Source organism: Diaphorina citri, unplaced genomic scaffold (assembly GCF_000475195.1).
Source record: "Diaphorina citri unplaced genomic scaffold, Diaci psyllid genome assembly version 1.1 scaffold317, whole genome shotgun sequence".
Lineage (NCBI taxonomy): Eukaryota > Metazoa > Arthropoda > Insecta > Hemiptera > Psyllidae > Diaphorina > Diaphorina citri.
Window position 1 is genome coordinate 108,478 of NW_007377752.1, and position 67,567 is coordinate 176,044.

Sequence of the window (67,567 nt, forward strand, 5' to 3'; positions counted from 1 at the left end):
TTAACATTGCTGCAAAGGAGGTGAGGTAGGAAAAGCCTGAAAATACTTATACCTATCCGAAATTAAAAGGTTTGATTCTGCTCAAATGGGACTAAAGGGACCCTCTGCCTTAACAGTTGGCTACGACTATTACTTTTTTTGTGGTCGAATTATCAAAACAAAAGTTGATGAAATTTCATACCTCAGCTGGGATTAAACCCACGCCCTCCTCTCTAACAGGCTAGGATCTTGACAACTACACCACCAAGGGTATTATTATGTTAAGGCGGTCTCTTTCTGATCCCTTATGTGCCGTGTCCATTTTAGTTTAGGACTATTACACTACACCACCAAGGGTAACTTAATTTTATTAATCTATTAATAGAAGCTAAATGAGCTCACTAAACCCTAGTGACAATCTGTAGTACCTTAGCACAGAGCCTGAGAGTCCAGTTTAGGATAGGTGGGTGTCAAATAACTTGAAACAGCATGCCAGAACTATCGATATGTAATTTGGTACCCATGGCACGTTCTGTAGGACCTATTCTTTTGTACAGTTTGGTCCTATCGAATTTAAAGAGTAAAGACCAATCTTCAACTTGGGTCTAGCTAAAGAATCCTTCAAACAATGGACATCATTAGACTCTAGCCACACTAGTGCTTCAAATCCGAATAAAAAACAATGTTAACATATTGTGACACCGAAATATGTAGGTACCTACAGTTTCTTTCTAGGGGATAATCTCTGAATTTGAGAGAGAGAGAGAGAGAGAGAGAGAGAGAGAGAGAGAGAGAGAGAGAGAGAGAGAGAGAGAGAGAGAGAGAGAGCTTTCTCCTGTCCTGTCCTCACTTTGATTTCAAGGCATAAGACTTCCGTTGTTACAATCCCCTCTATCTCTATCAAACGTCTTTAAGTAAATAATAATAAATTATGTATTTTATTTCTTTTTTTTAAGCTTAAAAATACTTGCTAGGATTCCTAGATGGCTTCTTCGTAGCAACACTGTCAGCACAAGAGAACACTATGTTTTTTGCTATATTACACTCTCTTCCCTCTTGCCTTTTGTCAGTCTTCTAGAACTCATAAACGTTGCGTGGGATGCTTAAGTGTCAATTTGACCTATAAATATCTATTCTAGATTTGTAACACTGTAACGTCTTCCAACCTTCCATAGGGTGTGGACATCGGAAAATCCCAAGTCCATCATGGATATAGCTGTAACCGTAAACTATTTAATATGTATAGGTACTTACAATTGTATTTATTTATTAGATGTTTCAAAAAATATTTATCAGACTATTAGCCAAACTAGTTGGTTGGAAGGGTAGCGCGCATACGTTACTGCCTTGTAAGCACTAGATCGCGGGTTCGATACCCACCCGGGGCGAACTTTATACCAAACAGATAAGGTTCGTTCTGAGAACGGCTGGCTTTCTCCTATCCGTGATCCTTCTCTCTGCAATTTCAGGATAATGAGACTTCGGTTGTTAGTTCCCTCTATCAAACCTCTTGAAAAAAAAATCGAATAATTGAGGAAAAATTTTCTAATCCAGCCATAAATTTGTTGTTCTCTGTATGAATACCGGGGCATATCAGGGGGTTCAGGACAAACCACAGCTTGAGAACCGATCACACTGATCTGGGTAATCACCAGAATTAATTTATGGACAGCTGGGGTAGCCTAGAGCCTAGCTAAGGCGGCGCAGAGATAAAACCACGTAACTAGTTACAAGGACGAACTTTATGGTATTCTGTCTGAGCTCTGTCCCAGAGGAAACTTCACAAATGAATGTACCATACTTATTTAGGCCAGCCTGGTTAGCTTGGAAGGTATCGCGCCCTGTGTCGAACCTACTATTAGTGCATCCCGCGTCAAACGGCCGGGAAGGAAAAGTGAAAATTGAACTGTTTCAGTAAAAAAAAAAAAAAACTATCTTTAACAGGGTTTTACAAGGGTCTCATCCAGGGTTTTACAAGGGTCAACTCAATTTGGCTGAGCACCATATGAAATCCTAAAGCTTTGGTCTATGGCTTATGTGAACGATCAACAAAAAAAAAACTCATAATAACTTTGTGCCTTGTCACGATTGCCCCAGGCAGTGACCACGTATAATAGTAATGGCCATAGCAATAATTATCATAATAATGAGACAAGAGTGGGAGGTTGAACCCGAGAACCTTATGAAAACAAGAAGATTCTTTTTTCCTTTCATGTTGGCGTTCTATTTGTTTATGAACAATATGGCTATGGCAATGGAATAACATGTCAACCTAGATACGAGACAGACAGGGATAAGTTGGCGAGTAGAGAGTGTGGAATCCCTCAAAAATCACACAGTTCACCTACTTACCTATTTCAGAAAATTAATCATTGTTTTTCATATCTTGCCCGTTTTTTTTTTTTTTTTTTTTTTTTTTTTTTTTTAAGGTTATTTCCCCTGATTTAGGCTGTTGGAATGCTATAGTCTAGTGTCGACCTTCCCGATATAAAGTTCAATATTAGAGTTCCGGAACCCAGTCACTCGATTGAGCTTCCGGAACCCTAGTTTTTTTCCCAGAGTATGAAGGTTAAAAGGCACCTACTCGCAATTACGCTGTAATTGCTTACGTACCAAAAGGAAATATATCTACTTTCTAATAAAAGAAAATAACAAACTCCTATGTTTTTTATCTACCAATTTGGAACGTATTTCAGGGAACGATCGAGGAATCTCTTGTTCTACGAAGAATTATCGTCGATAAATAATAATCCACCCAAAACTACCCCAAATAATAAATTACAATACTCTCCAATCGAGGCAGAATCCACAAACGTTCATTTACCGACAGCTGTCTTCCTGTCTATTTAAAAAGTAGAAAGGTCGGTCTTACAGTGAAAAAGAAAGAGAAATTAATAATTAATGTTAAAGAAGACTTGAAAGAGGAAGAATGGAGAAGGGAAGAAACATGAGATAGGAGGGTATGGAGAAAAGAGGTACCTAACACCGCGCTGACCCCAAAACCAATTTGGGAAAAGTCCGCAAAAGAAGATTACATATCAAGCACAAACAATAATGAGTAGAAGGACTCGAGATCCATCGCGGAACAAACATCCAGACAAACTGAATGAAAAAGAGCCGAACTAAAGTTAGGAGCTTTCTTTGTCCCTTTCTTTGTTCAATACCTATTACTTATTTCCTTATACCACCGACAGTCCTTGCTGTGTAAAGTGCAAACTCCACATCAGAAAATACTTTAAAGTCTTTATACAGTCCAAACCGAATCCAGAGAACGTACTGAAGTGGGTATTAGTGGAGAACAGACCCAGTAGGTATTAGTGAAGATTAAACGTTCAACTTCATCATCAGATTCATCAGTAATGTCAGAATTGTTTGCACGCTACCGGTGTTTGTGAGTTTTGCACATCTTCTCTGAGAAGACAAATTGATTTGAACTCAATTTAGAAAAGACAAAATACCCATCTCCTGGTGTTGAAATGTTAACTTGTTAACATGATTCTGTGAAAGTTCCCCAAGAACATCTTTATCATACTCGGACACAGACGGTTACGAAAGTAATGCACCACTGCTGGGTGAGTCCAACTTGGATCTCATGGTTAAATCCGAGTTCAAACTCAAAACTCAAGTTTAACACTTGGAAAAACCAATCTGATTGCCTAAAATTTAGGAATCAACCAATCAGATTGATTAATACAAAAGTTGAAGTTAAATCAAGCCTAAAATCTGATTGTAGTCAAGGTCATGAATCTTCCTGCCCAGATATGTATATCCCAGACTCTCAACAGCTTGATTCAACTGGTTATGATATCCGTGAAATGTGAATACCTCCCTAGTCCGTGTATTGTACGAAAGATAAGTACAGAGTGATACAGTAGTCAACTTCATACGATATGTTTGGATTTCGTTAAAGAAAACGGTGTTACCAAAACTTAAAACCACATAATTGTCATGTATCTTATGTATCTAAACATACGTACACATACCTAGATAATGATCCTCTTGATACCTATACCGTATTCTGTGCCACCAAACTTGAGAGAAGAATAAATTCCTTATTGCAACACTTGAAGAATCCCAGAAACAAGATACAGGAATGTTGTAAATTTGAGTTTTAGGTAGAAAAAATCAGGTATTTCTTCACAAAATTAGTACCGCACTGGAGAAAAAAGATAGATAATTATTTCAGATTTGAGTTTTGACTGACTACAAGATTGAGAACTTAATGCACCTAATGAATACCTATTATGAAGAACATCTTCTTTGTCCATTTGACGATTCTCTAAGAGTTGTAATTGTAATTTTATCATCTTAGATTCAAGTGGACTAGGGGCAGTCCCTACAAACTAACTCTTAAGATGTCTGAAATGACCCAGAAGGCCCAGAATGATCGATATAAAAAAGAACAGCAAAAACTCATGAACATGTATAAATGTAGGTAGGTAATATCAAATCGGCGAGGTATTTTTTTCTGGAAATTTTAAAAAGATTTAAATAGTTTGATAACGATGAAAAGTAAAAGTAAATGGGTGGGAATTTTTTATTCGCTTGATTTAATAATTAATTACTTTGTACCTACCTAATTATATTTGGAAATAACAGATTCGGTTAGCAATAAAATTAAAGATGAAGAATCGGTAAAATAACAAATGGGTTAGGCATTGAAACAGAATAGAATTATTGAAATCACACTTTTTAAACGCGTTCAACAAAATAGAAAATTCTAAAATATCATGTCTATATATCCGAACTTTTTGAAAAAAATAAACACTTTATTTTACCGACAAAAAAGTTAAAAAAAACTTGCCTTGGAAATTTTGAAATTAAAAAGAAGAAGGCAATTTAATTACTTTCCAAGAAAAAAAAATAAAAATACGTAACAATTTTTTTACGAGAACGAATAAAAAGTAAAAACTTTCAAAGCTCAACTTACAGAAACACTCTTGAAAGGGTTTATCAAGACTGAACAACCGAAGCTAAAAGTTGAACTGAAAACAGTGATTAGTGAACGGTCTGAGTATGCAATGTGGATGACTCACGCACAATAGCTGTAAATATCGACCTATGATAACTACTGGGTTGTACCGAACGGGTGATGGGTCTGATGGACTACGTAGCCCCACAACTTAGCTCCCTGACCAGAAAGGTCCCCGGATTTAGATTAAGATCCACATCTCATTAGAAGAGTCCTTTATTTGGAAGGGATTATGTAATGGGTCCAAAAGGGGAAGGACCAAACCGCAATAATAGGAACGTTTCCTTCTCTTTCTTTTTCTTCTTAGGTTCATTATCCTTGACTTTTTGAATCGATTAACTAGAATCCTGGTTAGAAAATAATATTTTTTATTACTTTCTTTCACTTTTCACTTCATTCTATGACTTTCAATTTTTAAACTGTCCAAAAGGAAAACATTTGTGGCTTTTCCCAGATTTGAAGCTCGGTCTCCTATTGCCTGGGATTTATCAGTAGCTAGTAGGTTAATGAAGGTTAAAAGGTACCTACTCGCAATGATGCTGTAATTGCTTACGTACCAAAAAGAAATATACCTACCTAGTACCTATCTACCTACTTTCTAATAAAAGAAAATAATAACAAACTCCTATGTTTTTTATCTACCAATTTGGAACGTATTTCAGGGAACGATCGAGGAATCGCTTGTTCTACGAAGAATTATCGTCGATAAATAACAATCCACCCAAAACTACCCCAATTAATAAATTACAATACTCTCCAATCGAGGCAGAATCCACAAATGTTCATTTACTGGCAGCTGTCTTCCTGTCTATTTGAAAAGTAGAAAGGCCGGTCTTACAGTGAAAAAGAAAAAGACCAAAGCTGAAATTCAGAGATAATGTTAAAGAAGACTTGAAAGAGGAAGAATGGAGAAGGGAATAAACATGAGATAGGAGGGTATGGAGAAAAGAGGTACCTAACACCGCGCTGACCCCAAAACCAATTTGGGAAAAGTCCGCAAAAGAAGAAGATAATGAAGAAGAATAAAAAAATAATAAAGTCATAGTGGTTAGGTACATACATAGTTCTGTATTCAGTTTTCACGCTGTCATAGCACCCAAGAATTTCGGGTTCAATCCCCGTCAAAGTTGAAGTTTTTCTGCTCTGTTCTGTATTCAGTTTTCACGCTGTCATAGCACCCAAGAATTTCGGGTTCAATCCCCGTCAAAGTTGAAGTTTTTCTGCTCTTTGTTTTGATACAAGCCGAGCCTATTCGGTTATGATTATGAATCTAATGCCTTAGGTAGGAACTGCACTAGTGGGACTCATATTGACTCTTCTATAAAAAGCCAAATAAGCCAATGTAGAGGTTTGCTATCGAGTAGAAAGACATAAAGTATGCGGGAAGCACACATTACACCCGAGCATACATAGTTCTGTATTCAGTTTTCACGCTGTCATAGCACCCAAGAATTTCGAGTTCAATCCCCGTCAAAGTTGAAGTTTTTCTGCTCTTTGTTTTGATACAACATCATATTGATTCGAGCCTTTTCGGTTATGATTATGATCTAATGCCTTATCCTTAGGAACTGCACTAATAACACTCATATTGACCCTTCTATAAAAAGCCAAATAAGCCAATGTAGAGGTTTGCTATCGAGTAGAAAGACATAAAGTATGCGGGAAGCACACATTACACCCGAGGAGCCCCTTCCACTCTCCCTCGTAATATTTGTGATCACCCTGAGGCGGCTCAGAGTTATATGAGGGGGGAGCTTCACACAAGGACATAGCAAAGTGCTGCAGGGTATTTTCTACTTTGATGTTAAGAGTTGGGGCTGGGTGGCTCAGCCTCGTTTTACTTGGTGAGGTGAGGTTTGGATTCCTATGTGTCATCTGCTATTTAAGCTCTTTGTCACTTTGAACCTGGTTACATGCAAAAACTAGAAGTTTAATGGACTGTAGAGCTGTAGTCTGTAGACCCTACGGACCTTGGAAGAGCCAATCAGTTTGAAAAACTAGGTAATCATCAAATTTCCTTTATACCTACGTTCGAACCTGTCTAATTGGGATTCCAAAAGATCGACAATTTTTACCCCCTTTTATCCAATTTTCCCAATTAGAAAAGTGTTTCCCAATTAGAATTATTGATAGCCACGATTTTTTCCCCCGTTTATCCAAGTTTCCCATTTAAACCTGGCCCTCTTAGACAGGTTCGACCACATGTTGATCTTTATGTACCAAATTTCATCGGAAATGCGGCAGCTGTGCTAACCTCTCACCTACGTTAATCCTTCTTGACCCCCACTTGAAAAACTTGAGTTCACATTTTACCAAAAAACTGTCATCTCTGAACTCAAGAGACCTCGAGCCGCCTTTCCTTAGTCTCTCTTCAACTTGTGTATACCTAGTGTTCATTTGGATATGAACAGCCGCGGGCCATTTTCGAAACTGCCGCGGGCTGTTTTTTCCCTCTACTTTATTTTTCTTATCTCTCCTCTCTCTCTATAGTCTATTCTCTATAACTCGTTCACTTGAGAGAGAGAGAGAGAGAGAGAGAGAGAGAGAGAGAGAGAGAGAGAGAGAGAGAGAGAGAAGAGAGATAGAGAGCAGCTCTCTTTCTCTATCAATACGCTCTTGTACGTACACACCTCAAGCCATTTTTTTTTTTTTTTGAAAATTATGTTTACTCCTTGGATCGTTGGAGTGCATGCCGCAGGGACGTGGCAGCCATTTTCCCCCCTCTTATTATTGTATCCCATCTTTTAGTTATATGTTACCTATCTATCTTCTGGGTTGCATAATGCTATCTCCATTTCTCCATATTCCGAGGCCGAAATCCACTTCTATAAGGATACAATACATAAGACACCAAATTACTCGGGGGGAAAAATCCACCCCTATATGACACATGGGGTATCTGTACTTTCCTGGAGTGCCTATGTGATGACCTGATGACTGATGACTCTAATGAGTGATACTGATGACTTTCCAACCTAACTTTGTGGATCAGTGGTCATTGGTCAAACGCTCGCCTGGTAATCAGAAAGTCTCGGGTTCAAGTCAAGTCTCAGTAAGGTACCAAATTACCCGGAGTAGGTATATGTGATGACTTTCCCAACCATGGTTACTCAGTGGTCAACCGCTCGCCTAGTAATCAGAAAGTCTCGGGCTCTCGGGTTCAAATCTCAGTCAAAGGATTTTTATCCTAGAGGTTCTCTTCAGTCTCATTCGAACAATACCTTTTACCTATTTTAGAGATTTGCTGATCCTTACATGAATCACCATCTTCCCATTCTTCTCTGACAGTCGGTTTCTGGACATAGCACATGGAAGAGGATTTCACCTACCACAGCAACACAACATTCCTGTGGCAGACAATTTCATTCCATCTTTTCCTTACATACAAAATAATATATTGGGGTTTCTGTTAAGCTCCTACCGTACCTATCCCCCAGCCATTTCACAACGAGAGGGAGAGCAATTTCTTACAAAGGAAAACGGCCTTGGGGTGATTAGTTTCTTACTCGAGTTCACAGCTTAGAGGCGAAAAAAGCTGGTTTTGAAAGAATGAGGTGAAAATTGTTTCCTGCGAGATCTCTCTTTTTTAGGTTATGTACGTTGTTCGTCTTGCTGTCTTTTAGCTTTCTCCTATCCTGTCCTCACTTTGATTTCAAGGCATAAGACTTCCGTTGTTACAATCCCCTCTATCTCTATCAAACATCTTTAAGTAAATAATAATAAATTATGTATTTTATTTCTTTTTTTTAAGTTTAAAAATACTTGCTAGGATTCCTAGATGGCTTCTTCGTAGCAACACTATCAGCACAAGAGAACACTATGTTTTTTGCTATATTACACCCTCTTCCCTCTTGCCTTTTGTCAGTCTTCTAGAACTCATGTTTCGTTGCGTGGGATGCTTAAGTGTCAATTTGACCTATAAATATCTAGATTTGTAACATTGTAACGTCTTCCAACCTTCCATAGGTTGTGGACATCGGGAAATCCCAAGTACATCATAGATATAGCTGTAACCGTAAACTATTTAATATGTATAGGTACTTACAATTTTATTTATTTATTGGATGTTTCAAATATTTATCAGACTATCAGCCAAACTAGTTGGTTGGAAGGGTAGCGCGCATACGTTACTGCCTTGTAAGCACCAGATCGCGGGTTCGATACCCACCCGGGGCGAACTTTATATAGGCTTGCCAAATATCCAAAATGTCGATTAGAGGAAGGGAGGAAGAAAAAGGAAGAGATGGAGGGAGAGAGAGAGGGAGAAAGAGAGGGAGGGATAGAGAAAGCAAGAGAGAGAGGGAGGGAGGGATAGAGAAAGCAAGAGAGAGAGAGCGAGAGAGAAAGAGGAAGAGAGACAGAAAGAGGGAGGGAGGGAAAGGGAGGAAGAGAGAGAGGGATAGAGAAAGCAAGAGAGAGGGGAGGGAGAGAGAAAGCAAGAGGGAAGGAGGGGAGAGAATTTTCTATTACCCATCTTCCAATCAGTATACGATGTACCTCTATCCAAAACTAGACTGTCCCCTTCTCTCCCTTTCTATCTCTTCGCCTATTTTTTTTAGCCTATTTTCCCCCTAATTCCTTCTCTAGTCTTCTTTTCTCTTTGAATCTCCCTTCCTCTCTTACTTCTATCTTTGAGGCTCTCTTTAATCTATATTTGAGAGAAAATAAGGCTCAATTTCTGCATTTGAACCTTAGGGCTTAGGGTACGTTGCTATTACTGAGGTCAAATTAATGAGACCGTTTTCCTTGTGTTTTCTAACTAAAAAGACAGCTTTTTTTTTTACTTTTCTACACTGTCGGGCAATGAAAGCGGGACATCCCTATTTTTTGGTTTTTCTCAAACTGCTGTTCAGTGTTCAATTTTTTTTTTTTTTTTTTTTTTTTTTTTTTAAAAACTCTTTAACAGGGTTTTACAAGGGTCTCATCCAGGGTTTTACAAGGGTCAACTCAATTTGGCTGAGCACCATATGAAATCCTAAAGCTTTGGTCTATGGCTTATGTGAACGATCAACAAAAAAAAAACTCATAATAACTTTGTGCCTTGTCACGATTGCCCCAGGCAGTGACCACGTATAATAGTAATGGCCATAGCAATAATTATAATATGAAATCCTAAAGCTTTGGTCTATGGCTTATGTGAACGATCAAAAAAAAACTCATAATAACTTTGTGCCTTGTCACGATTGCCCCAGGCAGTGACCACGTATAATAGTAATGGCCATAGCAATAATTATCATAATAATGAGACAAGAGTGGGAGGTTGAACCCGAGAACCTTATGAAAACAAGAAGATTCTTTTTTCCTTTCATGTTGGCGTTCTATTTGTTTATGAACAATATGGCTATGGCAATGGAATAACATGTCAACCTAGATACGAGACAGACAGGGATAAGTTGGCGAGTAGAGAATGTGGAATCCCTCAAAAATCACACAAGGTCAGCTCCCATGGCGTAGTGGTCACTGCACTCGCCTTGCACGCGGGAGACCCGGGTTCGATTCCCGGCGGGGTCAAGAAATTTTTATCAATGTAAAACAAAGTGCTCCGGTATGGAGTATGATGTAGATATGTTTTGATTATTGAACAGGACCGGAGGGAAGATAAGGGGGAGTAGGAGTAAATGTATGTTTCATTAATATAATAATAGATAATATACTCAATAGTTCCCTGGTACTTGCTCTGTGTCAGGGTCTCCACTCCAAATTTTTAAAAATCACTAGATTCAAGGAAAAAAAATCACTAGATTTGACTTGAAAATCACTAGATTTCTAATGATAAGACCTTAGCAGTTACAGTTCTCTCTGTTCTCTTTAAAAAAAAAAAAAATGTACCAAATACCTACCGAATTGGACGGGTAGGCTCGAACAACCCAAGGTATAGCTATTTTAGTGTTATCTACACTGATACCTTGCTAAGATATTTACCTTGCAAAGATATAGCTCCGGAATATTGGGAAATGAGATTCAGTTGTTTTTGAAGAAGTTCCAAGACTTCTTTTGATAGTTTACTCGTGGTTTTTGAGGGTAGAAGTCTCATATACTCATTGTTATAGTAAAAAATCCTCTATAGACAATGGAAAAACTGGTTAACTTTACTTTCTATGACGCCAATAACTTTTTTTTTTTAAGCTAGCAGCACGCTATTGGCCAGATGGTCACCCATCCAGGTACTAACCACGCGCAACCGTGCTCAACGAACTTCTTTCTGAGTGCCGCTTTTTCCACTCGCAATCAGCTTGTCTCTCAGGACTTTCATTAGTTGAACTTGAGCATCGTCTTCTTCAAGACTTCTTTCTGAGTGCCGCTTTTTCCACTCGCAATCAGCTTGTCTCTCAGGACTTTCATTAGTTGAACTTGAGCATCGTCTTCTTCAGAATCTTCATCTTCTTCTTCGTACTCTTCATCTTCTTCGGAATTTTCTTCATCTTCTTCTTCATTCTCCTCTATTGTCGCTTCTATTCCACTCTCTTCTGTTATGTCTCCTCTCGGAATGACTTCCTTTTCATCTACCATACTGTCGTCAGTCTCTTTGATACTTTCTTTATTTTGTACTTCTTCTCTTACCACTTCTTCTTTTTCATCAAGGTTTTCAATATCCTTAACCTGGTTAGTTTTATCATTTTCTTTCAATTCGGCTCTTGGTACTTCTTGTTTATGTATGATTTGTACATACATGTCTTCATTATTAGTCTCATTATTTCCTACCATTTCAACATTTAGCACTTTTTCTTCTTTCTGTATCTCTTGTTTTTCATGAACAAATTCTACACCCTTTTCACTTTTTCATCTACCATACTGTCGTCAGTCTCTTTGATAGTTTCTTTATTTTGTACTTCTTCTCTTACCACTCCTTCTTTTTCATCAAGGTTTTCATAATCCTTAACCTGGTTAGTTTTATCATTTTCTTTCAATTCGGCTCTTGGTACTTCTTGTTTATGTACGATTTGTACATACATGTCTTCATTATTAGTATCATTATTTCCTACCATTTCAACATTTAGCACTTTTTCTTCTTTCTGTATCTCTTGTTTTTCATGAACAAATTCTACACCCTTTTCACTATAGTTTATGCAATGTTGATGAAAAAAAATAGCGCTTTCACTAAGGCCTGGATCGAGTAAAATTGGCTGAATTTTTTTTTTTTTTTTTTACAATCTAAAAATCCATTTATTTAAAATCGGTTCGAGGTCCAAAATTTTCACGAAAAAAAAGACCCAAATTTTTTTTGAAAATTTTCCTTCTCGAACGGATTTGACGAAAAATCGCGAATTTTTGGTGAAAAATTCCCTTTTTTTTCAAAGCAGTGCATATTGCATACGTGACTAATTTGAAGGGGCAAAAATTGTAGGTTTCTGAGGAAAAATGGTCTATTTTTTCAGCTTGAGGGGCAATTTTGCAATGAAATTACATTTCTTTCAAAAATCACTAGATTTTGACCTCAAATCACTAAATCACTAGATTTGCCAAGAATTCACTAAATTTAGTGAAAAATCACTAAGAGTGGAGACACTGGGAAAAACTAAAACTCAAAAGGTATCTAAATATGAAAATAACTTTTACTCTTCACTGGTTTTGGTTGATAGGTTTATTTTATATTATTGTAACATGACTTAACTTACAGACTAGTTTCACCCTTTCGGGCATCATCAGTGTTTAAAAAGAACCTATTGCACAAGAAGTAGGTATTTAAAATAATTCAGAAAAATGAATTAATTACCTAATTAATTAATTAACAGTTTAAAAGAAGAAAATTAAACCAAATTTTTTAAATTTTGAAATTTTTGAAAATTACCGCCAAGTGTCTGGCCCCCATTCTTGATTTCATCTTTTCCTTCTTTCTGTACTTCTTGTTTCTCTTGTACCACTTCTACATCCTTGTCATTATTAGTTTCACTTTTTTCTTCCATCAGACATGTTTTTGATACTATTTCAGAATTCGGTACAGTATGGATCTCAACAGGTACTACTTGTAATTCCTCAAGCTTGCTTTTAATACTGCTGCCTTCAGTAGCAACCACGTTTCCATCATGCCCTATTACCATAGATCTGTCACTGTTTTCTTTTGTTACATTTTCTTCGCCATTTCTAGATCCTTGTCATTATTAGTTTCACTTTTTTCTTCCATAAGACATGTTTTGGATACTATTTCAGAATTCGGTACAGTATGGATCTCAACAGGTACTACTTGTAATTCCTCAAGCTTGTTAATAATACTGCTGCCTTCAGTAGCAACCACGTTTCCATCATGCCCTATTACCATAGATCTGTCACTGTTTTCTTTTGTTACATTTTCTTCCAATAGTTTTGCAACATTTTGCTTCATCTCGGCCCCTGTATCTTTCTCAGTCTCTATATCATGGATATTTAACCTTTGCATTTGACTCTCTATTTCTTGATCCTCTGACTTTCTCCTACACGCCTGAGTGTTACCGTTTCTAGCTTGAAGCATACCTTTCAAGTCTGCCAGACTCAAATCTTTCGGTTCCGTGCATTTAGTTTGTTCAGCTTTTTCCAGATATTTAGCCAAATCACTTGCAAGGTTGTCACTCATTTTGTGTGCTTCCGATTTTCTTTGGTTTCTAGAGTTGAACTCGAAGTCTGATTCATCAGACGAGTCATTTTCAATACATTTGGCAACATCAGACTGTGGGGAAACAGTTTTACATTCGTCGGTATTTGCCATGCTTGTAACTTGTCTATCAATGTCAGTGTTGCACTGTGGGGGAACATTTTCTACTTCGTCTGTAGCTTTTGGAAGCTGGCAATCTTTTCTAGTCCTGTCACGAGAAAGTCTAGTGTTCATTATAATTTCTTGTATTTTCTTCTTCTTTTCCTCACGAGTTTTTTTATTCACTACCTGGACATAGTCTTGATCATCATCGTCATCACTATTTACAGGAACTCCTTTCCTGATCCTCTGCAATTGAGTTAGCCGACTTGCTTTCTTGCGTCTCTTAAACTCATTGGGAATGTTTCCTTGTCCTTTCGCATTGCTAATTTTAACACCATTCATTAGTTTTGAAGATGACTTCCGTTTTTCAACCGGCTTAACAGCTTTTTCGATCTCACAGGAAACTGGTTGCTGTTGTTCTTGTAGTAATTCCTGGCTCAGTTGCTCATAGCTGAATAATTCTGGGTGAGATTGTGTAGGAAGCACAGCATTTATAAATACATCACTATTGTATCTATTGACCTTGGGTCTGTTTCTGTCCCCACCAAATTTGTTTGAACCATTGCCTACTGGCCTTTTAGGATGACCTGATGAACCTGAAACAATTTAAAACAAGGTTAAAGAGAACTCATCACTTCAATCATATCCTCCCTTCAAGCCAAATTAATACATACTAGGTGTTCTCTCTCTTTTTTTTTTAGATTTCAATGTCTTCAACTATTTATCTATGTAGGTACATACCTAGTTGGCTGTAGATATTTGACTGCCTACTTTTTTTTTCAATAGATCTTCTTCAATGGTGAAAAATCTTGTTAGTCAAAACTTTTTAGGGTTCAATCAATATTACTAAGAACTTGTACACATAAAAAAATTAAAGACAACCATAAGTAAATTTTAAACCTCCCTTTCCTTAATTTAAATTTACCTCTCATTTGTTTCTCATGTTGCTGTCCCCTCATCTTCTTTGGTTTATTGAACTGTTTGATAAATGCCACTCCATCAGTTGTTTTTTCCTTGAGACTTTCCAAATCTCTTTTGTTTGCATCTCTTTGAAATTTATTATTTGGTTTCCCATCACCGTGGATTTCATTTCTTTCTCTCATAACTTGTTTGTTGTTATTTGATTGATTGTTTTTATCATTGATAATATCATAAACACTGTCAACTCCACTGAACTCAGAAGTGGAAGGTCTTGGTTGCAATGAATGATCTCTTGGATATTTATCACCACTGTTTCTTTGATTATGTTTGTTAGAATTGAATCGATCTGAGCTATATCCCCGTGGATTATTGAATCGATCCCTGCTGTTGCCTCTTGAATTGTAGAATTGATTACCACTGTTGCCTTGTGGCATATATTGGTCACTGCTGTTGCCTCTTCCATGATGAGATTTGTAATTGTTGTGAAATCTTTCACCTTGATATCTGTCTTCTTGTCTGTTATATTTTTGAGGGCCATATGATCTTTTGTTCAAGACTGGATTGATGTCCTTTCTGTCACCACTACTACCAGCACTGCCTTGAGCTGAAAATGAGAAATCAGAATGAAGATAAATTTTACCTGAAAGAGTACATAGGTGGCTTAAAAAGTTTTTTTTTTCTGTAGGTAAGGTACCTAAGTACTAAGTTTGACATTTCCACCAGCAAGAAGGTAGCTTCCTAGTGGTTATGAAAAATTACCAATATGACACAAAAGAGTCCTGAAGTCCTGAACAAATCTGGATTTCAGACATTTCCTTTTCTGGTCCATTTGATTTTTTGTTGATTTTCTGGTCACATAAAATAAAGGGTGTCCCAATAAGAACTAAAGATTTAAATGGTCATAACTTTTTTATGACTTGTTTTATTTTTCCCAATCTTTGACAGATTGATTTGATTTTAAACATATCAAAATTATTCATCATGGAGTCTAAATCGGTTCAACAATGTGTTAGCACAATAAAATCGACACATTATCACTTTGGCGCAAGAATTTTCCTAGTCGAATTTGTGTCATTTTCTGTTTTAGTGAGGAGAAAAGGCCTTCATGATCATGTAATTTTACTCTCCTAGACTTCTTTCTGTGAGGGTAGGTATCTAAAGTCACAGGTTTACACTAACAAACCCACAAGCTTTGAAGTATTAAAAGGTGAAATTGAAAGTTGCATCAACGAGAAACAGCCTGATTTCCTCAAATTTGTCATCGAAAACTTTGTCAAAGGGAACAAATGTACCATTAAAGTCAAGGAGGTTATTTGTCTGATTATTGTTCCATATAAAATTCCAGAATGTTTACTTCTCAAATCATCTAATAGGGAAGTCCATTTTTTCCATGGAGAACCATGCTTTATTAAACAATCAAATCTTGAGTTCTTATTGGGACAGCCTTTATAATATATCCTTTAAGTATTCTTGGGCTCCTGTGCAAGCATAGATGCATTTTCTTTCTATATGGAATGAAACTTCCTCTTTCACTTGGCCAGTACCCCAGTTCCACTTGGGGTTAGCAAAGTGCTTCAAACCTAGAGGGGAATATGGAATGGAACAATGTAGTAATTAACACAAGTCTGTAGACTAGGGTTACCAGACAAGATATTTCAAAAGGAGGACATTTTGGCTAAAAAAAACGGACATTTCAACCAAAAGGAGGACACAGAAAATAATCAACACAAAAACCACCAGTAGGTATAATAAGTAACATGATTTTTTTTTTTTTTTTAAATTAACGAAATAACTAATAATCACATTTTGAAAATAGGCACATAGCACATAGGTAGTACCCAATAATACAAATAAATGTCTAGTACAACGAGACAAGAGTTAGTATCTACAATAGGTCCGGATGTAAACTCGGAAAAGGAAAATGATTTAACCCAGGTTGCGATAGTGAGTTGATCAGGCTCAAAGCACAAAGTGGGATAAATCAAATAAGTAGGCAATAAAGGGAGCTAAGGGCGAGAGCTATGCCAAAACAAATACAATTTAAATTCAACTTAAGTACAGAATAATCGTAGGTAATCGCTGTAAATTTGAGGATATTGCTGAATACAGGAGAACGACGTGAGTAGAGACTTTGTGTCGAGAGCGTCCCCTCGACAACAAATCTCAAAAATTCCAAGTCGTTAGAAGTCGTTCGATTGACCAGTGTGAGAAAATGTCGAGTTAAGTTGCAAATGGTCCTCGACTTGAATAACAGTCCGCGTAATTTTCCATGTCGTTAGAAGTCGTTCGATTGACCAGTGTGAGAAAATGTCGAGTTAAGATGCAAATGGTCCTCGACTTGAATAACAGTCCGCGTAATTACACCTGGAAGGAAAGAAAATAAAACTCACACAGTAAAATGCTCACAATTTATTGTATCTTTTGACCTTGGGTCTGTTTCTGTCCCCACTAAATTTGTTTGAACCATTGCCTACTGGCCTTTTAGGATGACCTGATGAAACTGAAACAATTTAAAACAAGGTTAAAAAGAACTCATCACTTCAACCATATCCTCTCTTCAAGCCAAATTAATACATAGGTACTAGGTGTTTTCTCTCTCTCTCTCTCTCTCTCTCTTTTTGAGATTTCAATGTCTTCAACTATTTATCTATGTAGGTACATACCTAGTTGGCTGTAGATATTTGACTGCCTACTTTTTTTTTTCAATAGACCAAATCTGCGATTAATAAACATTTGAAATTTGGATAACGGGGCAACACTGCAGAAAATCAATGTTATACATAATGTAGATAATACAATAGCAATAACAATCAGTTCTACGGGATCACCGCAAACAAATACTTACTCAGCAATACAATACCTTACTTAATGTAGATAATACAATAGCAATAGCAATCAGTTCTACGGGATCACCGCAAACAAATACTTACTCAGCAATACAATACCCTACAATAATACCAAAGTGTCCAGCTGAGTTATGATGAGCTAAGGAGAAAATCAATATTAATCGAAATCAGGTGATGGGAAGCAACCCGACAATTGATGAGAAAGCATAGTCAATAGATCTTCTTCAATGGTGAAAAATCTTGTTGGTCAAAACTTTTTAGGGTTTATTTAATATTACTAAAAACTTGTACAGATAAAAAAAAATTAAAGACAACCATAAGTAAATTTTAAACCTCCCTTTCCTCAATTTAAATTTACCTCTCATTTGTTTCTCATGTTGCTGTCCCCTCATCTGCTTTGGTTTATTGAACTGTTTGATAAATGCCACTCCATCAGTTGTTTTTTCCTTGAGACTTTCCAAATCTCTTTTGTTTGCATCTCTTTGAAATTTATTGTTTGGTTTCCCATCACCATGGATTTCATTTCTTTCTCTCATAACTTGTTTGTTGTTATTTGATTGATTGTTTTTATCATTGATAATATCATAAACACTGTCAACTCCACTGAACTCAGAAGTGGAAGGTCTTGGTTGCAATGAATGATCTCTTGGATATTTATCACCACTGTTTCTTTGATTATGTTTGTTGGAATTGAATCGATCTGAGCTATATCCCCGTGGATTATTGAATCGATCCCTGCTGTTGCCTCTTGAATAATTGTAGAATTGATTACCACTGTTGCCTTGTGGCATATATTGGTCACTGCTGTTGCGTTGAATCGATCCCTGCTGTTGCCTCTTGAATAATTGTAGAATTGATTACCACTGTTGCCTTGTGGCATATATTGGTCACTGCTGTTGCATTGAATCGATCCCTGCTGTTGCCTCTTGAATTGTAGAATTGATTACCACTGTTGCCTTGTGGCATATATTGGTCACTGCTGTTGCCTCTTCCATGATGAGATTTGTAATTGTTGTGAAATCTTTCACCTTGATATCTGTCTTCTTGTCTGTTATATTTTTGAGGGCCATATGATCTTTTGTTCAAGACTGGATTGGTGTCCTTTCTGTCACCACTACCACCAGCACTGCCTTGAGCTGAAAATGAGAAATCAGAATGAAGATAAATTTTACCTGAAAGGTAAGGTACTAAGTTTGAAATTTCCACCAGCAAGAAGGTAGCTTCCTAGTGGTTATGAAAAATGACCAATATGACACAAAAGAGTCTCCATGGAGAATTATGCTTTATTAAACAATCAAATATTGAGTTCTTATTGGGACACCCTTTATAATATATCCTTTAAGTAGTATTCTTGGGCTCCTGTGCAAGCATAGATGCATTTTCTTTCTATGTGGAATGAAACTTCCTCTTTCACTTGGCCAGTACCCCAGTTCCATTTGGGGTTAGCAAAGTGCTTCAAACCTAGAGGGGATAATGTGGAATGGAACAATGTATTAATTTAATTAACACAAGTCTGTAGACTAGGGTTACCAGACAAGATATTTCAAAAGGAGGACATTTTGGCTAAAAAAGACAGGCATTTCAACCAAAAGGAGGACGCAGAAAATAATCAACACAAAAACCACCAGTAGGTATAATAAGTAACATGATTTTTTTTTTTTTTTTATCCTACAGTGGACCTAGGTACATACCTAGCACCTATTTATATAGGTACCTACTGAATGTATGTACATTGTACATGGACTTAATTGCACAAAAATTACATTTATACTTAATAAAAATTTGAGTCCTGACATCCTCTTCTCAACGGAAAACGTTACATTACGTAAATTAGGCCAAAACTTCAAAAAGGCAGACATTTTGCTATATTTTAAAAAGGTGGGCGGACAGAAGACAAACATATAAAAAGGAGAACATGTCTGCCAAAAAGCGGATGTCTGGTAAGTAAGCCTACTGTAGACCCAAGGGTTACTAAACAGACTAATATTCTTACCAGTAGCAGGAGTTGGTTTTTCACTCATTGTCAAACCTTATGATTCAGATTATCAACACCTGAAAAAGAAAACAGAAACAAATTAATATAGGTAAATTATTCAAGATTGATACATCATCTACCAACTACAGGGACCTGGAAAAGAGAAGGAAAACAGGATAGGAGAAAGCCAGCCGTTTTGAGAATGAACCTTATCCGTTCAAGTTAATATCGTCTCCAGGTGCAACACCTGAAAAAGAAAACAGAAACAAATTAATATAGGTAAATTATTCAAGATTGATAGGTACATCATCTACCAACTACAGGGAACTGGAAAAGAGAAGGAAAACAGTGTCACGGGGTTATTTGGCCCGTGGCGAGAGGACAAATGAAAACACTTCGATTGAGGAAATTAATGGATAGTTATGTATTTTATTATGCTTCGGGCTGTTCAGTGTGTGCAGAATTCGATTTAATACTGTTGACTACTGAGGTCTTAACCCTCTCTTGTTTCATTTTATCTCCTACCTGAATTAATTTTAAGTTGTGGATAGCGACATCATGGAAAAATATATCGAATAATTTGGAACAATATAATGTAAGTGAAAAATACATAAACTGTCAATAACGTGAATGTGAACTATCGATAGTTCTCCTCCTCTAGCAAAAACTAAAACTCAAAACGCAAATTCAAAAGTAAACAAAAATGTTGCCAGACGATATAAACTAATAAGAGGGAGCATAAAAAAATATGCTCTCTTTTGCCTCTTCGTTGCTTAACAAAAATGTTGCCAGACGATATAAACTAATAAGAGGGAGCATAAAAAAATATGCTCTCTTTTGCCTCTTCGTTGCTTTACACTAGGTTCACACTGCACGTTTTTTTTACCGTGACATTTTTTTTTTTTTTTTTAAAACGTGCGGTGTGAACCTAGTGTTTAAGTAGTAAACTTTTGAACAAAATACCTATTCGATTGATAAAATTACTCCTTTACTTTCGGAACTTTTAATTTTGTTTCACTACTAGTATCTTATAGTTTTGTACTCTTTCTTGGTCCACTCAGATTTTGTTCACAAATCAAATCGAATGCTCTTAAACCGCAGTTTCGCTTTTCAATGGAATCACGCATGCTCCACTACACTCTTTCTCGGTCCACTCAGATTTTGTTCACAAATCAAATCGAATGCTCTTAAACCGCAGTTTCGCTTTTCAATGGAATCACGCATGCTCCACTACAGTCTTTCTCGGTCCACTCAGATTTTGTTCACCAATCAAATCGAATGCTCTTAAACCGCAGTTTCGCTTTTCAATGGAATCACGCATGCTCCACTACATTTCAACCTCCGTGGTGGACCTTGAATGGAATGCGTCAAATGTCAGGGTCAATGACCTGAAAGGTTACCGAAAATTAAGAAATGTCATGCAGGTTGAATACCTACTATTCCTTCTCAGGGGACTTTCAAATCTTGCAAACTGGTTTCCTCATTTTTTTTTTTTAAGCTTGTTGAGGTTTTTAGTGACAGGGACTTTACCCTAATGCAGCCCTAATCCAGCCTGAGTGGGGCTGGAAAAACCATGTAATTGACAAGATTGTAATACCAACCACCTGTAAACCAACCAAGTACAACGTTGATCTTTAGAAATCCATAATTGATAACAGGGACTTTTTTACAGGCTACATCAATGAAAACTATAATTTTATTATATTAATAACGTAGTACAGGTTTATTTTCGTTTTGACATTAAAATATAAATTTATTCTTGTAACTCATAAAAGTATGGAAAATATTAAAAAGTAGGTAAATATTTAAAACTTCAACACAACGAGAAAAAAAAAAAAAAAAAAAAAAAAAAAAAAAGAGATGACTGATGGGGCCTTAGCTATTGAAACGAAAGGATGAGACATGGCCAAACTCATGATGACCATTAGAAAGAAATATCAAGGAGATTCGTAGAAGCTTAACTCACCCTCTAGGGCGGGCTGATTGCCCCTACACCTAAGACTCGGAGCCTCTACACCTAAGCCTGAAAAAAAAAAAAAAAAAAAAAATCCCTGAATTTTTTGTTCCCAGTAAAAAAACAAAGTTCGGTATTACGGAGAGGATTAATGGATTAGTTCGGGAATTTTATGAAGGAATAATAAATAAAATCTTGGGCGGAAAAATGTTGTTCGTCAAATACTGGTGTTGTTCTGCCGGCTTTGTTCTTGTGGTGAAGGAAAATTATTTCGTCTCTTTTTTAGATTGGTTAAAGATCTTCATAAAGTACTCGTATTTCGTAGATACAAGAAAGGACCTTCATAGGTTGTACATAGGAAACATAAAGCTACCAAATAGCATTGGTATTGTCTGTAAAAATTAGCTTAATCAGAGTGCTATAAAAGTGCCTACAATCCTAAACGATATCAACTTTATTAACTGATAGTAAAGGCTGTGGAATATTTACGAGGTGGATAAAGAACACAGGATAAATGAGGGAATGAACAGGGAATAGAAGAGGGAAAGCTGAACTTCATATAAAAGGGAGGGAGAGTAATGTACAGAAAGGCAGGGAATAGCCTGTTCCTCCGAACACAAATGTCCCGCTATTTGTTTCAGATCCGCAATAGGAAGAGGGGAAGAACGAGGAGAAAAGGGGAAATATCCCACATTTCTTTCTCACACTCATCTATAATTACATCAACATTTCCTTTCCCTCTCTCTCTCTCTCCCCCCTCTCTCTCTCTCTCCCTCCTTCTTGGTACAAGTTTGAGTATATTGGTACAAAATTGAGCTCTTTCTCCCTCTCCCTATCTCTCTCCTTCTCCTCCCTCTCTCCTTCTCCCTCTCTCTCCTTCTTCCCCTCCCTCTCTCCTCCCTCCCTCTTAAATCGAAGCAATACTTTAATAAAGTTGATACCTAACATGTATTTAATAATTTATAATAAACTAGCGGGATACCCGCGAGCTTTGCATCGCTCAGTTTTCCGGCCAAAAATTTCGAATTTCTTGAATAACTCGCGAACTGCTGGCTTTAGGAAATTCTAACCTAGCCTATAACCACCGCCATAAAAATATGAACCTGTGCACAAAATTTCAAGTTTCTACGACTTACCGTTTAGACGGCAACCTCTTACAGACAAATAAACAAACAGAAAACCTCTCTTATTAATAAGATTATTTATTCCATTTAGGAAATATTTTAAAACAAAACATTTAAACATGTAGAAAGGCTACGTAGGTATTTAAAGTACAGTCGAACCTGTCTAAGTGGGAATCCAAGGGACTGACAATTTTTTCCCACTTATCCAGGTTTCCCAGTAAAAAAGTTTCCCACTTGTTGCCGTTTTCCTATTCCCACTTATAGAGCTAAATGTGAACACTGGTTCGGAGGAAGAGGAATCTGTCAGTAAGGGTTACTATGCTTTCCTACAAATTCCCACAGAGGTCCGCTGAAGGCTCCAGACCTAGGAAAAAGGCAACCTTTCCCACTTACAGAGGCTCCTGACCAAGTATCTAGAAAAAGTCATTTCCACTTATAGAGGCTCGATTTTCCCATTTAAACAGGTTTTTTTTAGTAAAAAAGGAAGGGGCCACGATTTTTTCCCCAGTTATCCAGGTTTCCCACTTAGAGAGCTAAATGTTAACACTGGTTCGGAGGAAGAGGAATCTGTCAGTAAGGGTTACTATGCTTATGGACCTTTGGGTTGCCGAATAGCTTGATTATTTGCAGTTTCTATGGCCATTTTCGGTGGGAGGGCTGAACTTTCTTCTTCATCTTTCACATCGACAGGTGTGTTGCTCTTGACTGCCGTTTTTCGGGTTTTCTTTTTCTTTGATTCCCCTTCTTCCTTGGCCATCATCTTCAACAGTATCTCCATCTGTTCTTTACTGAGTTGTTTAATTTGTTCTGCAAGTGTGGCCGAGTCATCGTTTTCTGTTTCCCTCGATTCTTTTTTATTCATTTTGGTATCACAATTACTCCCAGTAGTCTCTGGAATACTTTTCTTCTCTTCTATGTCAAGTTGAGAGAGTTGGTTTGTGATGTCTTCAGTAATATTAACTTTTGAATCAGGTAGAGCTTTACTATCACATTCTGGAATACTGGTAGATGATTGTGTTGAAAATTCATCTACAACCTTGGGAAGGGAATCACTTTTCTGTAAAATATTGTCGGACTTGATGTCATCTAGAGAGTGACTAGGTTCACCTGTGTTACTATCATTTTCCTGGGCAATACTTTGTGATTGTGACAGCGAGTCTTTTCTCTTTTCCACACTCTCTTGAACCAAGGTTCACCTGTGTTACTATCATTTTCCTGGGCAATACTTTGTGATTGTGACAGCGAGTCTTTTCTCTTTTCCACACTCTCTTGAACCGTCATCTACAACCTTGGGAAGGGAATCACTTTTCTGTAGAATATTGTCGGACTTGATGTCATCTAGAGAGTGACTAGGTTCACCTGTGTTACTATCATTTTTCTGGGCAATACTTTGTGATTGTGACAGCGAGTCTTTTCTCTTTTCCACACTCTCTTGAACCTCACAAGCGATACTTCTCTTTTCCACATACTTTTGAGTTTTACAAGAAATACTAGCTGAATTGGTTTCGTTTTGGACTGTCAAGGATTGATTCCTTAGTCTCGCTTTTTGTTGTCTGATTTTCTCTAAAATCTTTTCCTTATTGAATTTGATTTTCCTTCTATATTCTTCTTCGTCGGACTGGTTTTCGTTTTCATCATAGGAATCTTCTGGTTCATCTGCCTTGGATTGCTTTTTCACAGTGCTTGATATAACGTCAGTTTCATTGGGAAGAGACGTGTTTATATCTGACAAGAATCTTCTGGTTCATCTGCCTTGGATTGCTTTTTCACAGTGCTTGATATAACGTCAGTTTCATTGGGAAGAGACGTGTTTATATCTGCTGTATCCTCTTTTGGTTTCTTTTCGTTTTGTTGTTCAGAGATATTCTTTCCTTCAGTAACGCTTTCTTTCTGCATGGACGGGTTATCTTGTGGACTGGGTGGATTTTCAATGGTATTATTTGTTGACTCTTTCTTCGAGTTTTTGATATATAGGCTGGGCGGCGCTTCGAACTCTTGACGTTCGCGCGCCTCCCGGCACGCTTGATTTTCTTTATCGTCTTTGAACTGAGAGCGAGCAGGCAAAGTTTTCTTATTTCCTTTGGGTTTGGGAGGTGCATGTTTCTCAGCAGACCGAATGGTTTCACTGGAATCCCGAGCTTTATCTTCGTTAGGACGTTGACCTTTCTGTCTTGAGTTGCTGAAATCTTTTCCTCTATTCTCTCGCGTCATTTGTCTGGAACCCCCTCTATTATTTCCTCCCCCTCTGTTATTTCCTGGATTACGTGAATCTGAGCTGTTATGTTCAGTATTACGTGTGTTTGGACTTCTCCAGCTTCCTTCATTCTGATTCCATTGATTATTGTATCTTGGAGGTCTTCCATAGCCGCGATCTGAAAAACACAAGAACCAAGAACACAATTCAAATATTAAGGTGTGTTACTCATTGTGAGAATAGAGTGCAGCGGAGAGCATTGTCCAGAGAGCTCTATGCTTTTAATAGATCAGTTGCGCTTACTTGGGTGATGTGTCAAAGTCATAGAGCAGGAAAAATGAGGACCAACGGAATTTTCCTTTTTCTTCTACGACTTCTAGATACCGAGATAAATCGGTTTAAAAAATACCGGTAAATCGTGAAATTTGACGTAACGGCATACGCTCCCGTATGCGATGACGTCATAATTCATGACTCCCGATTCGTTTGTTTGTGCGCAAGCGTTTTTGCGCATTTTGACGTGAAATCTGACGTCACAACTCTTGTAACTTTTTCATTAGAACGGCAATTAAAAATTGAATTTTCGACCTTTTAAATTTACTTTTTCGGAGTTTTGACCTCAGATTTGGATTTTTCACAACTTTTTACGTAGAAATCGACCTTGTATTAATAATATTTTCCCAATTGCAACTCCTCCATTCTATGCTTTTTTTCCTCTCTGTTCGCTCTCTATGCTCTCTGATTGAATGCTCTGTGCTCTCTACTTCACTCTGTTCTTACACTTACTCAAAATCATTCAACAAGTGAGATTTAGCACTTCCTTATAAAATGCCCGATAACCGTAACGAACGATTACTCGCTAAGATCGCCATAACCCGAACAAATGGTCATTTATTCAGTCTCATTCTGGCAGGGTATATTCTATTCCATTTAAGATATCTCTGGAACGATTAGGAATTTTTGAATTCTGATAATTTTCCTGGGTTGACCGAACAATTTAGGGACCGGGTCGGTTCCAATGAAATTTTCGCTATCTATTACCGTTTCGGCTCTAGAAGTTGAACAGAATTTTCTTATTCTATGTAAGATATCTCTGGAACGATTAGGAATTTTTGAATTCTGATAATTTTCCTGGGTAGACCGAACAATTTAGGGACCGGGTCGGTTCCAATGAAATTTTCGCTATCTATTACCGTTTCGGCTCTAGAAGTTGAACAGAATTTTCTTGTCGGCAAATAGCCACAAACATAAATACAATTTTCTCATTTATGAACAAATGAAGGAGGACGCCCAAGATCGAGAAAAGTGGAGAACGTCGTGTTGAAACCTGTCCTAGGACAGATCTACATCTATATATTTAGAAGTTGAACAGAGTTTTCTTGTCGGCAGATAGCCACAAACATAAATACAATTTTCTCATTTATATATTATGAAGAATGAATGAGGAATGTCCTCCCAACGAAACCCAAATATTGATGACTTACCATTAGCACCATCAGCGGGTCTACTATTGTTCCAGTTTCGAGTACTTGTCGGTTTTCTTGACGCATAGTGCGCCATATTCTTTCGACTTTCCTCTTTCAAATCATTGAGGAAATTCGGATCGACATCTTTCTCGAACAGCTCAGGCTTGAGTAGCTTGATTTTGATCAGAGCATCCAGGTAGGCGGTTTTCTTAGCATTGCGACTAGACTTGAGCTCATGGTAGAGGAGTTCATAGGTGGAGATGGGAACTCGTAGCTGTAACCATATTGGTTTACATACCTGAAAGAAAAATCTAAACTTAATACAGGCCTTTGTGTAACTCACTGACTGAGTCACTCATACTAATTCTAACCCACTTCTAGATGAGCTAGGAAAATGCGGTTTTCACCATTCCAAATATTGGTACATGTCATAAATCCCGTCAATAAAACTAGTGTACAGAGATGTCGAAAAAACTTGATACTCCAGACTGACTGAGTCACTCATACTAATTCTAACCCACTTCTAGATGAGCTAGGAAAATGGGGTTTTCACCATTCCAAATATTGGTACATGTCATAAATCCCGTCAATAAAACTAGTGTACAGAGATGTCGAAAAAACTTGATACTCCATTTCGTTAAGAAAGGTTAGTGTTATTACAGGCCGGGTGGCGCTTCGAACTCTTAACGTTCGCGAGCCTTCACAACAAAAGCCATTGTTTCACTGACCTATCAAAGTGATGCTTCGAAACTTTAATAAAAAAAAGTGTGGAAAAGAGAGCTGATTTAGTATTCCGATTGAATAGGTACTTCTGTTTGAAGTACGAGCCTCAGCCTTACAAAAACTCACCACACTCCTAATCCCAAGTCCTGAAATTCTTCTGTTTGAAGTACGAGCCTCAGCCTTACAAAAACTCACCACACTCCTAATCCCAAGTCCTGAAATTCCACAACCAATGTAAATAAGTCAAGAAGAACAACTGGAAAATACCCAGGGTCCTACAATGGCTTCGTAGATTCGTATAAGCTTAACCCATCCCTTGGGGCTGTTGCCCCAACACCTAAGCCTCAGAGTGGGCTTTTTGTGTATGGAGTTAAGCTGGATGGAAGCTCAGACCACTACCTACAACGGCTTTAGGGAACAACTGGAAAATACCCAGGGTCCTACAATGGCTTCGTAGATTCGTATAAGCTCAACCCATCTCTTGGGGCAATTGCCCCAACACCTAAGCCTCAGAGTGGGCTTTTTGTGTATGGAGTTAAGCTGGATGGAAGCTCAGACCACTACCTACAACGGCTTTATTGAATAAGTAAAATTAAGTAGGTAGGTACCCCTACCTATATTAATATTTTTGCACCTTATCCCTACTTAGGCCTTTACGTGTACGCTTAGTAACTTGCCGGTGTAGGTTGGTATCTAGGTGCGTAGGTACATAACGTAGATAAGATACTAGATACTTTTTCCTTTTTTGTACTAAATTGGTGGAGACGGAACGTACAAGTAAGCGTGCCGCTTCAAGCTTACATTTAACCCATGGAGGTCTGGACATTTATTGATTATGTTCATCAGAATATCTAGAGCTTGATCCAAATCTTGCTTCGCGATTAGACGGAACGTACAAGTAAGCGTGCCGCTTTAAGCTTACATTTAACCCATGGAGGTCTGGACATTTATTGATTATGTTCATCAGAATATCTAGAGCTTGATCCAAATCTTGCTTCGCGATCAAATAGTAAAATCCTTCTTGCAGGGCTGTCTCATATTGATGTGCGTCTCCTAGATACTTCTCCTTCAGTTCCGTGAGAATAGGCAGTGGATCATAGTCAGGATTTATTTTCAAGTTGATCTTGATGATATCCATACCAGACCCATAGGAGCCATGTTCTAAAGCCTTTTCATTAAACTCGAGGGCTTTTTCATAGTCCTGTTAAAAAGAAAAGTCAAAGACTAAAGAGACAGAATAGTTAGTCTGGAGGGTAAGGCGTCTGCCTTGTAAGTGCTAGGTCGCGGGTTTGATTCCCGCCGCGCCCGGGGCGGATTTTATCCTACACAGATAAGACTCGGTCTCGGAACGGCTGGTTTTCTCCTGTCCTCTCTTTCCTCTTCGCTGTCGGGACGATAAGACTTTAGCAGTTACAGTTTCCTCTATCAAACCTTTTGAAAAAAAAAAGGGAAGGACCGAATTAAAAAAATAATAATGAAAAAAAAAAAAAAACAATTCGTGTCTCTCATAGAACATGGCCAAGGTATGGGACCGAATTAAAAAAATAATAATGAAAAAAAAAAGTTACCAATTCGTGTCTCTCATAGAACATGGCCAAGGTATGTAGCGTCATAGGATTGGTTGGATTCATTTCAACTGCCTTCAATGCCAACTCTTTGGCTTTCCCAACCTGTTTGAAAGGATATGGTAGATCAGACAGGCCTCTTGAAACCTTGGCAAGTGCTTGGGCTGTCAAATCCCCGTAGCTTAGCGCCTCCCTGTATAGAAATGGGAAAGGAGGCAAAACATCAATATAGAGGAGTATAGGAGTGATTAATTTAGACTGTTGAGGATGAACAGAAGTCCATTTTTCCATACTTTAAGGTAGCTATAGGCATAGTACCTACTCATGTTCATGTAATGGTAATAGTTTTCAAACAAGAGTGAGTATAAGTAGTATTTAACTTACATAAACAAGTCATGTGCTTTTTCATTCAAGCCAATGGTAATAGTTTTCAAACAAGAGTGAGTATAAGTAGTATTTAACTTACATAAACAAGTCATGTGCTTTTTCATTCAAGCCTTTGATCTTAGGCTCCAGCTTTTCCATGTTGGGAGTTTTATTGAATTTTTGAAACAACTTCCAAGCAAACTCCTTGTACGATAATGCACAAAATAGACTGAATCCTGAACACTTCTTCTTGTTGTAGGCTTTTTCAAAACAGAGCAATTCTTCTTGCTGAGGAATATCAAAGAAGGCTTCCATTTTCCGTACCCGACGCAATGTCTTTCCCAACATGAAAGTCCATTCAGCTTCATCGGGATTGAGTTCCACAGCTTGTCGGATATCATCCAATATTGCATTGGAACATTCAGTTCCAAATTCATTAAATATTGATGCCTTTATCCCAAGTAAACCAGCCTTTTCAATGTTGTTCATAGACTTTTGTGTTTTGATTTTGTCTGCTAGCTGAAAAAATAATAAAATAAGGGAAAAGGGTAAAAACCTACTATATTCCTCCCCCTTCCCTATACATTTTTTTTTTTTTAATTTATTTAATCACACATGGCCTTGCTGCTTAGCGTGTAAATAAATAACTAAAAAAAAAATATTTAATCTCAGTGGTGAGGTGGTTAAAAAGCTACCCTGGTAAAAAGGAAGATGTAAGTTCAATTCAACCCAAGTTATTGAACTCTGTCCTAAATATATATTTGAGAAATGGACTACAATAATAGTAGCAGTCAACTAATCAACTATGTACTGGGGTAAAGGGATTCTCTTAGTCCTATTTGAAAATTATAAATGAGCACTACATATTAGTAAATTAGTACCCACTATTTTGCTGAGAGTATGACACATTTAGCTGAGAGTGTCACTTACCTTTTGAGCATTAACATAGTCCTCCTCTTCAAAATAAAATCTCCCTTTCATGGCTAATAAAACGTGGTAGAGAGAGGACTTGATAGACTCAAAGAAACTGTCCTTGATGTTTTTATCATCAAGTGTTGCCTGAGACTTTTCTATTGCTTCCCAAGCCTGTTTCATATTTTCTCTTTTAAAACTATAAAAACTCAGGGCTGCACTGTTAACATACCTAAAAACAAGGAGCAAATTAAAATGCAGACACATGTAAATACACCTAGTAGTCACAATCCTGCAGAAATGACCCAAATTGAACTGCAGTTCAGATTCTGCATTCTGTTCAAATTCTAATCAAATATATGTACATTGATCACTTATAGGACCACAATTTTATCTTCATTTGTCTGTCTACCTAGGTCCTTCTATAAAAACATAAAAATATATTAACATATATTATCATGATTAAATCTGATTAACTAAAAATGTAATTTGTCTGTCTACCTAGGTCCTTCTATAAAAACATAAAAATATATTAACATATATTATCATGATTAAATCTGATTAACTAAAAATGTGAAATCAAATCTCTAGTCTCTGGCCCCAGCCAATAATGTCCAATACAATGAATCATCAAAGAAAACAGTAACTTACATCCTCCACTTGAATGCTCCTTCTTTTGGGTTTTCTTTTTCTTTGGCTTTGTCCAATACAATGAATCATCAAAGAAAACAGTAACTTACATCCTCCACTTGAATGCTCCTTCTTTTGGGTTTTCTTTTTCTTTGGCTGTCAAAGTCATAGAGCAGGAAAAATGAGGACCAACGGAATTTTCCTTTTTCTTCTACGACTTCTAGATACCGAGATAAATGGGTGATGTTTCAAAGTCATAGAGCAGGAAAACTGAGGACCAACGGAATTTTCCTTTTTCTTCTACGACTTCTAGATACCGAGATAAATCGGTTTAAAAAATACCGGTAAATCGTGAAATTTGACGTAACGGCATACGCTCCCGTATGCGATGACGTCATAATTCATGACTCCCGATTCGTTTGTTTCTTTGGCTTCAAGAAATCTGATTTTTTCTTCCAACTGTTGTGATTTACAAACTGCAATTTTATCACCGAAGATAATTTCAGGGAAAGACCAATTGCATGGTGATTCAAAACTACAGAGTGCTTCGTAAAGAGCAAAGTCATCCACCTTTTTCTCCTTTGCCATTTTGTCTAGGTTTATGAGCTCCTCTGAAAGACACAAAGCACAATATTGACTATAGTACTAGACCATAAAACATACAAATTATCATCAAAGTACATAAGTACTAGACCATACATATTAGTATTATCATCAAAGTACATTTCCCTCTTTTGGGTCCAGCTCAAGTTTACTCCACAGAGTGAGCTATTTTTTTGCTCATTGAGCGAATTTGGGGATTGAGCCTAACAGATACACACATAAGAATTACCTATCTAGTGCACAACAACAATGTTTCTAGAACAGTGAGGAATTTTATGCAGCTTGTTGCATCAGCTTCAAAATCTTTCCATTTACACACAGGTACCTTCTCCCTTAAGTGCGACTCTTTACCAATGTAGGAAATCCTCAGATTCTTTGTCCACAGTACTAAGGCAGTATTTCACCAAACAGTAACAGTACCTATCAATATTTTGTCTCAATTTTCTGATAAGCAAAGCAAAACAAATGAACAATGGATGTGATAAGAGAATGCAACTCTGGAGAATCAGGCCTGTAGTCAGGGAATCTGGCCGTATTCTAGACAAGCTATCAACACTTACGTTAAGAGTGGGTAGGACTGTTCAGACTTGGAGACAAAAGAACTGCTGAACAGACAAAAAACACTTCAATTTCAGACAACAAATCTCTCTCTTTTCATTTTCAGTTCACAAATCACAAAGAAGAAAGACACGAAAAAAAATTCCGGTTTGTTTACATTTTTTTTCTTTGCGATAAGATACAGTGTTGTCAGCTCGGTCATGCATTATCAGAAAGTAAAATTTATGCTCAGTTGCCTCAGAGATTTTTTATGCTCGTTGCATTAAAATGGTACCTACCTACCTACAATATACCTACCTATACATAGGGGGCCGAGGGAGCCCGGAGCCCCCCCTCGAGCTTCATTTTTCTCGCTTAATGTAAGTAAGTACGTCAGACTCCGAAAAATTGGGGTCGTGGGGACTCGGCCACCCCCCCCCCCTTTATTTTTCTCCTGTACTATGTAGGCCAGACTCCGAAAATTTGGAGCATCTATTTTGGAGAAAAAAAAAAGTCCATTGCCCAGAGAGCTCAGATAGTCACATATTCGTAGACAAACCACGCGTTGTTTAACCTCAGTGATCCTTTGGAAACTGGAATACCTTTTGAACGAGCTATCGCCACTCACTGCTCACTGGGTACCTACACTGATTTTTTTTTTTTTTCTTTTTTTTCAAGAGGTTTGACAGAGGGACCTGTATAACTGCTGAGGTCTTATCGTCCCGAAATCGAAGAGAGATGGAAGACAGGAGAGGAAAAAGCCAGCCGTTCCGAGAACGAACATTTCATCAGGATAAAATCCGCCCCGGGCGGGAATCGAACACGCGGCCTAGCGCTTACAAGGCAGACACGCCACCAATTAAGCTAGGCTGGCAAAACTTATAATCTCGAGACATGAATGTTTAGCTTGCAAAATCTTTTCTACCCTGCCACGTAAAAAAGTGGAATATCAAAAAAATCCTCAAACTAATACAAAGGTATGGTGTTACTGTCTTCTACATTAGAATGTGTTTGAGATTTGAGGAATGTTTTATTAATGTTTTTGCTAGGATGCTAGGTAACTAAGGTGATCTAATTCAATATTCAACTGTCGGGAATTGGCATTTGGCCCCAGACGGTACCTTGCTAGATAAAATTCGAAATGTGTTCACTGTTCATCAATTATTTTTGCCACGTAAAATAAAATACTTGTACATGTACATATTTCATACTTGTATTAGCTTCAAACTCGGTAGGACAGATGTTTCAAACTTTTTACCTATATAGTCCTCATTTTTGAAAGCTGCACAAGGATGTCAACTTTTCCCTGTGACACGACCGCGACCCCGGATATCTAGAACTCCGACAATCCGACTTTTAAATCAGATATATCCAAGAGAAGTGGAGCAAACAAGAAACAAATTAGAAAAAGTAATAATTAGAAAGGAAACAGAAAAAAATATGAGGCAAAGAAATGATAAATTGCTCATAAATAAAGTAAGCCAGCATAATACGAACGCTGAGAGAGATGAGAGAAAGATTTGAATGAAAAGATGAAAGTATATCGAGGACCGGCACATAACGGGTCTCCCGTACAATATCCCTGGTTGCATAATGGTAATCTCGCCCAGGGCCGTCCACAGCATAACAGGACCCCGGGGCTAACTCGAACAATGTGAGGCTCTCCTCGTGACAATTTTTTACAAACAAGAATACTAGTGCTGGTCACTCAAGGTGAGATCGTCTGACGTCAGTGGCCGGCATAGGAGGTAGGTATTTGTATTTTATTTTCCTTCTTGGAGAAATACTGCTGGTTTTAGCCCCCCGGGGAGCATACTTTCACAAAAATACTGTTGAAGGACACCTGAGCGCAAGCATCTTTGAGATAGTATCCTTGGTTTTCATCATGGTTATGGGTCCGGGGCAAATGGAACCTGGATGAACCCCCTGTGCCCGGCCCAGATCGCGGGCAACACAATCTGATTACTAAGTAGAGCTTCTAGGAATCTCGGTGAACAGTTGTTTCTTTTTTGCGATAAAATAATTATCAATGCAGCAAATTATTACATGCTAAAGCTACGACTACTTGCAACATTGTCTGAGGTCAGGATACAACAATGTTCTCTGATGATAATCATACTTGTACAGTATGTAGGTAGACTTTATTGTTTCATTTAAAGAAATTCATTGCTTGTTTAACCCACATCCATATATCTTGGCGATGATGAATTCTACATGGAAAGATGGAAACGAGAGATTGCGAAAAGTTGCTGAAATCTTTTCCTCTATTCTCTCGCGTCATTTGTCTCGAACCCCCTCTATTATTTCCTCCCCCTCTGTTATTTCCTGGATTACGTGAATCTGAGCTGTTATGTTCAGTATTACGTGTGTTTGGACTTCTCCAGCTTCCTTCATTCTGATTCCATTGATTATTGTATCTTGGAGGTCTTCCATAGCCGCGATCTGAAAAACACAAGAACCAAGAACACAATTCAAATATTAAGGTGTGTTACTCATTGTGAGAATAGAGTGCAGCGGAGAGCATTGTCCAGAGAGCTCTATGCTTTTAATAGATCAGTTGCGCTTACTTGGGTGATGTGTCAAAGTCATAGAGCAGGAAAAATGAGGACCAACGGAATTTTCCTTTTTCTTCTACGACTTCTAGATACCGAGATAAATCGGTTTAAAAAATACCGGTAAATCGTGAAATTTGACGTAACGGCATACGCTCCCGTATGCGATGACGTCATAATTCATGACTCCCGATTCGTTTGTTTGTGCGCAAGCGTTTTTGCGCATTTTGACGTGAAATCTGACGTCACAACTCTTGTAACTTTTTCATTAGAACGGCAATTAAAAATTGAATTTTCGACCTTTTAATTTTAAAGTTACTTTTTCGGAGTTTTGACCTCAGATTTGGATTTTTCACAACTTTTTACGTAGGAATCGACCTTGTGTGAATAATATTTTCCCAATTGCAACTCCTCCATTACCATTAGAATAGAACTGTACAGCGTTAGTAATGTTATGATATCCACAAAAGTTAGTCAGCCTCTCAATCAGCGCTAGATAGGGTGATTGCTTTTTACTGACATTTGGCTTTAGCTAAAAAAAACAAAAAAAAAAAAGTTTTCTTGTCGGCAGATAGCCACAAACATAAATACAATTTTCTCATTTATATATTATGAAGAATGAATGAGGAATGTCCTCCCAACGAAACCCAAATATTGATGACTTACCATTAGCACCATCAGCGGGTCTACTATTGTTCCAGTTTCGAGTACTTGTCGGTTTTCTTGACGCATAGTGCGCCATATTCTTTCGACTTTCCTCTTTCAAATCATTGAGGAAATTCGGATCGACATCTTTCTCGAACAGCTCAGGCTTGAGTAGCTTGATTTTGATCAGAGCATCCAGGTAGGCGGTTTTCTTAGCATTGCGACTAGACTTGAGCTCATGGTAGAGGAGTTCATAGGTGGAGATGGGAACTCGTAGCTGTAACCATATTGGTTTACATACCTGAAAGAAAAATCTAAACTTAATACAGGCCTTTGTGTAACTCACTGACTGAGTCACTCATACTAATTCTAACCCACTTCTAGATGAGCTAGGAAAATGGGGTTTTCACCATTCCAAATATTGGTACATGTCATAAATCCCGTCAATAAAACTAGTGTACAGAGATGTCGAAAAAACTTGATACTCCATTTCGTTAAGAAAGGTTAGTGTGATTACAGGCCGGGTGGCGCTTCGAACTCTTAACGTTCGCGAGCCTTCACAACAAAAGCCATTGTTTCACTGACCTATCAAAGTGATGCTTCGAAACTTTAATAAAAAAAAGTGTGGAAAAGAGAGCTGATTTAGTATTCCGATTGAATAGATTCCAAAAAAGTGGTTTTTAGCCCATGGTCTGTACGTTACGTACGTACGTACGTATGTACGTACGTTTGTTACTACAGGTTTAAATGGGAAAAAGTAGAATGTTGTGAACAAAATATCTCAAGAACGGTTTGTTGTAGAGCGATGAAATTTGGTATGCTATCCCGGTATGGTGCAAGGACGCGACTGTAACAATTTGGTAAAAATCGGATTGTCACCCATCCTGATATTAACCAAAGTCATTGTTGCTTAACCCTTATTTTGTATAAACGGTAAGAGACATCGAAAACATTTTTGGTCATTCGGATGTGAATATTTTAACCAAAGTAATTGTTGCTTAACCCTCATTTCGTGGAAAAATTTGAAAAGGTTGTGAACAAAATATCTCAAGAAGGGTTTGTCGTAAAGCGATGAAATTTGGTATGCTATCCTGGTATGGTCCAAGGACGCGACTGTAACAATTTGGTGAAAATCGGATAGTCACCCATCCATATATCAACCAAAGTAATTGTTACTTAACCCTTATTTCGTGGAAAATGTTGAAAAGGTTGTGAATAAAATATCTCAAGAACGGTTTGTCGTAATGCGATGAAATTTGGTATGCTATCCCGGTATGGTCTAAGGACGCGACTGTAACAATTTGGTAAAAATCGGATTGTCACCCATCCTGATATTAACCAAAGTCATTTTTGCTTAACCCTTATTTCGTATAAACGGTAAGAGACATCGAAAACATTTGGTCATTCGGATGTGAATATTCTAATCAATGTGATTTTTCACGCCGAATCGAATGGTGCTACTTTTAGTACTGTCTGACTTACGGTTGAGAAGTTGCGGGTTCGATACTCCCCGGTGTCAACAAATTTCCCTTTTATTTGTGAACCATTAACAAGTAAGCATGTGAATAGTTGATTCCATGGGATTTTTCACGCCGAATTGAATGGTGAAACTTTTAGAACTGTCCGACTTACAGTCGAGAAGTTTAATGTAATAGAAAGTCGTGTGATGTTCACACCAGATTTTTTTCCTCTCTGTTCGCTCTCTATGCTCTCTGATTGAATGCTCCGTGCTCTCTGCTCTCTACTTCACTCTGTTCTTACACTTACTCAAAATCATTCAACAAGTGAGATTTAGCACTTCCTTATAAAATGCCCGATAACCGGTAACTTTTTCATTAGAACGGCAATTAAAAATTGAATTTTCGACCTTTTAATTTTAAAGTTACTTTTTCGGAGTTTTGACCTCAGATTTGGATTTTTCACAACTTTTTACGTAGGAATCGACCTTGTGTGAATAATATTTTCCCAATTGCAACTCCTCCATTCTATGCTTTTTTACTTTCTATTACCCTTACGTATAGGGAACCTATACAAGGTAATGAGAAAGTATTGCAATCGGTCCAAATTTTCAAAATATCAAAGTACATAAGTACTAGACCATACATATTAGTATTATCATCAAAGTACATTTCCCTCTTTTGGGTCCAGCTCAAGTTTACTCCACATCAAAGTACATGAGTACTAGACCATACATATTAGTATTATCATCAAAGTACATTTCCCTCTTTTGGGTCCAGCTCAAGTTTACTCCACAGAGTGAGCTATTTTTTTGCTCATTGAGCGAATTTGGGGATTGAGCCTAACAGATACACACATAAGAATTACCTATCTAGTGCACAACAACAATGTTTCTAGAACAGTGAGGAATTTTATGCAGCTTGTTGCATCAGCTTCAAAATCTTTCCATTTACACGCTCATTGAGCGAATTTGGGGATTGAGCCTAACAGATACACACATAAGAATTACTATCTAGTGCACAACAACAATGTTTCTAGAACAGTGAGGAATTTTATGCAGCTTGTTGCATCAGCTTCAAAATCTTTCCATTTACACACAGGTACCTTCTCCCTTAAGTGCGACTCTTTACCAACGTAGGAAATCCTCAGATTCTTTGTCCACAGTACTAAGGCAGTATTTCACCAAACAGTAACAGTACCTATCAATATTTTGTCTCAATTTTCTGATAAGCAAAGCAAAACAAATGAACAATGGATGTGATAAGAGAATGCAACTCTGGAGAATCAGGCCTGTAGTCAGGGAATCTGGCCGTATTCTAGACAAGCTATCAACACTTACGTTAAGAGTGGGTAGGACTGTTCAGACTTGGAGACAAAAGAACTGCTGAACAGACAAAAAACACTTCAATTTCAGACAACAAATCTCTCTCTTTTCATTTTCAGTTCACAAATCACAAAGAAGAAAGACACGAAAAAAAATTCCGGTTTGTTTACATTTTTTTTCTTCGCGATAAGATACAGTGTTGTCAGCTCGGTCATGCATTATCAGAAAGTAAAATTTATGCTCAGTTGCCTCAGAGATTTTTTATGCTCGTTGCATTAAAATGGTACCTACCTACCTACCTACAATATACCTACCTATACATAGGGGGCCGAGGGAGCCCGGAGCCCCCCCTCGAGCTTCATTTTTCTCGCTTAATGTAAGTAAGTACGTCAGACTCCGAAAAATTGGGGTCGTGGGGACTCGGCCACCCCCCCCCCCTTTATTTTTCTCCTGTACTATGTAGGCCAGACTCCGAAAATTTGGAGCATCTATTTTGGAGAAAAAAAAAAGTCCATTGCCCAGAGAGCTCAGATAGTCACATATTCGTAGACAAACCACGCGTTGTTTAACCTCAGTGATCCTTTGGAAACTGGAATACCTTTTGAACGAGCTATCGCCACTCACTGCTCACTGGGTACCTACACTGATTTTTTTTTTTTTTCTTTTTTTTCAAGAGGTTTGACAGAGGGACCTGTATAACTGCTGAGGTCTTATCGTCCCGAAATCGAAGAGAGATGGAAGACAGGAGAGGAAAAAGCCAGCCGTTCCGAGAACGAACATTTCATCAGGATAAAATCCGCCCCGGGCGGGAATCGAACACGCGGCCTAGCGCTTACAAGGCAGACACGCCACCAATTAAGCTAGGCTGGCAAAACTTAAATCTGAACGCACCCCGAAGTTTAGAACGTTGTTTTGTTTACATTCTCTGGCGCATATACCTACCTTGTGAAGCACGCAGCACTGGGAGTGGGAGCATTCAGTTTATTTTCAAACTTCAATGTGTTCTCCTAAATTCGGGCAGTATAAATGAGGACTTTCGGGCAGTAAGTAAGCACTATAATAATAAAGATACCCACCGTGTGAATCTACTTACTGAGGGAAAATGACGTCTGAAGGCTGGCTGTAGGTACATGATATACCCCCAAGTCAAGGAGCCTCTTCTCTTATTCACTTGATGAGACGGGAATCGAACCCTCGTTTTATTTTTCCCTGGATCGAATATCCTATTAATAATGATTGTTTTCCATACCATAGCATCATAGCAATCATGTTGTGTTGATTCGATCGAGTTGGAAAGCTGTGTCCACAGTCCACACATAGTCCACGACCGTCGATCGACGAGGTGAATCTATTCGAGGCAGTGTGGACGGTTTTAGTCGACATCAATCGACGGCCGTCTACTATGTGTGCACACAGCTTAATGTTGTAAATAGTCTGAGCTTTATAATATTTGTGTCAGTCTATAATATTTCTCGTAATCATATGATGCCTTTATATGGCAAACCACACGGCCTTGACTTGGGAATGATCTCATCTTGCTCTTACTAGTACCCTAATACGAAATTATCAACGAGTTTCGTTTATGTTTTTAGTTTTGATAACTATGCAGCTAATAGGGAGCGCGCAGCGTGACCATATTTTTTATTTTCTACAAGTTCGGCTATCCCTTTGCTACAAGTTTGGCCATGCCTCGGGATGAACTAGCGGAATTCAGCTAGTTGTGTATATTATACCGAATTACCGATACTTACAGATAAAATCATTGTTTCCGAAGTTATAGGTTCTAGATTCCTGTACCGAACTCATTCTGCTGAGGTTTCCAGTCTCATCCATGTTAATTTTCATGTCCTTGGGTTTATCTTCCATGGGTTTCACATTGTTATTATTATTCATCACTGGGATGGTCGCTTTATCCCCAAGCTCGCTGTCCATAGAAAAGTTTTTGTTATCCATGATGAATAGATTCAACCTCCGTCTCCGCTCCGTCAGTCAAAATACTTTTCTTAAGAGTTACGTTAGATAAAATAAAAACTTCAAATCTCCAATAAAACTTGCCATTTTCTGAGCTCTTCTCTCCGTGGAAAAATAAATTGCGTAGGTATTTTTTTGTTTGTTTATAAAAGCGAAATATAATTATTTTCGTAGGAAAATCAATAAAACAGGCGTGTTTAATTCTCCTCTGTAGGTAGTGTGTGAAAAGCACGCACATTTTTCATTCACTTTCCCAAATCAAAGTAGGTGCTGAATAAGTAAAATTAAGTAGGTAGGTACCCCTACCTATATTAAAATTTTTGCACCTTATCCCTACTTAGGCCTTTACGTGTACGCTTAGTAACTTGCCGGTGTAGGTTGGTATCTAGGTGCGTAGGTACATAACGTAGATAAGATACTAGATACTTTTTCCTTTTTTGTACTAAATTGGTATTCATCAGACCACTGTTAGGGGTAGGTAGATGTATTAGGTACTTAACTTAGGTACCTACTATTTCATCCAAAGATTGCATGGGTGGATAGGTAAGGTATCTTCTTTCCTGGTAAACATTTTTTGGTACTTAACTTAGGTACCTACTATTTCATCCAAAGATTGCATGGGTGGATAGGTAAAGTATCTTCTTTCCTGATGGTAAACATTTTTTACTCAAGTAGGTACCGTCCCTACCCACAAAAAAACGCCATCCTAAAAGTTACCAAACTGGTGTTTAGTTGTTTTTTTTTTTTTTTATAAAGTGACGAACTTTTAAATCGAGGTACCTAGTTTTTTGTGGCACCTTTCCTGTGAACTTTCTCCAAGAACCAAGATCCCAATATCTCATGACCTTTTTTTTTCTTAAGGTAGAGCTATTTCCTCAGTCGACACTATTACGCTTAAGTTTTAGACGAGGAGAATTCTGCTATATGTTCATTGTGCTTGTGATGGGTTGAATGATAAAATAGAAAGTAAAAAATCAGGCATCAATTTTAATGTGGGGCCCAATTGGTACATAGACCCTTATCAACTTAGAATCTACATACTAATCCGTTCTTAGCTCACGGCTTCATGACGAGCACAACAGTTTGTAATGAAATTTAAATATGTGGATTTATTAGAGGTTCTCATACACAAAAAGCTCATTTTATTAGAGGTTCTCATACACAAAAAGCTCAGTTAATTAGAGGTTCTCAATACATAAAAAGCCCACTTCGAGGCTTAGTTGTAGGGGCGAACAGCCTCAAAGGAGTGGTTATTGGGTTCAGCTTCTAGGAATCTACGAAAAATATACGAGAGGTTTGTTAGGGGGAACTGTAAATGCTAAGGCCTTATCGTCCCGAAAACGAAGAGAAAAGGAAGGCAGGATAGAAGAAAGCCAGCCGTTCCGAGAAAGAACCCTATCGGACTAGGATAAAATCCGACCCGGGTGGGAATCGAATCCGGGACCTAGGGCTTACAAGGCAGACCCACCAAGCTAAGCTGGCAGTTTAATGTTTTGATTTGAAGTTAACAGTAATAGTCGGTGGTGTGATGCAAGTACTTTGGCTTTTCCGATGTTGAGAATAGTATCTCTTAGAGTTCCCGACGTATATCTGGAGTTAAGCAACGGTGTGCGTGGTCTGCATTTGATGGATGGGTGCCGGTGGCCGTCTGGGACATCACTTGCTGCTTTCAGCCTTGTGAGCCTGAACTTCAAACTCTGGCCCCTAACAGATGCCCAGTGCTAGTTAGTGGCTTTTTGTGGTCAGTGTTGTGTTGTCTACATAGGTACAATAATATACCTTCGCAATTTGTAGGAGTTCATAATGAAAATTCACTAATAATAAAACGAATTCAATGGTTTGATACGAGAAGGCAGTTGATACCTGTCCTCAAGACAGGTTCTATTCAATGGGGATATTTCGATATTACATGTATGAGACATAAGAGACATTCATGTAATTTTATTGTGTGAGTTCAACACACTCAGTTCATATTATGTATTAAAATTATATTTTATAACTGTAGAGTGTACCTAATGTAGGTACTAACACACTCTTTACTACAGTGTCCACAAGACGATACTTAAGTAGTAAGATTCGAACTGTCAGAAAATACCACGACATCAATCCATTCCTCAAAGGTACAAGTTAGAAAAGTGAATTAACTAAGGGGCATTCAACAGCTGAAGTTTTATTGTGCTTTTTGCCACCTCGCTTTCCTTCTGGACTTTAGCTTCTCAGTGTTGACCTCTCAAGGCTAAGTGCACAGAAAAATAAATCCAGCTATGTACATGTTACACCAGCGTACGCTCAGGAAAAGTAAGATTCGAACTGTCAGAAAATACGACGACATCAATCCATTCCTCAAAGGTACAAGTTAGAAAAGTGAATTAACTAAGGGACATTCAACAGCTGAAGTTTTATTGTGCTTCTTGCCACCTCGCTTTCCTTCTGGACTTTAAACTAGCTTCTCAGTGTTGTCCTCTCAAGGCTAAGTGCTCTGTGCACTTGGCCTCAAAATCCAGCTATGTGCATGTTACACCAGCGTACGCTCGGGAAAAAGCTTCCAACCTATTTATGTCAGACCGTCTGAGACATCTGGGTGTGAAGCTTTTTCAGCCATGTTTCGACTGTTTGAGCGTGAGTGGCTAGGACATACTTCCCAGATTCAGACGGTCATCAGGTGTTATAACTGTATAGAGTGTACCTAATGTAGGAACACACTCTTTACTACAGTGTCCACAAGACGATACTTAGTAAGATTCGAACTGTCAGAAAATACCAGGACATCAATCCATTCCTCAAAGGTACACGTTAGAAAAGTGAATTAACTAAGGGACATTCAACAGCTGAAGTTTTATTGTGCTTTTGCCAGCTCGCTTTCCTTCTGGACTTTAAACTATTAGCTTCTCAGTGTTGTCCTCTCAAGGCTAAGTGCACAAGTGCACAGAAAAATGAATCCAGCTTTGTGCATGTTACACCAGCGTACGCTCAGGAAAAAGCTTCCGACCTATTTATGTCAGACCGTCTGAGACATCTGGCTGTGAAGCTTTTTCAGCCATGTTTCGACTGTTTGAGCGTGAGTGGCTAGGACATACTTCCCACATTCAGACGGTCATCAGGTTCTATAATTATTTATTTTTATTTTCGATGAGGTTTGACAGAGGGAACTGTAATCGCTATGGTCTTATCGTCCCGAAATCGAAGAGAGAACAAGGACAGGATAGGAGAAAGCCAGCCATTCCGAGACGTTCTATACTTGCGTAGACCTCTTTAATGGGCGGACAAGCTTGCAGGAGCTCCTAGTCTTCCAACCACTTCTAAAAGACGATCACCCTAGCAGTCACCCTATATGCCCATATTCTAAGATCTCCAAGATGACGTCCCTATGACAAAGTGTCTCTAGTAACACCAGACAATGTGTTCTCTTAACTTGTATTGTACATTTATTACAATGCACTTACTCTTATACAATTTGTAATGAACAGTTGGACCGTGAAGCTGAGATTCAAGATGTGAGAACAAAACTTGAGCTAAAAAGACGAGACTGCCCCGCGGACTTGGAGAGATAGAAAAATGGTAAATTGGTAACCTAATACAAGGTGATCCGAAAGTTTCCTATAGACTTTCAAGTAGTGCGGATTTCTAGGACTGATTAGTTTAACTCGTGGATTAGCAGGATTAGTAATCTGTAATTTGATTAATTGTTTTCAAAGATTTTAATCAAAAACTTAACCAAGTTTAAATCTAGATGGTAATCCTCGCCATACAAGAGAAGTGTTTTTCTTAATTGTATAGGTAGGTACCTCTTTATAGGATATTCTTTATAGGCCCCGGAATCTGGGAAAATAATCCTGTCCTGCCTAAAAACCATGAGCCCCTTTCTTTATCCCTCCCTCCCCATAAGGGAACCAAATATAAAGAAAACTAAAGACATACATACCGTTTCATCATACTCATTAGGATCTTACAAGATGAACGATGAACATTAACGACTGACTTAACGAAGGAATCTCATTTGCCTTTTTGTCACCCAATTTTAAGAATATTGAAGGCTTCTGTAGAGGGAGAAAGGGAGAGTTTGAATAGTGAGGAGGAGGAGGAAGAAGAAGAGAAGAAGTATAGGGGACAGAGGGGGTGATCGAAGGAGTAGAATTGTGAAGGGGAGATTGGAGGATAGGGGGGACAGGACAGAAATAGCTGAGGAAGCTCTCTCGGGTCTAGTAAGATAAACAAGAGGATATTGTTTGAATACGTTGACGTGTCAATGTTTACATCCAGACTCATTTGTCACCTAATTTAGACTGAAGGGAGAAGACAGGAGGGGTGGGGAATTGGAGGGGAGCAAGGGCCGTATTTAGGGGCCCGGACCACCCCCCTCTCGCGCTTCATTTTTCTCCTTTACGGTACGTTAGACTGCGAAAAATTGGGGTCGAGGGGGCCCGGCCACCCCTCCCCCTTCGAGCTTCCTTTTTATCCTGTTCCTCCTGGATACGGCCCTGGAGGGGAGGGAGGTGTTGGACACCCAAATTATTAGGAAGGGTGAGGTCGGAATAGAAAGAGGCTTTGGCAGCGTTTTTCGAAGTCATTTCCGAAACGAAATCTTGCCGGTTCTGAAAATTAAGAAGCAATTCGTTGGTTGTTAGTCAATCAGTTTAGAACTTTAGATAGGTCTTTTCCTCTCTCCTGGACTCTTCTTTTCCTTTTTCCCTTCTTCTCTTATTTGAGAAGAGAGATGGTCAATGGAAATATAAGAACCTTTGTTCCTCGACTACCTCACTCGTGTAGTGGTTAACGCTACGAAATTCATCCTTTGTTAGTGGATGTGTCATAAGCACTTGCCACTCTTCGCCTTAAGTAGAAGGGAAACAGAGAATGAAACGTAGAAAAGAGGCTCATTTTGTTTCAGCAAAATACATGAGTGTTTTAAAACAAAGTAGAGAAACGGAGACATAAGGGGAACAGAACAGGCGAAAAGAGAAGACGAGATGAGATTTTAGAGGGGAAACAGAGAATGAAACGTAGAAAAGAGGCTCATTTTGTTTCAGCAAGATACATGAGTGTTTTAAAACAAAGTAGAGAAACGGAGACATAAGGGGAACAGAACAGGCGAAAAGAGAAGACGAGATGAGATTTTAGATTTCCGTTCTCACAGTCGGAGAATTCATCAGATTTTATGGCCTAACCTAAGCTAAGTAAAAAGTACAGGGTTTTTCATCAGAGAAGAAAGATCCTTTATGTTTCGCTGACAGCCTCTCTATGTGAAGGCTAACCACACCCTAGCCATTTTCCCTGGGATTTCAACCACCTCGATTATCCTGAGACTGAAAGCACACCAAAATAGCTGGCAGTACGGAACACTTGTTCTGTCAGTTACCCTTCTACTTACCACGCTCAACAACAATGTTCTCTACCACCTAACCTTTAGTTTAGAGCTTTAGTATTATGTGGCCAAATTCTCAAACAAATGAGTATAAAATTCCATACCTTGGCTAGGGATTGAATCCGCACCCTAATGTTTACCAGGCAAGCGTCTTGATCACTACGTCAGATGCCACCATGGCAGATTATCCAAATCCCTGTGCCTGCGAAAGATTAACATTAATTTCATTGAGGCAATCGTGGCTAATGTGGAGCTATTTATTTTGTTATAAATTCACGGGGATATCCCCCATTGTTCTATTGGGAAAACCCTGTAAGGCCATTGGGATTGGACTGGAGAGACCATAACATATTTGTTTATGATTTGAAACGAGCATGACTCTTCTCCGTTTCTCGCCATTTCTCTGTTAATCCTGAGAATAATGTCCCGCGGTTTCCGAGTAGTCGACTCTCAGCTCGGGATACTCAGGGGTTCGTATTTTGAGGACCTAAAAACCGTTTTTTTGGGGGGGGGGGGGTCGTCGATGCCGGATTTGCGTCTTGTAAAGATGGTTGCATCAAGTCTGCTTCTGAAATAAAAGTAAACTAGTCCTAAATTCGGGCAGTATAAATGAGAACTTTTGGGCAGTAAGTAAGCACTTTAATAATAAAGATATCCACTGTGTGAATCTACTTACTGAGGGAAAATGACGTCTGAAGGCTGGCTGTAGGTACATGATATACCCCCAAGTCAAGCTTGGAGCCTCTTCTCTTATTCACTTGATGAGACGGGAATCGAACCCTCGTTTTATTTTTCCCTGGATCGAATATCCTATTAATAATGATTCTTCAAATCACGTAAAATGTACCTAATAACTAGAGGACGCGGAGTTTGACGACTTGAAACTTTCTCCTTTGATACGCTTCACAAAATAATGATTGACAGGCTATTGTGAAAGTTTCAGAAGAGGGTCTCTATGGAAAAGGGATTAGTGTTTTCCCCCTTCTTCTTTTACTACAGGAAAGTAATAAAATCACGGGGCGGAATTGAAAAGGAAACTGTTTTGACAGACCTATCTAATGTACTTCAGTATGAAGGGTGTTAGTGACAGTCACTTTTTGTTACTCTCTTATACTCTCTTCATAAGCTACCTATTAGCCTATTATTATTACTTATTATCATAATTATGTATGAGTATTGGGTAGTTAGGTATTCAGGAGAGGAAAGAAAAGTACAGGAAAAGTTGTTTGATTTTATGACTTGACTGTACCTATTTCATTTATCTCTATTTTTCCTCCTCCTTGGGGCTTGCAAGAAATGGTAAAACTTGAAAAAATGATACCTAAATTTGAAAGAAAGAAGAGGTAAATGATGATTTCTTTCTCATTTTTTTCCTTCCCAGGAACTATTAGATATACATACCCATCATCACTTTATCACTTATTATTTTGATCTTATTCCCTTCCGATAAGCGTGACAGTGTGTTGTAGCGTGCTTAATAGTATTTCACGTATACTGATAGCGTGGTGTTATAGGGGGAAGAAGATGTTGCTATGAGTCACTGTGTAGTGGCGTAGATATACAAATTATACATACATAGGTACATATTATGTATCTACATAAATTAGTTCCCCCTTCCTAAAATACTAGGTATAAAAATGCGAAGGTTTGCAGAAAAGGCCTTTCTGTAAAAGGCCAAGCTACAGGTTGGCTATGGCCACATCTATGTAGTTACTGCAATAACTGCAACAATGTAGGTGATTCCCCAGGAAACGATCACAACATATATGTACGTAGTACCTATAGCCCTATTATTTAGGTGTTTAGGTATCAATTTGTACTCCTAAAGTCCTAATAACCATCAATAACTCTGTGTAGTACCTCAAGACAAGACTTGTTACAGAAATGTAATACTTAGTATTACATTTCTGTAACACAACACAGCGGAGTCTCATCAGTCTCCTTGTAATACCTCAGGACAAGTATTACACTCACATTTCACCACTAGGTGCACCGCACTGTCAATTTTATTCATTCGATACTGTGAAATATACATAAATACACAAGATATATGTACATAAATACACAAGATACAACTCAGTCTGGTGAGGATTTTGATCTTGATGTTGAGGTGGGTTCTATTTTTGGCCTGACAAGATCGAGATGTGAAAACACGAGAGACTAAAGGGGTATGACACCATTACGAAATATGTATTAGAATATTATAGGTACCTACATAGATAGATAGATATCGGTATAGATATTTATTTTATACATAGGTATAGGTAGATATCCCGATGCGTCACTTCAAATATTGAATATATTGGGGGATATAAAATCTATACAGTAGATACAAAATACTCACAACTGCACTGTATGAAAAAATATCTTCACATCTCCTATGAAAATGCTCGTCTTTCATACACTACATTCCGAAAAACACAGCACCGATAGTGATATTCGCCTCATAAAAATTCCCGCCCAGGGCGTACTGTATCCTAACAGATTCGTTCTCGGAAAGGCTGGCTTTCTCCTATCCTATCGTCCTTCCCTCTTCGATTTCGAAACGATAAGACCTCCGTTGTGTACAGTTCGCTCTACTCCCTCTAGCGTTAAACCTCTTGAAAAGAAATGGAATCGTTTCCTTCTTTTTTGCTGAGAATGCTGAGTCCAAAAGCAATCTGTAATACCTGTACAATATTGGAATATTTTGAAATTTGAAATACAATGAGAGAGGCAAGAGCGTCGCTCATGCATGAAGGAATAGTAACACGAGGAGGCAAAAAAATCATCAGTTTTTTTTTTTTTTTTTTTACTTCGGGTTACTTGATAGCCGAGCTTTTAATTAAACCGCATTGCAACTTTTTCTCTCTCTCCGAATTAACGATTCAAAAAGGGGAGAGATTACTCAGAAAGCTCGCTGAAGCGCGAAACAGCGAAATACCACTTACTTCGAATTTTAATTTTTTTTAATCTCGAGACATGAATGTTTAGCTTGCAAAATCTTTTCTACCCTGCCACGCAAAAAAGTGGAATATCAAAAAATTCCTAAAAGTAATACAAGCTGTTTTTCATACCCTCGCAAGGGCTCATTCCTGAAAGATATGGTGTTACTGTCTTGTACATTAGAATGTGTTTGAGATTGAGGAATATTTTATTTATTTTGCTAAGTACAATTTCCTCAAGATCTAATTCAATATTCAACAAACTGTTGAGAATTGGCATTTGGCCCCAGACGGTATCTTGCTAGGTAAACTTCGAAATGTGTTCACTGTTCATCAATTATTTTTGCGCTCTACCGACTGTCTTGTCCTGAGTTTAGGTACATAACCACGAAGATTCGCCTGCCAACTTTCAGCCAATTACTTTCACTAAATTTCTTCTTTGCGTAAACTAAGGAAAAAAATGTGACTCTTTTTGTCTTCGACCTCTCGACGGATTTTCGTGATTTCGGAATCGTTCAAGTGAAATAGATTGGGACTGAGATACATTATGTATTGTGCATTTGTGTAAGGATTAGGCATTGAAGCATTGTAAGAAATAACATTTTATGTTCCGGTGTCCTTTTTGGGGCCGTGAGAAAATCTCTTGGATTCTCTTCGCTTTACTGTTTCATTCAATTTTCTGAGGAAAAAAGGAAACTTCTGAAATGGACGCAATCTTGAAACGCGTTTCACGAAACCCGTACATAAGAATGCTTTTCATACAACATCGTGCAAGCCCTTAAAACGCGTTCCACGAAACCCGTACATAAGAATGCTTTTCATACATCGTGCAAGCCCTTCATGCATGCAAATAAAGTTACTGTGGATTTCACCAATATTTTTTCAGCTCCTAGGAGGCCTGTTAAGGTAACAACCTCTTAAGTTACATTTGATGTTTAGGCTTGACAGGGCTGTTAAGATAACAGGCTGTTAGGAGCTGAAAAGAAGGTTGGTGAAACCCACCCTTAGTCTGTTAGCGTAACCGGACATCAGTTCTTAAGCTGACCTGACAGTGTAAATTAAATACTGGAGTGGAAATTTGAACAGCCCAGAACAGACGAAAATCCTTTGTACCCAGCTTCCCGCTCTAACCCTCCCCCATATCTCTTCCTTTCCTCTCCCTTCTACTTTCTCTTCCGAAACGCGTTTCACGAAACCCGTACATAAGAATGCTTTTCATACAACATCGTGCAAGCCCTTCATGCATGCAAATAAATTTAATCTGTTAGCGTAACCGGACTTCAGATCTTAAGCTGACCCGACAGTCTAAATTAAATTCTGGAGTTGAAATTTGAACGGCCCTGAACAGACGAAAATCCTTTGTACCCAGCTTCCCGCTCTAACCCTCTTCCATATCTCTTCCTTTCCTCTCCCTTCTACTTTCTCTTCCTTCTCTCCTTTCTAAGTTCCCTCTCTCTTTCTCTTCCTCCTAACTGTTCTCTTCTTCCGTTCTACCTCCTGTTCTGTCTCTCTTGCCCAACTCCACCTCTCTTCTTACTCCTATTTCTCCCTCCTCTCTTTCTTTCCTCTCTAAATTCCTCCTCCTCTAACTCTCTTCTCCTTCCTGTCTTCTGTTTCTCCTCCTACTTTCCCAATATTTTCTCTTCCTCAGTCTTCTACATCCCCCTTTTCTCTCCTCCATCTCCTTTCTCGTCCCCTGTTCTCTTCCTTCTAGTACTCCCTCCTCTCTTTCCTCTTCCTCCTATTCCTCTCTCTCTGGCGGTATCGATTTTCCTAGTGGGATGCTGGGACGCTGTGGCCAAGGGCTGTACGGGCAACATTTCTCATCTACATCTCCTACAGGAATGTTGTAGGAATGCCAGGAAGAAATGGAAAGTAGGGAAACGCCGTATATGAACGCACAGGCACAGGGAGAGAGGAAAATTGAGGTTTTTCTTTCGAATTTTCAATCAAAGAAAATTAATTTTCGTGAGGGGGAAAAAAAAGATGGGCAAAGCAGAAACCTTAGTTTCTTCAAGTCTAAAAACAAGGTTGTTATAATGTGCGAAAGGATATTCGAAACAAAAGAAATAATTTGTAAATTAACCCTGCAAGTAAAAGTAGTTGAAAATAAGTCACATTCTGACCCCTAAGCAAGAATCTCAATATTCTCAATTCAAGTTTAAAGTTAAAAACCATGTCGGCAATAAAAGCATCCTCTCTCGCGTTCCAAAATCAAAATTTCACACACATACAAAATTGTGTGTGTGACGTCACACGTGAAAATTTCGAGAGGAAAATTTTCTATCCCAGGATCCTGGGAAGGGAGACACGGAGGTTGCTATGACAACCCAGGATAATGCGCGGGATCGAGATACTGGCTGGCTCCAGGAAGAACAAAGGAACATAGTTTGTTCTCGTAAGTCAGACAGATCGCGTCTCTGAGCATTCGCATTACGAGTGTTTTTTTATTTAATTTTTTATGTGGCCCGCAAATGTTCTATAGTATCACAAAAAATGAGATATTAAAGATACAGGGCATATTTCCGCGTAAAAAGATGTCGATGTCGTCTGAAAAACCAAACCTATTGCAGGTGGCTACGCGCTACTAAACGTTACGCGCTTCTAATGTGTGAAGGGTCTTACTGTCAGTAGGTATCTGTGTACCTTTTTGCCGAGAACCACCACCTGGTTTAGACAGCTCTGGACTGCTTTGGACAGTTCTGGACTGCTTTGGACAGTTCTGGTATAGAGGGAAGGACAGGACCGGGAATAGGGAGGGAAATAGCTGGTCGGTGAAAGAGATAGAGAAGGGAGGGATCAAGGGCGAGGGAAAAGGGAGCGAGAGAGAGAGGGAGGGAGGGATCAAAGGCGAGGAAAAGAGAGTGAAAGATAGTGAAGGGAACGCAAGAGAGAGCGAGAGAGGGAAAATGAGAGGGAAAAATAGCAACACTGCTCATTTTGGCAGGGAAATTTTTCACCTGAGGTATTTTCTAATCCCGATGGGAAAACTATTTTACGTTACGGGTACTATCAACCTTCATTTCTTTTAATTACTTTCAAAATATTTGGGGTTGAAAGAATCCTTGTCCTTGTACCACCAATCAAAATCAAGACTGAATCTACAGTCTCATGTTAACTCCGTTGCTCGAAATTTGGGCGTTTTTAAGCAACTGACAATTCTGGCATATGCGCAGGAATCCAAAATGCCTTTCATCCTGGGACTGGAAATGCGGGAGTCAACTGTGTTATACGAAAATAAAATTATGAAAGTTACCTACTTAATGCAAAATGAACTAGATCACTCAGTCAACTCAGTCTGGATGTCATAGTTATGTATAATTTATTGCTTTAAAGTTCGTCAACAAATTGCATCAGTTCCTTCATCAAGTAAAGCTCTAACTTGAAAACGTCTCAACAAATCAACTCCGGAGTAATCAAATAACTTAGTAGACTAAGTAACTTGATAATAAAGTTTCTAAGAGGGGAATTGTCAAGAAATGTCGCTAATGTCACTTACAATCAAGTTCCGCCTCCAATTTCCTGCGTTTACTTAGCATTGACACCAATAATGTTGTTATACGGTAGGCCAGACTATTTAATTTTTATAGTCGCAAAATATTTAAATATTTTACGGTGGTGACTTAAATTTTTTTGGTATCCCTTTTTCTCCCGACCTGAATTTTTTGTGCCCGTGTTTGTCAATTAATTCAAGTGTTTTTCCTCCCTACCCCCAAAGTTTAGTGTTTATTTTATAGGTTCTTGTTTTGGATACCTTATTTTTCTCCCGAGGTAAGTTTTTCATATCACTGTTTGAGTTTCGCAATAGGAGGGGGAGTCTTTTGTTCGCGAAAGCTCCAAAGAAGTGGGTTAGTGAAGCTTTTGTGGGGAGATTTTTTTGGGAAACTTAATTTTTTCCCCCTTCAGATTTTTCTTTCTCGTAAAGAAAAGAAAATAACAAAGTTTTTATTATCTCGAAATCAAAGCAAGATTTTTATTTCGTTTACTGATAAAGGCGTACGATGGGTATCTTCGGAGCGTAAACTTTTGCGCGCTTACTGAGTTGCGTTGGAAAATAAATAAATACGCGTCAGTAGGTACACATAATGGGTACTCCATGTTCTAGGTTAATTAACTTTGATTGAGCATTCTATTCATTTAGAAATACCTATGTCCGGACATTTATTTTGATTTATCTACTATGTTGGAAATATTTCTCATTTTCGTTTAAATTCAGTTTTTAGAATGCCAAATATGCGATAAAGAACAGATAGAATCTGATTATACAAACAAGCTACCACCTACTTGTTCTCATCTATTGACTTTTGCGAAGTACATTTGCATAAATGTTATAACACCTTTATGTTTATGTAACTGTTTTTATAATTTGTTATTTTTATCTGACAATTATTTCTCACTTATAAAAAGAATGATATCTAAAGTTGATTAGTAAAAAGTAGACAAAAATTGAATATACCTTGTTTATTTTGTTCTGCCCGAATCATGGAGGTATAAGCTCCTTGGCCCGAATAGTATTGAAAAGTCCCTTACCCCGGAGATCTAAACAAAATCTCGTGTATTTAATAGGATAAGAGAAACGAAAAAGATTAAAAATATTAATGTATATATGTAATAATAAAGATAATAGGGAAATTAAAGGAGGAAAAGTCAAAAAGGAAACCTAAAAATCTAACCAATCCTGCAACGTAACGAAACCTCCGATTTACCCAATTTGGGGTGAGTAGTGTACACTAGGTTGGATACCACTGGTCTACATGTAGCTAAGGGATGATGACGGTAATAACTACCCCTGTCCAGAGGCAGAGGTCACATTATAATAATGTGTATTATATATAGGATGGGTTGGGGGAAATAGACCCTTACGTTTTCGGGATATTTTTTTTTTTTTTTTTTTTGAGAAACCTACTTAAAAGGTCTCACAATGGACGAAAAAAGCAATCATCAAACTGATTGATTTAAGTACTGTTATGTTGAAATTTGGCACCCATATTTATGAACAAAAATTATCGGTCTTAACCAGTCTTGGGCCAATCAGCCAGTACCTGTTTCGTTCATAAATATAGATATTAGACCCTTTGTATAACAACCATCTAAAAGTTACCCCAACCACCCCTATTTCTAAAAGCTATCTTACACATCTCCACAGGACATAAGATATGCAGCTAATCCTACAGAGATAATATGTAGGTAATAATATGTCTCTATTCTATATGTCTCTATTCTACCATGATATACATGTGTTATAGTCTACATGTGATACATGTAGCTCAACAGTTTCTAATCAGATAATGCGTGAGATGAATTTTATCCACCTATGTATAAGTACTCATACCTACTTACATGTTTTTGTAAAGAGGATTCCATTGTGGCCGATGATTCCAGCTCCTCCAATTGACTCCTGCACATCGCATACCGCTGGTGGCTACGTAGACCTGCGAGGTTTCGGCACATCCTACCCTACCGCACGCTTGACATTGCATACCTACTTACATATTCACTTACCTACGAGTACATACGTTTTCTAGGCCCCGGGAGAAATTTTAATAATCAGTAATCTGATCGGTTGTTTTCAAAGATTTTAACCAAAAACTTACCTAACCAAGTTTAAATCTAGATTGTAATCCTCGCCATACAAGAGAAGTGTTTTTCTTTATTGTATAGGCAGGTACCTTTTTATAGGCCCCGGAATCTGGAAAATAATCCTGTCCTGCCTAAAAAACCATGAGCCCCCTTCTTTATCTCTTCCTCTCCATAAGGGAGCCAAATATAAAGAAAACTAAAGACAGACATACCGTTTCATCATACTCATTAGGATCTTACAAGATGAACGATGAACATTAACGACTGACTTAACGAAGGAATCTCATTTGCCTTTTTGTCACCCAATTTTAAGAATATTGAAGGCTTCTGTAGAGGGAGAAAGGGAGAGTTTTTAGAATAGTGAGGAGGAGGATCGAAGGAGTAGAATTGTGAAGGGGAGATTGGAGGATAGGGGGGGACCGAAGACAGGACAGAAATAGCTAAGGAAGCTCTCTCGGGTCTAGTAAGATAAACAAGAGGATATTGTTTGAAGACGTTGACGTGTCAATGTTTACATCCAGACTCATTTGTCACCTAATTTAGACTGAGGGGATAAGACAGGAGGGGTGCGGAATTGGAGGGCAGCAAGGGCCGTATTTAGGGGCCCGGACCACCCCCCTCTCGCGCTTCATTTTTCTCCTTTACGGTACGTCAGACTGCGAAAAATTGGGGTCGAGGGGGCCCGGCCACCCCTCCCCCTTCGAGCTTCCTTTTTATCCTGTTCCTCTTGGATACGGCCCTGGAGGGGAGGGAGGTGTTGGACACCCAAATTGTTAGAAAGGTGAGGTCGGAATAGAAAGAGGCTTTGGCAGCGTTTTTCGAAGTCATTTCCGAAACGAAATCTTGTCGGTTCTGAAAATTAAGAAGCAATTCGTTGGTTGTCAGTCAATCAGTTTAGAACTTTAGATAGGTCTTTTCCTCTCTCCCGGACTCTTCTTTTCCTTTTTCCCTTTCTCTCTTTTGAGAAGAGAGATGGTTAATGGAAATATAAGAAACCTTTGTTCCTCAACTACCTCACTCGTGTAGTGGTTAACGCTACGAAATTCATCCTTTGTTAGTGGATGTGTCATAAGCACTTGCCACTCTTCGCCTTAAGTAGAGGGGAAACAGAGAATGAAACGTAGAAAAGAGGCTCATTTTGTTTCAGCAAGATACATGAGTGTTTTAAAACAAAGTAGAGAAACGGAGACATAAGGGGAACAGAACAGGCGAAAAGAGAAGACGAGATGAGATTTTAGATTTCCGTTCTCACAGTCGGAGAATTCATCAGATTTTATGGCCTAACCTAAGCTAAGTAAAAAGTACAGGGTTTTTCATCAGAGAAGAAAGATCCTTTATGTTTCGCTGACAGCCTCTCTATGTGAAGGCTAACCACACCCTAGCCATTTTCCCTGGGATTTCAACCACCTCGATTATCCTGAGACTGAAAGCACACCAAAATAGCTGGCAGTACGGAACACTTGTTCTGTCAGTTACCCTTCCACTTACCACGCTCAACAACAGTGTTCTCTACCACCTAACCTTTAGTGTAGAGCTTTAGTATTATGTGGCCAAATTCTCAAACAAATGAGTATAAAATTCCATACCTTGGCTGGGATTGGAATCCCACCCTAATGTTTACCAGGCAAGCGGTCTTGATCACTACGTCAGAGATGGCCACCATGGCAGGTTTACCCAGAATCCCTGCTGTGCCTGCGAAAGATTAACCATTAAATTTCATTGAGGTAATCGTGGCCTAATGTGGGAGCTATCTTTATTTGTTATAAATTTACGGGGATATTCCCCATTGTTCTCTATTGGAAAAACCCCTGTAAGGCCATTGGAATGCGACTGGACGAGAGACCAATAACATATTTGTTTTATGATTTGAAACGAGGCATGGAGCTCTTCTTCGTTTCTCGCCCATTTCTCTGTTAATCCTGAGAATAATGTCCGCGGTTTCGAGTAGTCGACTCTCAGCTCGGCTGCCTATACTCAAGGGGTTCGTATTTTGAGGAAACCTAAAAACCGTTTTTTTGGGGGGGGGGGGGTCGTCGATGCCGGATTTGCGTCTTGTAAAGATGGTTGCATCAAGTCTGCTTCTGAAATAAAAGTAAACTAGTCCTAAATTCGGGCAGTATAAATGAGAACTTTTGGGCAGTAAGTAAGCACTTTAATAATAAAGATATCCACTGTGTGAATCTACTTACTGAGGGAAAATGACGTCTGAAGGCTGGCTGTAGGTACATGATATACCCCCAAGTCAAGGAGCCTCTTCTCTTATTCACTTGATGAGACGGGAATCGAACCCTCGTTTTATTTTTCCCTGGATCGAATATCCTATTAATAATGATTGACAGGCTATTGTGAAAGTTTCAGAAGAGGGTCTCTATGGAAAAGGGATTAGTGTTTTCCCCCTTCTTCTTTTACTACAGGAAAGTAATAAAATCACGGGGCGGAATTGAAAAGGAAACTGTTTTGACAGACCTATCTAATGTACTTACCTCAGTATGAAGGGTGTTAGTGACAGTCACTTTTTGTTACTTTTTACTGTCTTATACATACCCTCTTCATAAGCTACCTTCCTAACATATTATGATCTTCACTTACTTATTATCATATGATTGGGTTGGGTATTCAGGAGAGGAAAAAAGTACAGTAAAAGTTGTTTGAGTTTATGACTTGGCTGTATTTCATCTGATCTTTATTTTTCCTCCTCCTTGGGGCTTGCAAAAAATGGTAAAACTTGAAAAAATGGTACCTAAATTTGAAAGAAAGAAAAGGTAAATGATGATTTCTCCTTCCCAGGAACTCCCTATTAGATATACTTAGGTACATACCCATCATCACTTTATCACTTATTATTTTGATCTTATTCCCTTCCGATAAGCGTGACAGTGTGTGTGTAGCGTGCTTAGTATTTCACGTATACTGATAGCGTGGTGTTATAGGGGGAAGAAGATGTTGCTATGAGTCACTGTGTAGTGGCGCAGATATACATAGGTACGTATCTTTATACTTGCTTATCTACATTAATATACATAAATAAGTTCCCCTCTCCTGACACACCAGGTATGAAAATGGGAGAGTTTGCAGAAAAGGCCTTTTAAGGTTGGGTATTATGGCCACATCTATGTAGGTCCTGCAATAACTGCACCAATGTATACATTTTAGGTGGTTAGGTATCAATTTTCACTCCTAATAACCAATAACTCTGTGCAGTACCTCAAGTATTACATTTCTGTAACACAACACATCAGTGGAGTCACATAATTGCATAATTCACATCTTCTTGTAATACCTCAGGACAAGTATTACACTCACATTTCACCTCTGCAGCGCACTGTCAATTTTATACATTCGATACAGTGAAATATACATAAATACACGAGATATACATAAGTACATAATATACAAAAATAATATGTAATATACATAAATACACAAGATACAACTCAGTCTGGTGAGGATTTTGATGTTGATGTTGAGGTGGGTTCTATTTTTGGCCTGACAAGATCGAGATGTGTAAACACGAGAGACTAAAGGGGTATGACACCATTACGAAATATCTATTAGAATATTATAGGTACCTACATAGATAGATAGATATCGGTATAGATATTTATTTTATACATAGGTATAGGTAGATATCCCGATGCGTCACTTCAAATATTGAATATATTGGGGGATATAAAATCTATACAGTAGATACAAAATACACACATCTGTACTGTATGAAAAAATATATTCACATCTCCGGTGAAAATGCTCGTCTTTAGTACTAATACACTAGATTCCGAAAAACACGATAGTGATATTCGCCTCATAAAAATTCCCGCCCAGGGCGTACTGTATCCTAACAGATTCGTTCTCGGAAAGGCTGGCTTTCTCCTATCCTATCGTCCTAGGCTCAATTACGGGACGATAAGACCTCCGTTGTTACAGTTCCCTCTAGCAAACCTTTTGAAAATCAATGGAAATCGTTTCCTTCTTTTTTGCTGAGAAACTGAGAATGGTGAGTCCAAAAGCAATCCAGTTCCCTCTAGCAAACCTTTTGAAAATCAATGGAATCGTTTCCTTCTTTTTTTTGCTGAGAGTCCAAAAGCAATCTGTAATAGGTACGTACCTACCTGTACAATATTGAAATATTTTGAAATTTGAAATACAATGAGAGGGGCTAGACCTAGAGCGTCATTCATGCATGAAGGAACAGTAACACGAGGAGGCAATATCATCAGTTTTTTTTTATTTTTTTTTTTTTTTACTTCGGGTTACTTGATAGCCGAGCTTTTAATTATACCGCACTCACCATTACAGTAGGTAGGTACCTACCAGGCCGGCCACTCACGCTGCGACAGTCAGACACATCTAGGTCTTTCAGACCGTCCGAACATGTGTGGTGGGAATAGCTTCCGATTTCTAGGTCTTCAGTCGGTCTGACGACTGAAGTTGGAAGCTTCTTCCGCCACACACGTTCCGATGGTCTGACAGACCTAATAGGTCGAATAAACCAAGGTCTGTCAGGCAGTCGTTGAGTGGCCGGCCTAACACATGGGTTAATTGGTTTTCCATACCATAGCAATCATGTTGTGTTGATTCGATCGAGTTGGAAAGCTGTGTCCACACATAGTCTACGGCCGTCGATCGACGAGGTGAATCTATGCATTCTATGCAGTGTGGGCGGTTTCAGTCGACATCAATACGGCATTAAGCTGTGTGCACACAGCTTAATGTTGTAAATAGTCTGAGCTTTATAATATTTGTGTCAGTCTATAATATTTATCGTAATCATGATGCCTTTATATGGCAAACCACACGGCCTTGACTTGGGAATGATCTCATCTTGCTCTTACTAGTACCCTAATACGAAATAATCAACTTAGAATCTACATACTAATCCGTTCTTAGCTCACGGCTTCATGACGAGCACAACAGTTGGTAATGAAATTTAAATATTTGGATTTATTAGAGGTTCTCATACACAAAAAGCTCAGTTTATTAGGGGTTCTCAATACCTATGTACATAAAAAGCCCACTTAGATGCTTAGTTGTAGGGGCAAACAGCCCCAAAGGAGTGGTTATTGGGTTCAGCTTCTAGGAATCTACGAAAAATATACGAGAGGTTTGTTAGGTGGAACTGTAAATGCTAAGGTCTTATCGTCCCGCGAAAACGAAGAGAAAAGAAAAGCCGTTCCGAGAAAGAACCCTATCGGACTAGGATAAAATCCGACCCGGGTGGGAAACGAATCCGGGACCTAGGGCTTACAAGGCAGACCCACCAAGCTAACTAAGCTGGCAGTTTAATGTTTTGATTTGAAGTTAACAGTAATATCGATAGGTTTGTTAGGGGGAACTGTAAATGCTAAGGCCTTATCGTCCCGCAAGCGAAGAGAAAAGGAAGACAGGATAGAAGAAAGCCAGCCGTTCCGAGAACGAACCCTATCGGACTAGGATAAAATCCGACCCGGGTCGGAATCGAATCCGGGACCTAGGGCTTACAAGGCAGACCCACCAAGCTAACTAAGCTGGCAGTTTAATGTTTTGATTTGAAGTTAACAGTAATAGTCGGTGGTGTGATGCAAGTACTTTGGCTTTTCCCATGTTGATAATAGTTTAATAGTATCATATCTTTTAGAGTTCCCGACGTATATCTGGAGTTAAGCAACGGTGTGCGTGGTCTGCATTTGGATAGGTGCCGGTGGCCGTCTGGGACATCACTTGCTGCTGTTTGGGGTGCTTTCAGCCTTGTGAGCCTGAACTTCAAACACTACTGGTCCCTAACAGATGCCCAGTGCTAGTTAGTGGCTTTTTGTGGTCAGTGTTGTGTTGTCTACATAGGTACAATAATACCTTCGCGATCTGTAGGAGTTCATAATGAAAATTCACTAATAATAAGACGAATTTAATGGTTTGATACGAGAAGGCAGTTGATAGGTACCTGTCCTCAAGACAGGTTCTATTCAATGGGGATATTTCGATATTACATGTATGAGACATAAGAGACATTCATGTAATTTTATTGTGTGAGTTCAACACACTCAGTTCATATTATGTATTAAAAAATTATATTTTATAACTGTAGAGTGTAGGTACTAACACACTCTTTACTACAGTGTCCACAGGACGATACTTAGTAAGATTCGAAATGTCAGAAAATACCACGACACCAATCCATTCCTCAAAGGTACAAGTTAGAAAAGTGAATTAACTATCAACAGCTGAAGTTTTATTGTGCTTTTTGCCACCTCGCTTTCCTTCTGGACTTTAAACTAGCTTCCCAGTGTTGTCCTCTCAAGGCTAAGTGCACAGAAAAATAAATCCAGCTATGTGCATGTTACACCAGCGTACGCTCAGAAAAAAGCTTCCGACCTATTTATGTCAGATCGTCTGAGACATCTGGGTGTGAAGCTTTTTCAGCCATGTTTCGACAGTTTGAGCGTGAGTGGCTAGGACATACTTCCCAGATTCAGACGGTCATCAGGTTCTATAATTATTTATTTTTATTTTCGATGAGGTTTGACAGAGGGAACCAGGGAACTGTTAACCGCTAAGGACTTATCGTCCCGAAATCGAAGAGAGGCCAAGGACAGGATAGGAGAAAGCCAGCCATTCCGAGACGTTCTATGCTCGCCTAGACCTCTTTAATGGGTGGACAAGCTTGCACACGCTCCTAGTCTTCCAACCACTTCTAAAAGACGATCACCCAGCAGTCACCCTATATGCCCATATTCTAAGATCTCCAAGATGACGTCCCTATGACAAAGTGTCTCTAGTAACACCAGACAATGTGTTCTCGAAATGTGTTCACTGTTCATCAATTATTTTTGCCACGTAAAATAAAATACTTGTACATATTTCATACTTGTATTAGCTTCAAACTCGGTAGGACAGATGTTTCAAACTTTTTACCTAGTCCTCATTTTTGAAAGCTGCACAAGGATGTCAACTTTTCCCTGTGACACGACCGCAACCCCGGATATCTAGAACTCCGACAATCCGACTTTTAAATCAGATATATCCAAGAGAAGTGGAGCAAACAAGAAAGAAATTAGAAATAGAAAAAAGGTAACAATTGCAAATAGCTCTATTGGTAACCTAATACAAGGTGATCCGAAAGTTTCCTATAGACTTTCAAGTAGTGCGGATTTCTAGTATGAGGCAAAAGAAATGATAAATTGCTCATAAATAAAGTAAGCCAGCATAATACGAACGCTGAGAGAGATGAGAGAAAGATTTGAATGAAAAGATGATATGAGGCAAAAGAAATGATACATTGCTCATAAATAAAGTAAGCCAGCATAATACGAACGCTGAGAGAGATGAGAGAAAGATTTGAATGAAAAGATGTATGAATAATACAAGTTCAAAGCAAATTGTAGAAGTCATGAAAGTCAAAGAAATGAATTGACATGTCCGCAATGAATCTAACAATGCTAATAAGATCTTCCCTGACGGGTTAAAAGACTTTATTGTTTCATTCAAAGAAATTCATTGCTTGTTTAACCCACATCCATATATCTTGGCGATGATGAATTCTACATGGAAAGATGGAAACGAGAGATTGCGAAAAGATCTTCAGTCATAAATCTACAAACTGTACTGTTTATCTTCATGTTGACATTACAATTTGCTGCTCATTCTGAAGTCTAAATCAAAACCTTTGGAAAAATTTATACTTACCTACTATACTTCATACCTAGATTGGTTGAGGATGCAAGTATTAGGAATCATTGTCAACGTGGTTGTTAGGAATGAAGATATCAAGAAATTCCAGCGCTCGTAGCTCCTGAGAAACTCTTACAGGATCACAGTCTATGACGATAAATCTTCCAGATGTAAGCTATATCAAAGACTGAAGAATAAAATTCAATCATGGATGACGAATTAATCTGAAAAATATAGTCATAAATCTGATATTCCAGCTCATCTGAGAAACTGAGCTGAGAGAAATGCAAGGAAACCAGAGACTTTAATGAGAAAGTATACAACGGAGACTAATCTACGTAAATCTAAAGTACTCATAAAGAGTAGACATAGACAGTAGACTCGGTATACTTCATACCTAGATTGGTTGAGGATGCAAGTATTAGGAATCATTGTCAACGTGGTTGTTAGGAATGAAGACATCAAGAAATTCCAGCGCTCGTAGCTCCTGAGAAACTCTTACAGGATCACAGTCTATGACGATAAATCTTCCAGATGTAAGCTATATCAAAGACTGAAGAATAAAATTCAATCATGGATGACGAATTAATCTGAAAAATTTAGTCATAAATCTCATATTCCAGCTCATCTAAGAAGCTGAGCTGAGAGAAATGCAAGGAAACCAAAGTTACCAAAGACTTTAATGAGAAAGTATACAACGGAGACTAATCTACGTAAATCTAAAGTACTCATAAAGAGTAGACATAGACAGTAGACTCGGTATGTAGAGCTTTAGTATTATGTGGCCAAATTCTCAAACAAATGAGTATAAAATTCCATACCTTTGCTGGGATTGAATCCACCCTAATGTTTACCAGGCAAGCGTCTTGATCACTACGTCAGATGCCACCATGGCAGGTTACCCCAATCCCTGTGCCTGCGAAAGATTAACATTAATTTCATTGAGGTAATCGTGGCTAATGTGGAGCTATTTATTTGTTATAAATTTACGGGGATATCCCCAGATATTAGTTTGAAATGGGTATTGTTTATGAAATTTGCAATGACAAAGTCAGACGAAGGAAATCTGGTTCAAATTTGGCACTTTGGGAGCAATGAATTTTATACACCTAATATGTATGTATAAGTACTCATACCTAATACTTACATATTGCTGTAAAGAGGATTTCATCGTGGCCGATGATTCCAGTTCCTCCAATTGACTCCTGCACATCGCGTACCGCTGGTGGCTACGTAGACCTGCGAGGTTTCGGCACATCTTACCGCACGCTTGACATTGCATACCTACTTACATATTCACTTATTTGAAATTTGCAATGACAAAGTCAGACGAAGGAATTCACTTACCTACGAGTATACATACGTTTTCTAGGCCCCGGGAGAAATTTTTGACCCTGCCTTTTGTGGAACGAAATTAATGTGTACCTATGTTTTTTTTTTCACTTGCTGGTCTTTAGTAAACCTAAATCTCTTTTCAATTAGGTATCCAGAATCCTGAATGTCTCAATACTCTCAATCATATCAGCAGAATCCATCTCAAATTCAGTGGATATATTCCCCGACATTACTGATATAGGTTATAGGTACTCACATAGTTATCCAAATAGACTCGTCACCAATCTTGGTTAGAATGTTTGATGTCTTGTCGATGTTTTTTGTGCGGTTAACCAAATAACCAATAACCACCCTACTGATTAAACAACCAATCCAGACTTCTCACTCGAGTTGATTTGGAGAGAGAAAGTTTGATTATGCATCTGATATTAAGAGTCGTATTTTGTATTGTTCATGTTAATTTTTTACTAGATTTATTTTGTAAATTTATACCAGGAGTTGCACAAAGTGTGACCCCATGGCCGCCCGTCTGATTGACCTCGCTTGCAAGAACAATATTACGGACCTCTTCAAATGATCTCTTGGGCAAAGGTTTGCCTGACCTTTCCTGAGCTTCCAAACATTTCCTGAAATGTTGACTAATTTTAAAAGGCAGACACTTCAATACACCTTTTCTCATTATGTATCTTTAGTGTTTTGTCCTCTGTCTTCTGTTAGTCGTTATATCTGGATTTGTTTAATGATTTAACTAAATGGTTCTATCTGTTCTCTGTTTCAGGTGTTAAGAAATTGGATCTCAGTTTCACATTTATCATAATATCCACAGTGCCCAGAGTGACATCTAAATCAGTGATATCAAACTATAATCTGATATCTATTTAAACAATCATAAATCATCCATGATAATCTCGTTTTCACGTTTAGAAATTCATCGCTGAAGACTAGGTGATATATAGGTACTAGGTGTTTTGTTTTCATAACTTTTAGTGAAATCAATGATAGCCTGACATACTTGCATGTGACACTGATGAAAATAGAAAATAGATGATTTATTTTGTAAATTTATACCAGGAGTTGCACAAAGTGTGACCCCATGGCCGCCCTTCTGATTGACCTCGCTTGCAAGGACAATATTACGGACCTCTTCAAATGATCTCTTGGGCAAAGGTTTGCCTGACCTTTCCTGAGCTTCCAAACATTTCCTGAAATGTTGACCTTCTGATAAAGTTACATCTTCTGAAATGCCCTTCACATAAAGTTATACTAAAAATTTCCTTTGGCTTTCCTGGTTGTTTGATTCCTTTGGTTTCCTTTGACGTATTGTTTCTAGCTTCTACGAATCTCGGTGAACAGTTGTTTCTTTTTTGCGATAAAATAATTATCAATGCAGCAAATTATTACATACTAAAGCTACGACTACTTGCAACATTGTCTGAGGTCAGGATACAACCTCAGTATGAAGGGTGTTAGTGACAGTCACTTTTTGTTACTTTTTACTGTCTTATACATACCCTCTTCATAAGCTACCTACCTATACATATTATGATCTTCACTTACTTATTATCATATGATTGGGTTGGGTATTCAGGAGAGGAAAAAAGTACAGTAAAAGTTGTTTGAGTTTATGACTTGGCTGTATTTCATCTGATCTTTATTTTTCCTCCTCCTTGGGGCTTGCAAAAAATGGTAAAACTTGAAAAAATGGTACCTAAATTTGAAAGAAAGAAAAGGTAAATGATGATTTCTTTCTCACTTTTTCCTTCCCAGGAACTATTAGATACGAGTATACCTACCTATCATCACTTTATCACTTATTATTTTGATCTTATTCCCTTCCGATAAGCGTGACAGTGTGTACCTACTGTGTAGCGTGCTTAGTATTTCACGTATACTGATAGCGTGGTGTTATAGGGGGAAGAAGATGTTGCTATGAGTCACTGTGTAGTGGCGTATATTCGTAGATATACATAGGCACGTAACTATGTATTTACCTACACAAATATGCATAAATAAGTTCTCCTTTCCTAAAACACTAGGTATGAAAATGGGAGAGTTTGCAGAAAAGGCCTTTCTCTAAAAGGCCAAGCTTCAGGTTGGCTATTATGGCCACATCTATGTAGTTACTGCAATAACTGCAACAATGTAGGTGATTCCCCAGGAAACTATCACATATATGTAGGTAGTACCTATAGGCCCCTATTATTTAGGTGCTTAGGTATCAATTTGTACTCCTAATAACCAATAACTCTGTGTAGTACCTCAAGACAAGTATTACATTTCTGTAACACAACACAGCGGAGTCTACATATATGTACGTAGTACCTATAGCCCTATTATTTAGGTGTTTAGGTATCAATTTGTACTCCTAAAGTCCTAATAACCATCAATAACTCTGTGTAGTACCTCAAGACAAGACTTGTTACAGAAATGTAATACTTAGTATTACATTTCTGTAACACAACACAGCGGAGTCTCATCAGTCTCCTTGTAATACCTCAGGACAAGTATTACACTCACATTTCACCATACATAGGTAATTAGGTACATATGTATCTACATAAATTAGTCCCCCCTTCCTAAAATACTAGGTATAAAAATGGGAAGGTTTGCAGAAAAGGCCTTTCTGTAAAAGGCCAAGCTACAGGTTGGCTATGGCCACATCTATGTAGTTACTGCAATAACTGCAACAATGTAGGTGATTCCCCAGGAAACGATCACATATATGTACGTAGTACCTATAGGCCTATTATTTAGGTGTTTATGTATCAATTTGTACTCCTAATAACCAATAACTCTGTGTAGTACCTCAAGACAAGTATTACATTTCTGTAACACAACACAGCGGAGTCTCATCAGTCTCCTTGTAATACCTCAGGACAAGTATTACACTCACATTTCACCACTAGGTGCACCGCACTGTCAATTTTATTCATTCGATACTGTGAAATATACATAAATACACAAGATATATGTACATAAATACACAAAAATACACAAGATACAACTCAGTCTGGTGAGGATTTTGATGTTGATGTTGAGGTGGGTTCTATTTTTGGCCTGACAAGATCGAGATGTGCTTCTACGAATCTCGGTGAACAGTTGTTTCTTTTTTTTGCGATAAAATAATTATCAATGCAGCAAATTATTACATACTAAAGCTACGACTACTTGCAACATTGTCTGAGGTCAGGATACAACAATGTTCTCTGATGATAATCATACTTGTACAGTATGTTGGTACTCAGTTGGGACTCGGTACTCTCCGTAGTTAGTTCCTACTGAAGTACCTACCTATCCAAAGTAGTGACGTATCCATTGTTATAGGTTTACCTATAGTCAAAATTCGAAACCGTTGGAAAAGAGTTGTATCCCCACACTTGATCTCTGATGGATCATGAAATCGTCAAAAGCTTGGAGATTGACAACTTAACTTATCAACTAGTCCTAAAGATTGATTTCTCAGTTATTACCCACATTAGAACACTCACACAAAGTTAATTGTCAAGCTGTTTTTAAATAGAAAATTCAATAGAAAAATTGTATGTCTAACTCCATTTATCAAGAGTTTAAGGGCCTACCTTTGCTTCGCCTTGGGATGGATCGATGAATTTGGTGTGATGATAATGATTATCCAAGTACACTCCAAGTACCTGATGTATAGGAGTATGCCTACTTGTAGATCACATGTTTGTAGGAAAGTTCATATTTCTAGATCCTTCATCTACAATGTTTCCCTTGGGAACCCACACTACTAGGTTCTACCAGTATGTAACCAATAACCCATGAGTTACAAGTTATAACCAATATAACTTATAAGGTACTCAGTTGGGACTCGGTACTCTCGGTAGTTAGTTCCTACTGAAGTACCTATCCAAAGTAGTGACGTATCCATTGTTATAGGTTTCCCTATAGTCAAAATTCGAAGCCGTTGGAAAAGAGTTGTATCCCCACACTTGATCTTTGATGGATAATGAAATCGTCAAAAGCTTGCTGATCGACAACTTAACTTACCAACTAGTCCTAAAGATTTGACTTCTCAGTTACCCACATTAGAACACTCACACAAAGTTAATTGTCAAGCTGTTTTTAAATATAAAATTCAATAGAAAAATTGTATGTCTAACTCCATTTATTTAAGGTTTAAGGGCCTACCTTCGCTTTGCCTTTGCCTTGGGATGGATCGATAAATTTGATGTGATGATATCCAAGTACACTCCATGTAGGTACCTGATGTTTGGAGTGTGCCTACTTGTAGATCACATGTTTGTAGGAAAGTTCATGTTTCGAGATCCTTCGTCTACACTGTTTCCCTTGGGAACCCACACTACTAGGTTCTACCAGTATGTAACCAATAACCCATGAGTTACAAGTTATAACCAATATAACTTATAACCTATCGACGTGACCTATCATAAGAAAACATACAACGTACCTAATGCTATGTATGATCCAACATGTAGGTATTATAAACAATATAAGTATAGGGACATAACTATTACTCGTATGTTTCTGATATACCTCAGAGTGCATAACTTTTTATGGAAAAGTTCGGATAATTTGATTCAGTACGAATACCTTTGAACCTTACTCGATAACAAGACGATAGGAACTTGTATTTATGTTGTGGGGGAGTTTGAAGCTGAGTTTCAACTAAAGATGTAGGTATTGTAAACAATATAAGTATAGGGACATAACTATTACTCGTATGTTTCTGAAATACCTCAGAGTGCATAACTTTTTATGGAAAAGTTCGGATAATTTGATTTAGTACGAATACCTTTGAACCTTACTCGATAACAAGACGATAGGAACTTGTATTTATGTTGTGGGGGAGTTTGAAGCTGAGTTTCAACTTTTAACCAGTAATGGCCTTGAGAGTTATGACACGGTACATTGGACAATAGGTTCTTGTTTGGTTTTTGCTAAAGTTCTTATAAATTTAGCATTTAGTGCTACCTAAATTCGTTACTGTTCACATGCTTGTGTGATTTAAGACTTGAACGGCCCTTTTTAGCGAGGTATTTTCGCCAACAAGTAGGGACTCGTACAGTACATTGGACAATAGGTTCTTGTTTGGTTTTTGCTAAAGTTCTTATAAATTTAGCATTTAGTGCTACCTATATTCGTTACTGTTCACATGCTTGTGTGATTTAAGACTTGAACGGCCCTTTTTAGCGAGGTATTTTCGCCAACAAGTAGGGACTCGTACTTTACCCATTCTCTGAAGCTGAAGTGATTTTACTCTTACTAGTCTTACTCCCATGGTCATTTATACCCCAGTTAGTGTTTAGCCTCAGCAACTTTCTGCCTCCTGTCTTCTGCTTGTTCTTCCATCAC

The 67,567-nt window shown here is 38.3% G+C and overlaps 4 protein-coding genes and 1 long non-coding RNA gene across 12 annotated transcripts; all 5 read right to left on the reverse strand.

The window, feature by feature from the left end:
- Window positions 1–10,779: 10,779 nt before the first annotated feature.
- On the reverse strand, window positions 10,780–12,010 carry LOC103507485 (glutamic acid-rich protein-like). Of its 4 annotated transcripts, none has more exons than XM_008471957.3 (3): window positions 11,302–11,725; window positions 11,147–11,212; window positions 10,780–10,939 (listed from the first exon to the last, which is right to left on the reverse strand). In XM_008471957.3, exons 1-3 carry the CDS (start codon window positions 11,654–11,656, stop codon window positions 10,845–10,847), a joined length of 516 nt encoding a protein of 171 aa, XP_008470179.1. In that variant the 5' UTR covers window positions 11,657–11,725; the 3' UTR covers window positions 10,780–10,844. The 4 variants fall into 4 exon arrangements, with proteins under 4 accessions (XP_008470179.1, XP_017298837.1, XP_008470178.1 ...); XM_017443348.2 differs by having other exon boundaries at window positions 10,781–10,936; window positions 11,144–11,212; XM_008471956.3 differs by lacking the exon at window positions 11,147–11,212 and adding an exon at window positions 11,728–12,010 and having other exon boundaries at window positions 10,797–10,940; window positions 11,237–11,446.
- A 418-nt stretch (window positions 12,011–12,428) lies between these two features.
- Window positions 12,429–19,443, reverse strand: LOC103507488. Its single transcript, XM_008471959.3, has 5 exons — window positions 19,380–19,443; window positions 14,545–15,144; window positions 13,027–14,215; window positions 12,741–12,808; window positions 12,429–12,457 (listed from the first exon to the last, which is right to left on the reverse strand). The coding sequence occupies exons 1-5, from the start codon at window positions 19,405–19,407 to the stop codon at window positions 12,429–12,431; spliced, it is 1,914 nt and encodes a 637-aa protein (XP_008470181.2). The 5' UTR covers window positions 19,408–19,443.
- LOC113466715 lies at window positions 17,370–17,564 on the reverse strand. The gene is made up of 2 exons (XR_003391034.1): window positions 17,486–17,564; window positions 17,370–17,400 (listed from the first exon to the last, which is right to left on the reverse strand). It is a non-coding gene; the product is annotated as an uncharacterized LOC113466715 (long non-coding RNA).
- Window positions 19,444–23,026: 3,583 nt separating the features above from the next.
- Window positions 23,027–31,607, reverse strand: LOC103507486. Of its 5 annotated transcripts, none has more exons than XM_026822333.1 (12): window positions 31,459–31,607; window positions 30,730–30,906; window positions 30,317–30,365; window positions 29,684–29,897; window positions 28,854–29,272; window positions 28,391–28,580; window positions 27,813–28,023; window positions 27,624–27,691; window positions 26,118–26,397; window positions 24,168–24,811; window positions 23,728–24,087; window positions 23,027–23,475 (listed from the first exon to the last, which is right to left on the reverse strand). In XM_026822333.1, the coding sequence occupies exons 2-12, from the start codon at window positions 30,881–30,883 to the stop codon at window positions 23,029–23,031; spliced, it is 3,036 nt and encodes a 1,011-aa protein (XP_026678134.1). In that variant the 5' UTR covers window positions 30,884–30,906; window positions 31,459–31,607; the 3' UTR covers window positions 23,027–23,028. The 5 variants fall into 5 exon arrangements, with proteins under 5 accessions (XP_026678134.1, XP_026678132.1, XP_026678135.1 ...); XM_026822331.1 differs by lacking the exon at window positions 30,317–30,365 and adding an exon at window positions 30,406–30,453 and having other exon boundaries at window positions 30,729–30,906; XM_026822334.1 differs by lacking the exons at window positions 30,317–30,365; window positions 31,459–31,607 and adding exons at window positions 30,406–30,453; window positions 31,319–31,336 and having other exon boundaries at window positions 30,729–30,906.
- A 1,977-nt stretch (window positions 31,608–33,584) lies between these two features.
- Window positions 33,585–39,367, reverse strand: LOC103507489. Its single transcript, XM_026822329.1, has 3 exons — window positions 39,166–39,367; window positions 34,654–34,977; window positions 33,585–33,877 (listed from the first exon to the last, which is right to left on the reverse strand). The coding sequence occupies exons 1-3, from the start codon at window positions 39,365–39,367 to the stop codon at window positions 33,585–33,587; spliced, it is 819 nt and encodes a 272-aa protein (XP_026678130.1).
- Between the last annotated feature and the right edge of the window lie 28,200 nt (window positions 39,368–67,567).

Excerpts from the sequence above, each read along its gene's own strand:
- LOC103507485 (XM_008471957.3), bottom strand. The coding sequence starts at position 11,656 with ATGGTAGGAAATAATGAGACTAATAATGAAGACATGTATGTACAAATC. Across the intron at positions 11,213-11,301 it reads TGAAGAAGACGATGCTCAAG|TTCAACTAATGAAAGTCCTG; the intron begins TTCAACTAATGA and ends ACGATGCTCAAG. Across the intron at positions 10,940-11,146 it reads AAGCGGCACTCAGAAAGAAG|TCTTGGAACTTCTTCAAAAA; the intron begins TTCGTTGAGCAC and ends TATCAAAAGAAG.
- LOC103507488 (XM_008471959.3), bottom strand. The coding sequence starts at position 19,407 with ATGAGTGAAAAACCAACTCCTGCTACTG. Across the intron at positions 15,145-19,379 it reads AAAACCAACTCCTGCTACTG|CTCAAGGCAGTGCTGGTAGT; the intron begins GTAAGAATATTA and ends TCTCATTTTCAG. Across the intron at positions 12,809-13,026 it reads GACAAGGATCTAGAAATGGC|ACAAGAGAAACAAGAAGTAC; the intron begins GAAGAAAATGTA and ends TGTAGAAGTGGT.
- LOC103507486 (XM_026822333.1), bottom strand. The coding sequence starts at position 30,883 with ATGGCAAAGGAGAAAAAGGTGGATGACTTTGCTCTTTACGAAGCACTC. Across the intron at positions 30,366-30,729 it reads AGAAAAAATCAGATTTCTTG|AAGCCAAAGAAAAAGAAAAC; the intron begins AAGCCAAAGAAA and ends TTGTATTGGACA. Across the intron at positions 28,581-28,853 it reads AAAGCACATGACTTGTTTAT|GGAGGCGCTAAGCTACGGGG; the intron begins GTAAGTTAAATA and ends ATTTCTATACAG.
- LOC103507489 (XM_026822329.1), bottom strand. The coding sequence starts at position 39,367 with ATGGATAACAAAAACTTTTCTATGGACAGCGAGCTTGGGGATAAAGCG. Across the intron at positions 34,978-39,165 it reads CGGAAACAATGATTTTATCT|TGAGTTACACAAAGGCCTGT; the intron begins GTAAGTATCGGT and ends TGACTCAGTCAG. Across the intron at positions 33,878-34,653 it reads ACCCGCTGATGGTGCTAATG|ATCGCGGCTATGGAAGACCT; the intron begins GTAAGTCATCAA and ends TGTGTTTTTCAG.